Source organism: Phaseolus vulgaris, chromosome 9, assembly GCF_051622355.1.
Source record: "Phaseolus vulgaris cultivar YP4 chromosome 9, ASM5162235v1, whole genome shotgun sequence".
Lineage (NCBI taxonomy): Eukaryota > Viridiplantae > Streptophyta > Magnoliopsida > Fabales > Fabaceae > Phaseolus > Phaseolus vulgaris.
In genome coordinates this window covers 22121990-22182815 of record NC_143506.1, presented here as the reverse complement: position 1 = coordinate 22182815, position 60826 = coordinate 22121990, and the positions used below count along the sequence as shown (strand labels likewise).

Sequence of the window (60826 nt, the reverse complement as noted above, 5' to 3'; positions counted from 1 at the left end):
ATATTGATGTTTATTGTAACAAGATATCAAAGTCTTTATCATAAAAGAGAAAATAATATAGTGTGCAAAATCTCTTAAGACAAGTTGTAGTGATATGTGGTAATAATTAATTTGTCTCCACGTGAGCGTGGTGTGCAGAGAAGTGGAAGGAGAAAGACTTTTGTTTATGTTAGAAAAAGTAAAAGTCGTTGCATGTATTAAAGTTTTGGATATTATTTGGTATAAAATTCTAAGCTTCCATCATTCCAACCCAAGACAATTATATCAAAATAAAAATAAGAGAGATCATCTTATATTTAATTAACAGTGAAGAAATAAATAAAGAGAATTGTAACAAATCAATTTGAAACATGAAATCGATTCGTATAATAACAAAAGGAAAAAACATTTCATTAATTTATATTTTCATACGGCCAGCTTTAAAAGCATAATAAATATAGTCTTGTCATAATCTAATATAAATTTGCAGTAATAATATCAAGGACTAACAAATTTCAGTAACTTTAAGAATTTATTAACATTTTATAATTAACTATTACTATAATACTTGACAATTTTGGTTAACGGATAATGGATTTCATTCAATTTTACTTAAAGGCCAAAGAAATTCTCAATGGATTCTCGTTTTTAAATACACTACAACAAAAATAATTAATAGCAACTTAATTTAAAAATAAAAATAAATAATCATTATGATTAAATTAGATATTATTTTTAAAACTAAAAAAATTAGTATCTAAAGTGTTTTTTATTATTATAAAAATTTATAAAATAGTTTTTAAATTGGTATCTAAATTAGTTATCAAAGTTTTAGCTATTAATATTTTACATTTTAAATTAGTCTCTAAAAGACTATTAATTATTGTTTGTTCTTCCATTTATATCTAGTTTTATAAATATTGTATAGAGTAGTATAGGCTTTATTTTAGACTTGTATTTGGGTAATTTTCTTGGGCCATATTTTGGGCCAATTTTAACGGGTCATGTATTGAGTCAATTAGAATAAGGTGTAAATAGAAAAACAAAGAGTCTAACTATTGTTGCAATTGAGCCTCCTTAGATTCAATGCAACTCTAAACCATCTAGGGTGCACAAACAAATTATTCTAGAATTTTTGTTTTGAAATCCATTCTAGTGTTATTCTTAGGTTTCCATTTTGTGTGCTTACAATTTTTCCAGCTTTATTTCTTTTTTTGTGTCTTCAAATTACTCTTTGAAGTTGTCAAATGAATTCCATTTAAGTTTAGCAATTTTTAATTGGGTTTTTTCTTTATTTTTTACTTATTGGGTTCCTTAAGTGAATTTCATCTTGAGTAGAATTTTGATTTTGAAATTGGGAAGCTAATTTTTATCCTTGGTGATTCAGTGCTCAAACCATGCTTATTTGGAAATGGCAACAATTAAGGTTCAAGAATAAAAAAAATACCAAGTGAAGGAAGAATTTGACAAGTGAAGAAAAAAAAATTGTAATAGGATTTAGTATCGCGAAACCTTTGAGTTTTTAATTTCTTGCTTTCTTTTGTTGTTTGGGAAAATGATCTCAAAACATTACCATTAAGAACATTGTAATAGTTAACTCACGCATTAAAAAGTGAGAGTGCGCCAAGAGGCTCTAAGTATCACTTGCACTCTCACTTAGGACACAACTAGTTTATTTTCTGTTTTTCTTCTTGTTTTTCTTTAATTCCTTCTTCCTTCGTTTTTTACTTTTGATTTTAAATATTAGAAGAAAGTTCCAAGGGAGGAAGAGAACGTGATGACTTCTAAATAAGCTCATAAACCAAGATTTTTAAGGTCTAAATCGTTCTCTACTAAATAGACAAAGATTTTTTTCCAAATCGTTATCTATGAAGATTTATTAGATAATGATTTTGATAAAATCTTGTATGAAATCTTTCTCTTTGTTTGTGCTTGTGAATGGGAGTCCATCTAAGGAGTTTTTCTTTTCGAAGAGGGGCTTACGTTAAGGCAACCCTTTAGCACATTTTTTATTTCTGATTGTGGCAGAAGGTTTGATAGACGTGTCAAGGAAAGCAATAGAGAAGAACTTGGTCGAGAGTCTGGAGATCGGAGTTCAAAAGGTTAAGGTTAATATGCTCTAATATGCAGATGATACTTTCTTCTTTTGTGAAGCTAATCCTAAAAGTTTCTTTAACCTAAAAGTCATTTTTGAACTGCTTTGAGCTTGCTTCCAGTCTTAAGGTAAATTTCTTGATGAGTAGAATTGGTGGTGTGGGTGTTGATCATACTGTGGTTCAACATTTTGCAGCCATCCTTAACTGTAATGTGATGAAATCTCCTTTTAATTACCTGGGGATGCTTGTGGGGGTGTCATAAGAGAGGTGAGTTTTGGGCTGGAATTTTATATAAAATCAAAAGCAAATTGGGTAGATGGAAAGGCATATACCTCTCGTTGGATGAAAGGACCTGTTTGATAAAATCGGTTTTGTCTTCTATCTCGTTGTTTTATGTTTCTTTGTACAAGATGCCTCTTGTGGTGTGGAAGGAGATTGAGAAATTACAAAGAAGCTTTATGTGGAGTTGGGGTTCGAAAGGGAGGAAGGTCACTTGGGTTTCTTGGAAAAAGGTTTGTGAGCCACAGGATGTTGGTGGTCTTGGTATTTTGAACTTAAGGCTCTTCAACGTGGCCTTGCTGGGGAAATGGATTTGACGTCTGTGTTCTGAAAATGGTGGTCTGTGAAAGGAGATTCTTGAGTCTAAATATGGAGGTTGGAGGAGTTTGAAAGATCAAAGGATTAATAATAAGGATTCCCTGTGGAGGAAAGATCCGAAGGGGGTTTGGGGGATGGAGGATTGGGATAAAAAAAAATGATGATTGTTTTGAGTGCAAAATTGAGAATGAGAAGGATGTCTTGTTTTGGGAAGATACTTAGGGTAACGAAGACCTGAAGAGAAAATTCCCAAGAATGTTTTCATTGAGTCATAATAAATCTATTTTAATTTCGTCGTTTGAGGAGTGGGTTAATGGTTCTTGGGAGTGGAAGCTTGTTTGGAGGAGAGGTCTGTTTGAATGGGAGAAGAATCAAGAATTTCAACCTTTACAGGTGTTGCAAGGTTTGAATCCTGTGTCGGAATTCAATGATAGATGGATTTGGAAGGACGACAAGATTTTTGGGTACTTAGTAAAATTTGTTTACAAGATTTTAAAAGGTTCTTCTGAGAGGTCAATTTGCCCTTCTTTGATTTCCTGTGGAAGATTAAAGATTTGCCCTAAGCACAATTTACTGTTTGGAGGGTGCTGGTTAATTCGATTGTTTCTAAGGATAATTTGGAAAGATGAGGGATTGTTGTTGGTAGTAGTAACCTTTGTTGTTTTTGCGAAGTGGAAGTGGAGTCAACTCGATATTTTTTTTTGAATGTAGATTTGCTTGGCTGGTTTAGAACCTGTGCTACGCTTGGTTGGGGTTGGTGTCGGTTAATCTTCATGATCCTGTCTCACACTTATTACATTTTAAGTTGTTGAATGTACCTGTTATTGTCAATGAAGTGTGGGGATGTGTTTGGGTTGCAGTTGTTGGTGAAATTTGGAAGCATAGGAACAAATATATATATTTTAAAGGCAGAGTGATTGATCTTTATGAAGTTTTCTCCTTGGTGCAATTAAATGTATAGTCTCGCGTTACGTCTAAAATTGTCTCAACTAGCTTTTCTTATTCTGATTGGTGCCTTGATCCTATGACATGTATGTTTTTAATTAAGTAATTGAGAGTTTCCAGGTTTTTCTATTTAAATAGGTTGGATTTGTGGTGTTAGTTCGCTTTTGTATTTCTGTTAGTCTTGTCGGCTTGTTGACAAGTTGTAAAGGGAAATATGAGGAGTTGTTGGTTTGTTGTTCTGTATAAGGGTTGGATCACCCCTAAAGTGGTTCATATATTTATTCATTTTTGCTTGCTGATAAAAAAAACGATTTTGTATATCGTCATGTTTATTTGAATTTCTATAAAAACAATGATTTTTGTGTCAATCATGGTTTATATGTTGAATTTTTTAAAATTTTATAACATTTTGTAGAATGACTTGTAATTCCAAACCATTCTCTATAAATGTTGGAGGAAGGAGGAACTATGGAGTTTTTTTTATCGGTAAGGAACAATTAAATTAAACAGACTCATTTAAGGATGGTCAAACCCTCATACGGAGCAATAAAGACAAAGAGCACATTTCCACATATACAACAAAAACCCAAATGAAACCTCCTACTGCCTACCCCAACACTATCAATTAAAGAGAAACAAAAAAATTAAGGACCAATCTCACCATCCTTATAGTAACATTAAATCGAATGCATACATACCACCTATGGAGTGAATTATGCCTATGATGTTCATGCAATGTAGTTATGGTGTTATATGTTATGGCAATGGTTGAGTTCCAAAACTAGTCTCAATTGGACTTGAAAATATTTAATCTGTTTTTGTCAATGGAGGATCCAAAGCACTCTTGCAGTAAATCCAATTGTTTTTTTTTTGTCACCTTTGTAATTGTTGTACTCTTGAAAATATTTAATCTGATTTTGTCAGTGGAGGATCCTAAGCATTGTTGCAGTAAACCCAATTGTTTTTTTTTTCCACCTTTGTAACTATTGTACTATTAGATGGTCTTAAATGGATTTAAATGGATTGTAGTTAACTCTTAATAGGTTGTAGTTCTTTACATGCTTTTCTATGCTTTTCTCTATCTATTTTTGTTTGATGTAAATTTATTTTATAAAGGTTTAAATATTCACTATGTTTTATTTTATTTTATTTATTTATTATTGATAGAAAAAAAAATCTCAATTAATATTGTTTAAGAGTGTATTAGCACTACTGCAAAACTTGTGAAATCCTCTTCTTACAACTTTTCTAGGAAAAGATTTTGAAGACTGTGAAGAAACTTAAAAAAACTAAAACATATATTTTAACCAATTTTATACAGATTAAATTCTATTTTTAGTCATTTATTTAACTTATTTTTTCTGCTGAATTTATTCTTTGTTAAATATGTTTAAGATATGTAAAAAGTATATTATTTATTTATTCAAACGTTTATTTTATTGACATTCTATTTACTTTAAATTGTTATCGTATTATATCATTCTATTAATAGGTTTTTTTTGGAGGGAGGAGGAGACAACTTCACACATCATTGTTTCATGTAAGGAATCAAATAAAGTGCGGAATATGTTCTTTAGTTGGATGGGGACTAGTTCCGTGAATCACAATGAGTTGATTTATCATTTCGAACAATTCTCTTGCATATGTTTTAATCAAGAAGGAAATAGATTATGGAAAAGCCTTTGGGTCTCAGTAGTATGATGTATATGGAAACATAGAAACAAGATTATTTTTAACAAAGCAAAGATAGATGTAGAGGAAATTTTTACTTTGGCACAAGTACAATCATGGATATGGATGAAACATAAAGAAAGAAAAGTCAAATTCTCTTTTTCTGATTGGATTTTATCACTTTTAACCTATATTAAAATGGCAACAAAATAAGCGTATAAATATGTAACTAATCTATTTTCAATATTCAATGCATATATTCCTGGGTTGTAACAATAATTATAGAATGAATTACTTACGATCATTGTCATGGGCAGCATGTATTGTATCTTTGAATTAGTTGAGAGGTGAGGAAGGTAGTGTTTCTTGGTGCAGGTAAAGCTGGAGGAGAGCTGAGACTAACAAATGTCAGAGGAGAATGCAGAGAGAAAGAATTTGGAAGGTCTAGCGGCTGGTTTTTATGACTGATTTTGCTGCTAGCTGGGGGCGGATTGATGATGGTGACATTGTTAAGGTTTATGAGACTCTATCTGTGAAGCTAACACCAAAAGCATTTTCAATATTAAGGCGATATTGCAATTTTTTGAACTTGTCTCTGGGCTTTGTGAAAAGTAGGATTGGCGGAACGAGGTTGAGTCATGGTTCGCTTCGGAGTTTTGCAGATATCCTTAAGTGTGATGTAATGGGTTCTCCTTTTGTTTACTTGGGTTTGCCTGTTGGTGGGAGTCATAAACGCGATGACTTTTGGAATGGGGTGATTGAGAAGGTTAAGACTAGGCTTAGCAGGTGGAAAAGTAAGTGCTTGTCGTTGGCAGGGAGAGTGTGTTTGATCAAGTCTGTTCTTTCTTCCATCCCGTTATTCTTTATGTCACTGTTTAAATTGCCTTCCGGGATGGCAAACAAGTTGGTCAGGATTCAAAGGGATTTTCTTTAGGGTTGGGGATCTAAAGGAAGGAAGATCGTTTGGGCCTCCTGGGAGAAGGTTTGCAAACCTTGCGAACTTGGGGGCCTTGGTATAATTGATCTAAAGACTTTTAATGTGGCTTTGTTAGGCAAGTGGATATGGAGGTTGGGTTCGAATAAGGATGGTCTTTGGAAAGAGATTCTTGTCTCCAAATATGGTGGTTAGAGAAGTTTTAGAGAGGAAGAGAAAAGCAGTAGGTGCTCTCTTTGGTGGAAAGACTTAAAAAAGGTGTGGGTTTCGAAGGGGTGGGGTAGTAGTTTTGAAGACGGGATTAGTTGGAAAGTTGGTGATGGAAAGGATGTTCTTTTCTGGGAGGACTGCTGGCTAGGTCAAGATGCGCTGAAGAGAGTATTTCCGAGACTGTTCTCCATGTGTCCGATCAAAGATGCAAAGGTGGCTGAGATTGGGTCCTGGTCTGATGGCGTGTGGGTTTGGCATTTAGCATGGTGTAGGTCTTTGTTTGAATGGGAGAAACCTTTGGTGGATCAGTTATATCAGGCTTTACTTGAGGTTAGCTTGGTCCTGGGAGAAGCGGATAAGTGGGTTTGGAAGGCAGGGGGTCTTCAGACGTTTTCTGTTAGTTCTGCTTATTCTCTTCTTAGGAGGGATTGTGAGGTTGTTTTCTCCCCGACATACTGTAAGTTATGGAACTGTAAAGTCGTGCCTTCTACTTTAGTCACTGCCTAGAGGATGTTGGAGAATAAGATCGCTACTAGGGCCAATTTGGAAAGGCGAGGTGTGTTGGTTGGTAGCCTTTTGTGTTGTTTGTGTGGGAAGGAGGAAGAGTCTTACCGCCATTTGTTTTTCGATTGCAAATTTGCTTAGCGGGTTTGGTGCCTTTGCCTAGAGTGGTTGAGGGTGGCGTTTGTGTCCCATATTGATCCGGTGTTAAACTTTGCACAATTTAGGATGTGCCAGTCTTCAAAGTCGGTTAATGAAGTGTGGCGCACAATTTGGGTTGGGGTGGTGGGTGAAATTTGGATCCACAAGAATTTTATTATCTTCAACAGGGGAGTGGCTGATGTGTCTGAAGTGTGTGCACGGGTGCAAGCAAAGGTTTGGTCTTGGATTAATGTTAGATCTCGATCCGCTTTGTGTCCCTTTTCTAGTTGGTGTATGGTACCTTTGGAGTGTATGAGAATGGTTGTTTGATGTAGTTTAAGTCTATGTCCGGTTAGTGCTTGTGTTTGTTAGTTTGAGGATTTTAGCTAGTAGTTGGTTTGGTATCTCTTGTTTCCTTTGTATAAGGGTTGAACCACCCCTGAAGTGGCTTGCATTTATTAATTTATTATTGTCGATAAAAAAAAAATGAAACTCTATATGGTGAAAGAGTGGAAGGAAAACATCAGGCTCAAAGGAAAGATGCAATGTTACATTATCTTCTACCAGAGCGGCCCCAAGATCATGTTGTTGATATACAAACACTAAAAGATGCTGAATGGCAACTTTGTTGGAGCTGTGAACAATAGAGCTGAACCATAGGTGCTGGTCTTGGTGTTGTTGGTAAATTCTTTTCTAGTAAAAAATGCTTCTTTGGGTGCAGTTTTAGTAGGGATGTAGGTGCACATTTTTGTTATGCTGAAAGTGTATAGATGCTGTCATGGCAGCAATTATTCTGGTTTTTTGGCATTTATTTTGTGGGAAAATTTTGCCTAGAAGAAAGTATCTTGTTTTTTATATGGGTTGTGACACCTAACGTGTCCCGTTTTAATTAATTTTATTTTTTGTTGAAAAAAAATAAAAAAAATTCTATTAATAAATATTTTACTTCAAATTGTTATCACTTGGCTTTTAATTTAGCCCATTAATTATTAGTGGAATGTCATAAAATGCTAAAGATTGAAAATAATATTTTTAATTTAAAAAGGACTGGAAAAAAAATAAATTATATGTTTCACATAATACTGACAATAAAATAAAAACAACGTTTGTGATTTTAAAACAATAAAACAAAATTATAAAATAAAATTAAAACACACTTGTGTAAAAGAAAACATATTTAATCTTATTATCAAAACAAAATTTCGTGACCATGAGTGTATCGAATCACATACAGCACAAGGTTTATTTGTGTTGCCTATAATAATATATAATAGAAATTTTTATTTAGTTTACACAATATTTTTAATTATGTATAAATATAATATTTATTTCTATATATATTATGGGATTTTCTATTTAGTTTACACAATTTTAAAAAAATTATACTTAAATATAATTAGTTTTTTATATATAAGACATAATTTTTTGTGTTACTACTCTATTCAAATCTTATTTTCCAATATTTCTTACATCAAATAAATCGAAAAGACAATTTAAAATCTATTTTGAGAAGGTTATTTTTACAAAAAAAAATTGTAATATTAATGGTAGTTTCCGATGCAAATAGTAAACAAGTTTTCCATTTAATTTAAAATAATATGTAATAAAAAAAACAGATGATGCCAACAAAAAGGACATGCTGCACCTATAAAGGAAGGTTTGTTAGATCATACTTCTTATACGTGCTTTACTTTAAGGGAGAAATAAGTGTATTCATCTTAGTTTCCAATACAAACACTAAAAAACACTATAAATAGGTGTCTTTCATAGGAATATAAGCATCCTCATATCAAATCATATCATATATCCCTCTATTTCTTGTGTTAAGAAAGATGGCTTACATCAATGCTGCATTCCGTTCATCAAGAGAATATGAAGTCTATTTCTTTGTGAAGAATAAGTATGTGCGGGTGCAATACACTCCCGGAAAAACAGATGATAAGATTTTGACTAATCTGCATTTAATTAGTAGTGGTTTTCCATCACTTGCAGCAACGTTCTTTGCAGAACCTGGAATGGACTGTTCCTTTGACACTGAAGCGAGTAAAGCATATGTGTTCTCAACCAAATATTGTGCCTACATAGACTATGCTCCAGCTACAACAAATGACAAGATTCTCTCAGGTCCTTCCACAATTGCTGAAATGTTTCCTGGCCTAAAAAACACAGTGTTTGAGAATGGCATAGATTCTGCATTCAGATCAAACAAAGGAAAAGAAGTTTACTTATTCAAGGGCAATCAGTATACTCGCATAGCCTATGATTCCAAGCAGCTTGTTGGCAACATTCGTAACATTGTTGATGGATTTCCTGTTTTGAAAGATACGATCTTTGAAAATGGAATTGATGCGTGTTTTGCTTCCCATATCGAATCTGAAGCTTATCTTTTCAAAGGAGAGAATTATGTACGTATCAAATTTGACTCAGATGGATATGATGACATTCTTCTGGGTGATGTGACGCCTATCCTTGATGGTTGGCGATGTCTTAGAGGCATTTTTCCTGTAAACTAAAGAAGGGCTCACTCTCATGTTCACCATCATCATCAACCACCTTATCTTCAGACCATGGTCTCATAATATGCTACAAAATAAGGCTTTCATAGCCAAAGTTTAAGTTTATTTCTTTCTCTTTAATGTAACATTAGGATTGGATATGATCTTTCCTTTCCTGATGTAACAATTCTCCATGTTTCTCTTTCCTTTCCTCTACGTCCATCTTTTTCTTTCCTATTTTCATAATTTTAATAATAAATAAAACTTTATGGTTGAGTTTAATACAATTAGATTTATTCTATTGCATAAATATTATTTTTATGACTTTGTTGATAATTATTGTCAAAACTTAAATTTAGTATAAATGCCTTTAATATTTGTTACAACTCGGAAGCCTCAATAATCATATTCTATAACTTTTGATGTTTAAAATGTTAAAATAAATAAACTAGCTTTTCAAGATGTACAAATATTTTTCTCAAAAACATAATTTATGAAAGATAATTGCGATTGAATTGAATAAAATCATTATGAATCATAAACTCTCTTTCTAAATATGTAACACAAATTCCTACTCAGTCAACCAGAGTGGAGGTTAGTAATGTTGCATGGGTGAGTTAGTGATGGCCTTAGATGCAGGGGAGACCGGGTAATCGTACAATACCATGATGATCGAAGAAAAAAATTATTGTGTGATGATAGTGTTGTGTAATGGTGTGATTATTCTTAGGACCTACTCTAGTTATGCGAAATTATGTCTTATAGTATAGAAGGCTAATTGGTGGAATAACTACTGTCAAACAATAAGGAAGAACACATGGTTGTAAAAAGTGTTAGGCTTAAGCTAGAGAAATCATGTCTTTAGATGTTTATGTTTGTAATATTTTTTTAATGGATCAACCATCAAGGGCTGCTTAAGGTCTTCAAGGTTGGATGAAAATATTGGTTTGGGTCTATGTATTTTGTTGATTGTGTTTGGTTTTAATGATGGAAGGTTGTTGCTGTTTTTTCTTATGCAATCTTTCTTTTTGCTATTGTAAGAGTTCTTATTAAGATTCTCTCATTTTTGCTATAGTTTTTGTGTAAAAGTTGAGGTATCCTTGAAATATCTTTATTTATTTATTTATTTTTCTGTATTGATAAAAAAACAAAATCCTGTTCAGAATTTAAACTTGAAATAACCTATTAAACTTGACTATTTTTTTTTCTGAGCTTAGTTAAACAAATAAATAAATTACATCAATACTAACTTCTCCAAATTATACATACATTACCTTCTTTTAAGCTCTTTTCTTTTAAGTATTAATGTGATCATCCGTTCCTATTTGAAGAATAATATTGTGTTCAAAAAAATTAAAACAAGTTTCACAGTAACATTAATCTTTACATTGAAGTGTCAGCCTAACTGAGATGTTAAGTTGCATAGTGATGCCTAACATGAAAACTTTTATAAAAAAACATTATTTTTTACATAAAAAACACTCATACAAAGTTATCTTTTATTGGAGGTGTTCATTTCACATATGTTCATGCCTACAGAATATTGATTGGAAAACTTATGTATCTCACTAATAACCCACTTGATATAACATTTTTTGTGTGTAACAACTTTCTTAATTTCTTTCTAAGCCTGCAATTGTTCACTATAATGCAACAGTTAGAATTCTCAAATATACTAAAGCAACTTCGAGTCTTGGTTTATTTTTCTCTTACAACACTTATGCTCATTTAAAAGTCTTTTGTGATAGTGATTGGGACACCTGTAGTGATTCAAGAAAATCAGTGACGGGTTTTAGTGTGTATCTTGAAAATTTCCTCGTATCCTGAAAATAAAATAAAAACAATGAACAATATCAAAAAGTTCCTCTGCAACTGAATACGGGGAAATGGTCATTGTTACATGTGAAATTCAATGTCTAACTTATCTTCTTCAATATTTCAAAGTTCCTTTTGAGTAATCATCTCTTTTATACCATGACAATGAATCAACAAGATATATTGCAGCAAATCCAGTGTTTCACGAGCGTACGAAACACATAGAAATATATTGTCACATTGTTAGGACCAAATTGAAGAAGGATCTCATACATTTGTTTATCATTTCTACCACATAGCAATTGACTGACATTTATATCAAAGTCTTAAGTCCTCAATATTTCAAAAGTATTTGTTTCAAACTGGGTTGCTCTCCAGCTTGAGGTGGTAACAAAGGATATCGATACAAGACTTCTAGAAAGAAACTAATAGTAATTTTGTCTTTTCTAATTCTTAATTGTTTCTCTTTATACATATGTCTAACCTTTATTTTGTCTTTTCTTATTCTAGCATTTATTGGATCTTTATTTTACATTTTGTCTCTTTAGCTAGACCTAAAATGAGGGTACTCTTTGTCTATATACTCAGACTATCTGCTTTGATTTAAGCAAGGAAAAGAAAATAGAAAAAATATTCTTTCTCGTATCATTTGTCTTTCTTCTTCTCTTTTGTTAATCTCATTTCTTTTTTTTATAATATATTATTTTCTAATATTTAATATTAAGCACTTCTAGCATATGGATCTAGACCAATAACACTATAAGAAATTGTCCATTTAAATATTGATTATTACATACGAATCTGAATCCGTTGTAAAGTGAGCATTACATGCAGATATTTACATACGAATTTAATTAAGTATGTAAATAGACATTACATACGGATTTTTTCGTATGTAAACCAAAAGTGATTACATATGGATATTTACATACGAATTTTTTCGTATATAAGCCAAAAGTGATTACATACGGATATTTACATATAAATTTTTTCGTATGTAAGCCAAAAGTGATTACATGCGGATATTTACATACAAATTTTTTCAAATGTAAACCAAAACTGATTACATACAGATTTAATCGATATGTAAGTTTGGCGCTATGAAATGAGAATAATTACACACGAATTGTATCCATATAAAAAATATTACATACAAAATATTTTTAATAATTATAATATTAATATTTTTATTAATATAAATAATAACAAATATTAATATTATTGATAATACTAATATTAATAATAATAATAATAAATATAATATGACAAAAGAATTTGTTATAATAATGTAGTGGTTAAAACTCCTTTACTCACTCATGATATTTGTTCCGCCTCCACTCTAACCTACACCGCCTATTAAAATATTGCGTTTAACATCATTCGAAAAACATATGTTAGCTGAAAAATAATATTGACTTAAAAAAAAAATATTTTCAATGACGAAAAAAAAGATAACCGCAATTCACCTGAACTCGACGCTCCAACCTCAACCAAGTCAGTCAAGTAAAAAAAATGTAAATTTTTATTTTTGAATAAAATTTTAAAATTTGTAAGTACTTAAATTATTTTAAATATTTTTTATCCAGATAATATTTTTTATGAAAAAATATTTCAATTTCTTTAATAAAAATAAATAATCATCTAAAAATATATTATTAGCAAATGAAACCAATCAAGCAATTTATATCTTCTTCAATAATTTTTTTATAAAAGTAATTTATTAATAGAAACACTTTGAAACAAATCTATAGCCCAAACCTAGTAGCACAACCATCATAAAAAATAATATTTTCTAATTATTACAATAAATATTTAATTATTATATTATAATATTATAAATAGATGTTTAAACTAAATAAAATTATCATCTGATTATATATTAAAATACAATTATCTTTATATTAAGTTATATAAAAGGACATTCTAAAATAGATATTTTTAATAAAGTAATATTTTTACAATTTAATTTATTTAAAATAATATGTTAACTAAAATTAAATTAATTTTTTTATAAATTTTAAAATCTACAATTAAAAAATATGAAAAGATTCAATTATTTCATTATTATATATTATCTCTCAATTATAAATTATCTTATTGAAAAAAATAGTAAAAAGTTATACTTTTTGTAAAAAAAATTGTTTTTATTAAATTTAAATAAATGTATAATATATATATATAATTAAATTTGTTAACTTATAATTATATTTACAAATATTTGTATTATAAATTATATATAAATAAAATAAGGAAAGTAAATATTACTTTATTAATTAAAAAACAATAAATGACATGTATATGAATAACTTTATTAAATTAAATTGCATCAAAGATATATATATATATAATATATACATATATAATATATATATACATATATATAATATATATATATACATATATATAATATATATATACATATATATATAATATATACATATATATACATATATAATATATATATATATATAATATATACATATATATACTACAAGAAAATCATGAAATAAAAATTAATTTTAGAGACAAAAAATAATTAGTTATTATAGTGACTAAAGCAAGAATATTTTAGAGACTAATTTTGTTTTGTTTTTTATTTAATTTCTATTATGGTAAAATGGTTTTTAAATTGCTATCTAATTAAAAACTAATAATTTTGCTACCAAATTTAGAATCTAATCTAAATAAGTGATAGTTAAAACATTAGCTAATTAGATACCAATTTAGAAACTATTTAACAATAATATAAACTAATTTAGAAATCAGTTTTTTTTTTCCTAAAATAATCTCTAATTTAGTTACTATTGCAACTAATTATTTTTTGTCTCTAAATTTTATTAAATTTATATATATATATATATATATTAAATTTTATTGTCATATTTCCTTTTCAATATATTATATATATATATATTAAATTTTATTGTCGTCTTTCCTTTTCAATATATATTATATATATATGTATTAAATTTTATTGTTATATTTCCTTTTTTAGTATCTATGACACATAATATATACATATGTATATATATGTCAAGTTATTAAGTTTAGTTTAAATATACTTTATATAGCGACTCCGATTAAAAGTTATACATTGAATAAACTTATATTTTAATTATTAGATTAAATAAATACAATAATTACTATTAAATAAATATTTATTTATATATCTATAAAATATCAAATTAGTAATATTAAATTCTATCTAAATATTTATATAATAAATATAAATAATGTAAACATTTAATTATTTGTTAAATATAACCAACCTATTAAATTTGAGATATTTTTGAAAATGGTAGAATGAAGGTTGAAAGTGGTAGAATGTTTTCTTGGGGGCTGCATCTAATTTCTTAAACTGAAAAGGTAGTGCAATTCCATTTAAATTAGTACCATTCAATTTAAATATTTTAGAACACATTGATTTTAATTATGGCTGTGTAAGGTATGATTTTTATTAAGCTTTGATTCTCTATGAGAATGAGAACTGGAGTAAACCGTTGTACTCAATATAACTTTTTAAGAAAGGAATAAATTAGAGAAAGAAGGACAATAAAAGGAAATTGGTACAGAAATATGAAAGGAAAATCCATAATTTATATACTAATAATTATAATTATAGTGATAATAATAATAATAATAATAATAATAATAATAAAAACATGAAATACTTTATTATGTATCAGCTTTTACATTCTACATATTTATCTCTTTTAGGGACACTGCTGATAAAATGAAGCATAACCACATAGGTTTCCCTAATCCATCACACACAAACATAACTACCTATTAGGGAACTTATTTTTGTAAGAGTTTGAGACCAGCAAAGTTGGTTTCAGGTAAGTCTCTAGCACTTGTAGTCATACGGATGTCATCAGCTATACGCCGCGCATCAAAAGCAATGCCATCTAATCCCCTTCTTGAAAATCCAGCGCAGTAGAGACCATTTTCTCCCTTCCAGTGATTTGGAAAACCTGGTTTAGGCATTCCATTACCATTGAACAGTCCTTCATAATCCTGTGTTTCAACAAGTCACAGAAAAACCAGTTAGGGCCAATCTCAGACACATTCAAAAATCAACACTTGAACTTGTTCAGACTAAAGCAATTATGAGACTGTTTTATATGAACCTTAAGCCAATTCAGCACAGTGCTATTGTATCCAGTAGCAAAGATGATGATGTCAAATTCTCCATCTTTTCCATCCTCAAACTCAACCATCTTGCCCTCATTGATTCTTGAAATAGTTGAAAAAACCTGAACACAAAAGGAGATGACCAAAATCAATGTAAGGAGTTAATTAACACTAAAGAAAAGGTGGTTGAAGAAATAACCTATTATATCACTAACTACCTTTATTTCGCCTCTCTTGATCAAAGGAACACAACCAACATCAATGGTAGGGGTAGTACCACCCTTTTTCTTCAAAAGGAAGGGTCCATCCTTTGGCCTCACCAAACCATACTTAGACATGTCTCCGTACTTCATCTTGCTCATAAGCATCATAAGCTTGTCCACATTCTCCATTTTTAAGTATTTCAGCAAGGTCATTCCCAGGAACACCATTTCTTTAGTGAAAAAGTGAACCTAAACACACAGAGACATGTCAGATAAATAGATCATTCTGAAGTTTCTGTTAAAGCTTACCCTAACCTTTGAACTTCCAGATTGCCTAATTTTTTTAACTAACAAAGAAACATAGATGGCGGCCAACAAAGCGAAATAGATAACATGATACATATATGTGGGGGTAATAAATAATATCAAAGCAAAATAGCCATCTTAATTTTTAGAATATATGTGGGGGGTATTGAAAAAGGTATCATCTTTTATAAATTGTGTCTTGTTATAGAATCCACCTAAAGGGTTTGTATATAGAGGAATGACTTACAGGGCCTCTAATAACAATGGAAGTATTAGCACCCCAATTTGAGAGATCATAAGCGATCTCCATGCCTGAATTACCACAGCCAACAACAAGGACATTTTTACCATACATGTCCCTTCCATTGAAATACTTGCTGCAATGCAGGTATTCTCCTTCAAACCCTTCAAGCCCTTCAACCCTAGGCACATACCCTTCATTATTCTCCCCACATGCAACTACCAGAAACTCAGCCACGTAAACCTCAACAGCATCCTCCTTAGATGCTGTGTCCTTGACAACAATCCTCCATTTTCCATTTATGTCATCAAGATATGCAGATTCTACACTCCGATTATAACGGATGGAAATCTTGAAACGGCTGACATAGTTATCCAAGTAACGCAGGAAGTGAATCCTGGGGACAAAGGTGGGGAAATCAGAAGGAAAGGGCATGTGAGGGAGGCTGCAGAAATCTTTGCCTAAGTGGAGCTTCAAGCGGTCATATGTCCTTTTCCTCCAAAGAGATGCATGACAATCATCTCTTTCGAGGACAAGGTTGGGGATGGATAGTTTGTTGAGACATGCAGAGGTTGCAAGGCCAGCAGGGCCTGCTCCCACAATCACAACAGGGACTTCAATCTCCATGATCGGATGGTTTTGGCTTTGGTTTGAAATTGGTTTGTGTGTGGATTTCACCTCTTGCTGGGGTTCTGCTTTTATAGGCTTGGCTATTCATGACATTACTTATTTGGCAGTGATGATGAGTTGCCAACTTGCCAACCATGAGAGTGACGAACCCAGTTTTAGTTTTCCTTATTTTTTTACTTTCATTTTTATATTTTGGTCAATACAGTCAATTAGATAGTTCAAGAAAAGCAATAAAATTAAATTTTTCAGTTACTTTTTCTCAAGAATAGATTTTTTTTTGTCTGGCATTTCGCATTTGGCATCTATACAGAAGGATTCAGCTATATCTAGGCGTCACCAAACAAAGACTTATCTTACTTTAACCTTTAACCGTCACCTTTTATTAGTTTTTAGTTTTTAACTATTTTTTATTCAGCCATTCTCAATTTTTTCTCAAAAAAAAATAAATAAATTACACTAACATTAGATAAAAAAATTCTCTAATATTACCTCTCTTCCGTTTATTCTTAGTTATTGGGTCAAAATATTATCGATAAAAATATTATTTTTTTAAAACAGTTAATTTATGTTAGAAAAAAAAGTGAATGACTAATTATATATATATATATATATATATATATTAAGTTTTATTTCTTATATCTATAAAATTTGTTTCTAATTTCTAAAAAATCACTGTTAATTATATTAAAGGATAAACATTGTTTCTTACATTAATTATAAATGTATAGATAATACAGAATTATGATTAAAATTTAATATGTAAAGATTATCATTCCCTCACCTTTAGAATATAATTAATAAATTTGACTTTTTAATTTCAAAATAAGTAATGTGGTTTATAATTTTTCAAAATAAATAAATATTTAATAAATGAAGCAAATTTACTTAATTTTGTTACTAGTTGATAAGAGCATCCGGGTTTTTTTACCATGATGTGGTTATTTTTTTTTTTTTACCAAAATGGGATCCGTTTAAAAAAAAATACAAATTTAGGCAAGTCGTGCCAATTCGGCACGACTTCATATACATAAATCGTTCCAATTAGGCACGACTTCTGCCCTGTCATACTGAAATCGTGCCAACTTGGAACGATTTCTGCATATGAAGTCGTGCAGAATTGGCACGACTTGCCTAAATTTGTAATTTTTTTTTAAAAACAATATATGTATTTGGAAGATAATATAAATAAAAAATATTTTTCATTAAAATCCTAAACCATCTCTTAATACAACAATTAGATTTTTTTTTCATTATTAAAATCCTAAACCATCTCTTATTATAACAAATGTATGTATTGTAGCAACTCATTGAAAAAAATAAGAGAAGACAAAAAGTTGTAGAAACTTATGAAAGGTAATTGCACAAGATTGTAAAATTGTTAAATAAGATTGCACAAGTAATATATATATATATATATATATATATAATAAAATTACAATTAGTGAAAGCTACAAATAGAAATATTAACCATCCTATAAACGGACCATTAATGCAATAATAACGATATAATAGTTTAAAGGTAATAAAATCAAAAATTAATAATAATAAAATTAAAATTAATAACCAATATTTTACTTCAAAGTTTTTGGGACAGTATCTTTTATAATACGACTAAGTTTTTGGGACAGTATCTTTTATAATACGACTAAGGAGTAGATTTAAAAAAAAAATATTTACAGTATCTTTTATAATACGACTAAGGAGTAGATTTAAAAAAATAAATTTATTTATATATTATTTTTCGAATTGAAATAATATTTGTTATTCAAGTACAGTTTTACTTCACTACAGACTTATAATTATTTTTCATATATATAATATAAATTTATTATAGAATAACAAAATTCAATAAAAAAAACTCAAATATTTATGAAAAAAAAATTATATTTATTAATTTTATTTGTTTATAAAACCTTTAAAAGGCACCAAAAACAAATAGTAGTGTATTTACGTATTTTTCACTGCAAACCAAAATGTTTGCTAAGTAAAGATCATTAGTAAAATTGTCTCGTAAAATACTTAACAAAATCTCATATAAGTTAAAATTTTTTATATTAATTAATTTATGTATTTATCAACATTTTTATATTTATATTTATTTATTAAACCCGTAATGGATATTTTATCACGCACATTAACATCATATTAAGAGTTACACTAATGTTATATAATACTTTGTTTGAATATTTAAAGAAAAGAATGATATTATATTTTATTGAAAAAAATGTTAAGTATTTAAAATATGGATCAAAGTTATTTCAAGAAATATCACTACAAACAAATCATTAAGTAAAAATCAATTTTAGAGACAAAAAATAATTAATTACTATATTAATTAAATTAAATATTATATTATAGACTAAAAATATGATTGATATGTAAAATAATTTTTAAATTAGTATATAAGTAGATGTCAAGTTTTAAGTATCAACTTTTGAATCTAGTGTAATTATTAGTAATTAAAACATTGATAACTAAATTAGATACAAATTTAGTAATTAATTTATAAATTTTATTAATAATAGAAATTACTTTAATACTAATAATATTTTTTGTCTATAAAATAATATTTAATTTAGTTAATATAGTGACTAATTATTTTTAGTATCTAAAATTAATTTTTATTTAATAATTTTAATGTAGTATATCTTCAAGTTCACAATCATTTATCATATATTAAAACTTACTATAACAAATATTATTGTAAAAATTATAGTTGACAAAATCTAAATTATTTGGATAAAAAACTTCCAATACATAATAAATCTTAAATATGAATTTCTAGATCTCTTTGTTTTGTTAAATAGTTTCCTATTAAAAAAAAGTAATTTCTATAGGAAAAATGCTTTGAGTGGATTCTAAAATCTAGCATACCAAAATTCTTTCTAAACTGAAATTTGACGAGTTATGCAGCCTGCATGCAAAACTTTCCCGCTATTTAGGGAGAACGACCATCTTGTATAGTTCACTAGCTCCCTTCTGCGTTACTCTCAGACACAAACATACATGCTGGTCTTTTTTTTAGTTTTTTTAGGGTTATTTAGATATCATAATCTAATGGAAAAAGGTTCGAAAATTCCTAAAATGGTACACGTTATTTATTCATTCTTTTTGTACACTAAAAAAAACATGCTGATTTTTTTTTTATTCAGATTTTTTTTAAAGATTGACACATAGGTCTTAAAGCAATTAAACAAACTGAAATATATATCCAAAATGGTAATCTGACGTAGGGCTTTGGATAATGGTTTAAATATTTGTTCAGTTAAATGGTATCTGATAGCCTTGAACTACTGAGTATCAAATCAGTGAGAACACACAGTATTCTCGTTTTTTATCTTTTAAAAACTACTCTAATTAATGTCAGCTGATTTTGCTAGCTTTAACATGGAACCTTACAACCACGTGTTTCTGATGCTCGTTGGATTGTTATGTATCTTGTGGATGGGATTTTGTTCGATATTCATGAAGTTTCACAGGTTTTCTTGTGTGGGGGTACTTGTTGATGAGGATGGGTTTTTGGTAATTGGTGTTTGGGGTCTTAATTATTCTAAGAATTATACATATATATCATTATTTTTTTAATAAAATTAAAATATTTTTAAAATATCTCATATTTATTTATTTAAAAAAAACTAAAAATATCATGTCATGAATAGTATAAATGATATTTCAGTACACAAGTTTTTTATTTGTGAAGACTTTGATTTATATAAAAAAAACACATCCATATATGGTTCTTTTACTTATGGAGTTATTTTTTTCTTTTTTATCAAAATGGAGTATGTCTAAAAAAAATTATAAAATAGGATAAATTGTGCCAACTTAGTTCTAAAATGAATTGTTCTCGTCTTTAGTCGATATGGGATCTTCAACTATTTCACTATTCCACGTAATCTTTTATTTATATATATTTTTTTGTCGATTAGAAAAATAGATTTAATAGATTTGACCATCAGTTTCTCGTTCATTCAATAGGCTTCCTCACGATTCCTAATAAACTAAAATTTCATACAAAACCTTTAGGGCATTTGACATCATGGATCTCGAACCCGAATTCTTTATGATTAAGTTCAACAAGTAAAAATCGACATGGCAAAACTAAATGCAAGTAAGACATGTGAAGCATGCATGGAAACCAAACTTAACCAAATAAGTAGTGGGCGAGTATCATTCAGCGATCACTACTTTAAGGTGGAATACAAATGCTTGCATTTGATATGTGCATTTGTTTTGTTTTTACTACAGATTAATAAATGTATAAGTACTACACCTAAAAACAACAAGTTTTAACTTCTTTTTTTTTCAAAAATAAAAACTTTCTCAATTTATCTTTTCCTTATACTTTTTTCATAATTTTTTTGAATATATCTTTAGTCTTTTTCATCAAATCATATTTATATGTAGATGGTAAAGAATAGAACAATATTATAAACTAAAAAAAAGATTTTTTTTAGTACATTTTTATATTTCTTTCTTTAGTATTTTGCTTGCATATATTTTGGGAATATATGTGAGATCTAAATCGAATAAACATATCTTAGTTAGTCTACGTTTATAGTTATATGCTCTATTTGTGAATGAGATTATCTAGGAACAAGTTAAAATTTCTCTTACTTTTCTTATTTTTGGAGAAATTCTCTTAAAAGAACAAAATCTAAGATAAGAGAAGTTATTATTTTGGATTGTAAATATATGTGATTTCTAAGTACAGAAAATGTTTGATTTTTATGGGTATTGGAATTGTAAAGATTGTAGCTTGATATATGTTTCGTTAGAATTGGGTGTTGTTTTGTTTTCATTAGTTTTGAGTATGATATTTGATTGAAATGGTCAATTTCAGTTATAGAAGCTATAGTAAAGAAATGATGCATCCTAGTAGTATGAAAATGTAGTAAAAATTATATAGAATAATGATTGAGTTATACCTTTTAATGTGAGTTTTGGCTTGTTTTTTAGTGTTAGATAACCCTGTTTTATTTAAGTTGGTACACATGCAAGTTTGATTTTAAAAAAAAATATTATTTTCATGTTTAAAATGTCATAGGAAATTTAGAATTGATAGATTTGATTGTAGATCCAACTTATAGAATTCTGCATAAACTACTCCGTGGATGAGATTTTGCTAAGTGAATCTCACGAGAAAAGTGAATTTCAGCATCAGCAAATAAAATTCGCTTAACGGATTTAATGAACTTGGCCATCCAGATAAGACTTCACCCAACGAATCTCAATCTAAAAGCAAATGACTAAATTCTTATTCAAATTTCCCTAGTAAATTATATTTCTCTCAACGAATTTGGTATGTTATACTTACATTAAATTATATTTCCCTCAACGAATTTGGTATGTTTTAAAATGGTATGCTATATGTAAAGTTGAGATGAGATTAGGTAATTGTATTGAATTTATGTTTGTTATATTATGTTGAATTGGATATGTCCAGGTCAAATACATAGAATGATATGCTTAACTAGTCTAAGATTTATAGTATTAAGTACAAAAACTTATATTAAAAGGAGATATATTTATTTCACTAAACTGTTCTAAATAACATAGATTAAGACATTTCATGATATTTCATTATGAGAAGTTGAAGGGAATTCTCGCATCAATGTTGCATATCTTAGTTGTATAATTATTTATGCAATAAACTTACCTTGAATTATGGAGCTGAGATTTGGGTATAGACTAAAAATACTTAAAAAGAGTCAAAAGATAGTCTACAATAGAACATACTCATATTTAGAAATTATTTTAAAAGTGTATAATGTAAGTTTATGTTATTAAAAAATATTTCAATAATGGGTTATGGTATATTTTTTGTGTAGGTTTAAGTTAATTATTTTTTAATATATTATATTATAATTACTTTTATTTTGTAATAAAAATTAATTTTGTGTTAAATTAAAAAAAAATTATTATAATTTATGAAAATAATATTTATTATTATATGAATTTGTTATTTTATATAACTGTATATATTTTTGTTGATATTATAATTTTATTTTATTATTTTTATTATTTATAATTATATGTTGTTATTAATAATATAATTAAATATTTTTTGAAATTATTAAATAAATTTATCTAATATTTAAATTTGTATATTGTATATTGTGCATATATATAATTATTAATATTTAAATAATTTATATATTTTAAAGATAATGTGCAATTTAAACATACTAGCACGATAAAATTCACATATTTTCATAAATATTATAAAATATTGACTAACAACATGAAAACAATTGTATTTTATTTTTATGTATAATTTTTTATTTCAATTTGTATCTTATAAAATAAAGAATATAAAATAAAAACTTTCGCTTATCATTAATAAACATTCGATGAACATGAAATAGTCGGTGATTACAATAAATAGATGAAGTCATTATATGGGAATTTAAAAAAATTACAAGCATAATAATATCCAATAACACATTAAATTTAACTAACAATAAAAATAAGTTCAACATAAAAAATAATAATAACACAATAAAAATGCAATCAATGTTCTTCATTGCCTTGAAGTTGGTAAAATATATATTCGATTCGACCCAAACGTATGTTGATAGTGTTGATATCCAACCTCGTGCTTGACATACTTTCATGTATATACTGAATTTCCCCCCAAATTTGTGTTAACATCGCTAAATCATGGGGGGTTTTGAGGATGACTGCCTGCAACATGTTCTTGAGGCGATGAAATGTCTTTGTGTTCTTGTTCATGTTCGTCGTTAGGCCTTCCAAGTTGCCACACACCATTGACATTAAAGATATTCATTTTCTTCATGGTTTTTTTCTTGAAGAAGTTATTCCACCCTAACATGATTGATGACTCTCCCATCAAGTTCATGCCATATAGCAACATGAGGTGTGTGACTAAACAACCATATCATTATCACGACATTTTATAATGTGTTGCATGATATAATGAGGCTAGTTAATCATTACATTACTTTTTAGGAACTATAACATGAAAACATCTTCATGAACCAACTGCGAGAAGTTTCTCCCCCGAGGATACAACATGTGCACCCATGTGTAATGAAGTAGACTGTCATTTATAGTCAAACTACCTATTTTGACCATGCATCTCTTCTTTTGTCATGGTTAATAGGGTCGGTTGACGATCAAAATGTATGTCCTCAGGGAAGGTATTAGGGGCTAACAGGAGACCATCATATTTCAGATTCGCCACATTCATCCAATCCCTATGTCTAATTATAATCTTGTGTGTGTCGATCTAAGTAGCAAGGTAACCCAGTGTCGTTAGATGAAGATTTAAATAAAAAAAAAAACCTAAACATATCCTCATAATAAGGTAGTCTTATACTAAGAAAGTGTTGCAATCCTTGGAAGTTCAAATATTCTTGAAACTGAAAATCAGATGTGGCAAAAAATGAGAAATCTAAGACTTTTGGAGATATGACTGGTCTGCCGTGAAAATTTTCCTCAAATGCAACCATCTGACGTTTCGTTTAAATATACCGAGAATAATCTAAAACGCCCTCCCTCCTTTATAGTGGGATCATAGGAACTTCATCATCTAAAACGCCCTCCCTCTTAGGCGTTTTTTTTGCCTCTTTGTGGATGAAGATGCCATTGATAAGGAAGTTAAAACCTATGAATGAAAATGTTACGAAACAATGACAAAATAATAGTATTTTACAAAATATTCTCACACATAAATTTCAAATGAAAAATAGTTCAAGAATAATAATATTAGAAGTCAAATAATAAGTACAATGTTTGTCTTGAATTAAAAGTAGATACAATTAAATTACAAATTGAACAACATAAAAATATAATTAAACATAATTTATTGATGTCGAGTCATGATGTTAAACAATTTTTCCATTCTTCGCTATTTCGGCATACCAAATACTCGCATTGCTATAGCTAGATTTTCACAGAAAAAGTCGTAGCATTGGTCCATGAATGCTTCATCTTGTACCTAATAGCATGGACCAAATATCCGAAGACGAGTATTGATACGAACTCTTACGACGATCATTTTATACATGTTCACCATAATAGTCATTCGGCCGTCTGATTTTCGCAGCAATTTCTTGTGATGAAATGGCTTGTACACGAGCAATGTTTAATACCTCATCGACAACATTGTTACCACAGTTCATGGAATATTATAATAACAAATTATGAGATATTGTCATCTTTAATTATGGGATATTGTCATCTTTAGTTACTTTACCTGAATCAAGCTTTTCTAGACTTCATCTTCAACCTTGAAACATTTTGTGGCTTGGTTCTAACCAAAACCACTAAGAGCACTAAATAGGTAGTGGACCTCCCTCCACTTGTCCTTCAAAAAAATTTGTTGCTTCTTGATATTATTTTTTGTAAAGGCAGGGAGTCCGGCCTTGTGTAATGCAAGTACAATATTATTATATCCTGAGTCGTCCAGCTGCCATCGATTCTCGACATCCATTAGTTATGTATATTATGACCTTTGTATCTATTGTTATGAATTCTCAAACACCTTAAAGTTACCTTCCGGAATAATCAAATGATCATATCCTATGAAATCCTCCTTCAATATCCTTGAATCTAAGGTTGTTCCTTCCCACCCAACTAGAACATATGTGAATTTCATATCTAAATCACAAGCTGGGAATTCGTTTTGAGTTGGTCAATCTTTTCTTCCTCGAAAATGAGGAGCATCAGCATGTGAGACCTTCACACGTACATGGGTGCCATCAATGGCCCCTAAACAATCCTAGTGGTAATCAAAATTTCAGGTCTAAAGAAATACAAAAGACATTATGAGAATTGTAAAGGAAATTTGTAATAAACAAACTTTATAGTATGGAAAAAATCGGTTGTGTAAGATTTGGATTGTACATCAATACCATATGCTTGTTTTATGAATTGTCCTTCCAACATCAAAATTGCATTTAATACATTGTGAAAGTGACGAGAAACTGTTCATCCAAACCGATGAAAAAAATGAAACACTTTGATTCTAGACACTATGTCCAATAATATGAAGAAATTTAGCAACTTGTTCTTCAATTGTTAAAAATATGCATCCTTAACAACATCGATTGCCCTAATCCGTTCACATAATTGAATGAATGTTTCTAGTCCCATGTGAATAATGTCACAAGAGCGATCGGTGTGCTCTAAATACTTCATCAATTCTTGTTTGCGACGCTCTTTTCTTGGTTCAAACTCAGTAATACAGTTCGTTGTATCAATTAAAACAAACAACAAATTCAAACCAAAAGCAATTATGTAAAGGATCATCGTTGATGCAAGTTGAGTATTTCTTTTCAAATTTTCTTGTATTTTTGAAATTAGATTCATATTCGCACGAGAAAGATCATTATAAATTGAAATTGTGTCATCAAATTCTTGCATGTCGTCGTCGTCCAAAGTGGTTTCTAATTGTTCTAGTTATCCATAAAATCATGACTTTGTCATTGACAACTATAAAATAGTTTATGAATACGTTTGAAATAGTTTATGCTACGAATAACTCTAACCAATTTAAGTTGAAGTTACTACAATAACATTAGGATTATGATAATATAAAAGATAATGTTAGAGTTAAGATTTACTTTAATCCAAATAATTAAATATATACATGACTAATACGACTACTACTAAACAATTTTTTTATAACTAATTTTAAATTCATTTAAAATCGTAATGATGTGAATTTAATTTTAATAGATATATAATAACACTGATTGCATATTTAACAAAATTAAAATCAAATTAAAACAGTGCATATTGAACAATATTAAAATCAAATTAAAAACTTATTATAGCTCTAAATAAATTTATAAAAATTCAAAAGCAGTAAACACATAATAATAAAAACTGTAAAAACAGCAAACACATAATAATAAAAAAATATAAATACAATTATTGAATATAAAAACACTAAACATATAATAAAAAAATGTAAAAACAGTAAACATAATAAACAAGTAATTACAAAAAAATATAAATATATTTATAAAAATAAAAAACAGTATACACATAAAATTAAAAAAACTAAACAATAAACACATAATAATAAAAAATGTAAAAACAATAAGTATATAACAATAAAAAATATAAAAAAAGTTAACACAAAATAAAAAATATATAAATATATTTATAAAAAATAAAAACAGCAAATACATAAAATAAAAAACTAAACAGTAACACATAATAATAATAAAATATAATAACAGTAAAAAATTAATAAAAATTTAAAAATAATAAACACACAATAATAAAAAATTAAAAGTAGTAAAATGTAAATACGTTTATAAAAATTAAAACAATAAACACATAAAAAAATAAATAAAACAGTAAACACCTAAAAACAATGTAAACACAATTATTAAAATTAAAAATAGTAGACAGATAAAAAGAAAAAAATATAAAAATAGTACACACATAATAACAAGAAAAAATATAAATATATTTATAGAAATTAAAAACAGTAAACATATAAAATAAAAAATTAAACAGTAAAGACATAATAATAAAAAATATAAAACCAGTAGTAAAAATAATAAAATCATAATATAAAAAAATATAAATACATTTATAAAAATTTAAAATAATAAACACATAAAAAAATGTTATTATGAGTTTACTTTTTATTTTATTTTTTATTAACAAGAAACTGTTTGGTTTTTTTTATGTGTTTATTGTTTTTAATTTTTTTAATAACAAGAAACTGTTTAGTTTTTATTATGTTTATTGTTTTTTAATTTTTTTTATTAAAAATAATTTTTTTTATGTGTTTATTGTTAATAAAAAAATAAAAAGAGTAAACTCATAATAACAAAAAAAATATATATATATATATATATATATATAAATTAGAAAGAGTAAATACATAAAATAAAATAAAAACTAAACAATAAATACATAATAATAAAAAATCTAAAAACAGCAAATACATAATAAAATAATGTAAAAACAGTAAACACATAATAATAATAAAAATTGCAAATACATTTAAAAAATTAAAAACAATAAACATTTTTTTTATGTAAATATATCTATAAAAACTAAAAATAGTAATCACATAAAAAAAAGAAGTAAATCCATCTATGGAAATTGAAAAAAAGTAAACACATAATAAAAAAACAAAAAAGTGTAAATATATTTATAAAAATTAAAAAAATTAAATACATAAAAAAAATAAAAACAGAGTAAAAATCTAGAAAAAATTAAATACAATTATTAAAATTAAAAGCAGTAAACACATAAAAAAAATTAAACAGTATCTTGTTATAGATATAAATTAAAAACAATACACATAGAAAACTAAACAGTAAACACATATAATAAAAAATATAAAACAATAAACATATAATAATATGAAAAATGTAAATAAACTTATAAAAATTAAAAATAATAAACATATAAACAAATGTTACTAAAAACACATAATAACAGAATATATATATATATATATATATATATATAATAATCAAAAGCAATAAACACATAAAATAAAAAACTAAACAGTAAACATAAAATAATAATAAAAAATATAAAAACAGTAAAACACATAAAAAATAAACAAAACAGTAAATACCTAAAAAAATGTAAATACAATTATTAAAAATAAAAACAATAAACACATAAAAACATGTAAAGTCATGAAATAAAAAAACTAAATAATAAAACATAATACAAAATTAAAAATAGTAAACACATAATAAAAATAATAATAGATACATTTATAAAAATTAAAAACAGTAAACATATAAATAAAATAAACTAAACAGTAAATACAAATAAAATAATATAAATACATTTATTAAAAATAAGAAAAGTAAACATATAGAAAAAAATATATATACATTTTTAAAAATTAAAAAGGTAAACACACTTAACAGAAAAACTCTAAATACATTTATAAAAATAAATAAATAATGAACTATAGCTTGGCAGGAACAGCAGTAGTTGGTTTTGGTCTAGTTCGGAGGGTCTAGTTTTCACGGGAGTAGGGTACTGGCAGGAGTTTAAACGTCCCTATGTTGTGCTTGGGTTTGTTGGTTTGCTCTTTACCTTTGATGCAGGAACAACACCCTGGGTGGCCATAATCTGGTTAATTAGAAAGGAATTTATAGGGTCAAAGGTAATGCTGTATGGAACTGGAAGATAGTTGATCCTGTAGTGAGGTGATGGTAGTGCTGGTTCACTGGTCCTGGGTGGAGTTGTTGGATGACTAGGTGGTTGTTAGTGCTGTTGGATTGTTGTTCAGTCGGTGTTGTTAACACTGTTGTGTTGGGTGTGCTGGATCTGTTGGGTTGCTGGTTTCCTTCTGTGATCATGGGATGGGAAAGGATAGGGGGATGTTGTTTTAATCTGTTGTAGCATAGGTGGTAACCTGCTGTATCCATAAACGTGGCTGAAGGGAACCAAGCTCTTTAATTGAATACAGAAGGTGGTTATGATGTAAGAACCTAGCTCTGGAGAAAGAAGTAAAAACATCTTTGTTCAAGAAGAGGTCTGTGCCGTTATGGTCCATGGAAGGCAAGGCTTATGATGTGCTGGAGGAATTAAAGGCTTGTTGTTTGGAAGTAGTATTAAGTAAAGGCTACATGGAAATTGGGCTTGAATTTCAAGTAGACCGTGAAGACTGATGGAATATTCTCAAGATGTTATGATTAAGCTTCAGAAGGTAAAAGGTTTTCATTGGAGTTGTTGAATGGTGCCTAATAGAAGGCTGGGCGTTCTTGATACCTCTTGGTGCTGCTAGGGGGAGCCTTTCTGCAAATCTGCTACAGCTGGTTGTGAGGGATGTAGCTGCGATCAAATTGCAAGGACGTAGGGTGCTACACGTTGAAGAGCTAGAGCTCCCAGTTAACTCAGTGGTTGTTGCTGTTATAGATAAACTTGATGGCAGTTGAGGTAGCTCTTTTCCAAGGTTGCTGGAGCAAACTTATGCACATTAGGAGAGGCAACAACTGAAGTTAAGCATATAACAGGGGTTACCGTAACAGATTGGAGCAGCTGTGTGGAGGCAGAGTGCAATATACAAGGATGTAAAAGTTGGCCTAATGTTTGTCTTTTGGATTGAACCAAAGAGAGCAAGGTGTTGTCCTGTTGCTAGCATGGGGTGGTTGGTGCATAAGCTATTATTATAATATGCTCTCTAGTGTTGGTTATACACCATCCAAAAGATTTTTTCTCAGTTTTAATTTATGGTTTGGTCTATTTTTAGATTGCTTCTGCAGGTTGACTTTTTTGCTCTTATGGCTTAAAGTCATAATGTTTGGGTCTCAAGCATAGGAGGGCCTAATAGTGTTTTTGTAAAAAGGTTAGGATACCCCTGAAGTATCCCGTTTTATTTAATTTATTCATTGCTGATAAAAAAAATAATGAACTAACGTGAAGGTACTATAAAAGAAGAAGCAACATCAATATGATCAACACAAGCAAACACAAGCAAAGAACCATTAGATGTTGCAACGTGAGGATCCATGATCCAATCTGGCAAAAAAAATATAACAAAAAATATTATAAGTTAACAAAATCGATTTTATCTTGTTATAAAGTTAGTGACAAGCTCGATCGAGCACACTCAGACGAATGGGCAGGTCGAAGCAGTAAATAAGGTCATCTTCAATAAGTTAAAGAAACGGTTCGGCACGGCGAAAGGGCGGTGGACTAAAGAGTTAGCAAAAGTCTTATCAGCGTACCGCTGCTTGTCCCAAACTTCGACACAGGAGACACCCTATAACCTAACCTATTACATCGTGGCCATGATCCCGGTCGAGGTGGGGGAGTCATTCCTTAGAAGTCAACTCTTTCATTAGTCCCTAAATCAGGAGAGCCTGACAGTTGGACTTGACCTACTAAACGAGTTTCGAGACAGGAGCAAAATCCGTGAAGCCGCATGCAAGCTCAGGGTGACCAAGCGGTACAATGCGAAGGTCCAGCCAAAAAGCTTTCAAAAGGAGGATCTCGTTTGGAGGATGCGAAGTGAGGCTAGAAAGGTGGACGACAAGTTCTCGTCCAACTAGGAATGTCCCTTCTGAATCTGAGACGTTGCACCTGGGGGCATACCACTTAGAGTGGTTATCGGGCAAAGTTGTACCGAGGACGTGGAATGATACGCACCTCAAATTTTATTACAATTAAAATCAATAAAATTTTATTCTTTCCTCACCCAACCTTTTTTCATAAGGAGGGTTTTCGGTCGAGAAGATTTTAATAAGGCATTTACTTTTAAATATGTGTATTTGAACATGTTAAATTTACGTATGTTTTTCCAGCACTCGGTTCGACCAAGGATAATACCTTAAACCGGTATTCCCTCCCGACACCTAAAGACTTAGTTCAGCCAAGGATGATATCTTAATTGGTATTCCCTTCCGACACTTAACGACTCGATTCGGCCAAGGATGATACCTTAACCAGTATTTCCTCCCGACACCTAAAGACTAGGTCCGACCAAGGATGCATACCTTAATTGGTAATCCCTCCCGACCCCCAAAGACTTGGTCCAATCAAGAACGCTCACACTGATCGGTCATACCGCCCAACACTCAACTACTTAAGATAAATCTTATGAGTATTCCGGCCGATTAACAATTAAAATGTTGATTATTATAACTTGTACATTATGTAAAGCATAAATAAGGAAGAACGTCCAATATATTGATTAAAGAAGTAGGAGGAGGCCACACCCCGACCTCAGAGGAACAAAATCAAAGAAGGTCACACCCGGACCCGATGGAACAAAAAAGCCTTAAAATCTAAACCTAACGGTCTTTATCTTCAACGTCCTCGACTGAGATCCTCGGCGCCGCGTTCTTTAAAGCCTCTAATTCATCAAAGGCCACCAATCGGCCCTTATAAACATCCTCAATTGTGTCAAAAGCACCGATCGATGGGAGCCCATCGTAGAACAGGTAGGCTTATCGGACAACCTAATCGAAGCTTTCACCCAACATCACCAAGACATCATCTTGGGTCTTGTCAAGCTCGGCTTCCACCGAGGCCTTTTCGATCTCCAGCACCAAGATCCTTTCCTTGCATTCCTCGAGGGCTTTCTTCAGCTCGACCACCTCAGCCGCCTTCTCCCTCTCTTTCCTCTCCAGCTCGGCGCACCTCATCTCGTCCAACTTGAGGTTGGTGCCAACTTTGGTCATCCTAGACTCGAAGGCCAACACTGCCTCCAAGGATGTCTTTAGTGAGTTGGAGGTCTCAGCCAGCTCATATTCCAGTCTGGAGATCGTTTCGATCCTCCGGCTTCGGATATCAGCAGCCAAACAGGTCATGACAAGTCTCTGACATTGCATCTCGATTCCGACCGAGAGATTTTCTTCTTTCGGAACTAAGGTGAGGAGGTTCTCCACAGCCAGTGAGAGACCGAGTTGAACGCCCCCCCTCCCCCCAGAAAATTGAAGGTTACCCCCAATAAGTGTCAAGGGGACAACAGCAGTGTTGGGAGCGGCGATGACAATAGCAGGACTGGTGGCGCCGATCGGTGAAGAAGATTCCAAACGAAATGGAGAAGGAGGTAGTGGACGTCTTAGGGTGCTGCCAGAAAACTGAGTGGTCGTGGCAGTATTGACCGACTCCCTTCTCTTTCTCTTTTTTACCCCATCAACAGCAGTTGAGGGGCCAGATGCCCCGACAACAAAAGGTTGTCAGCCACAACTATTTTCAAGCTACCTTTGCCTTTACCCTTTCCAAGGGCCTTGGTACGAAAGGCAGCCATGACACTGCCTGAGCAAGGAGTCTCTTTTGTCATGATATCTACACAAGTAAAAAAACACATAACTTAAGAATCTTTGACCGACCGAGACAAAAAAACAATGTAAACATACCATAAAAATTCATCAACCGTTGAGAAGACTTGAACACAGTTAATAGTTTCCGTGTAGGGAGCCTTCGAGGGAGGTTGTTGAAAAAAGAATAAATCTCTAGTTTCTTGGCGCTCGGAGCCGATCGAGGTCATTCCTTAAATTGGGTGGGATTTTGGGTCCAATATAGAGGAAAATTGGACCGACTAGTACAAAAGCCTCGAATCCTCGGGCTCAACAAAAAAATTGAAGAACTTTTCTTTGAAAATTTTGTACGAGGTGGTGTTAAATAGAATGTTACCTGACCGAATGATAAGTGACAACCAGCTAACTGTGAGTGAGAGGTATAATAAATTAAGAAAGTGGAAGGAGTTGGAGAAAGGCAAAACATGTTGCAGATAAGCCAAAAGGTTTGGAGAGAAGTCCAAGTGTTTGGGTGAAGTTGGGAGGGAGCCACATGAGCGTCCGGAGGACACCAATGGTGAAACCATCAAAAGGGAAAGCGACATGCAAGTTAGAAAAAAGACAAGAATGAACAAAGAAGAAATGAACCTCTGAGGGAGATCGACCCATACATATGGTATCAGTCGATCAACAATAATCAATAGCCAAGATACCATCATCAACATCCGACTTCAAAATGGTATTCTTTTCTATGAAGGAGGAGATGGACGACCCATCCAGGGATACAAAGGTAAACCCGGTCACCTTAGGGTCTACTCAGTCAAGCCTCGAAAGATGGGACGACTCTTCAAGGGGATATGATCGGTCGGCAACACCTTCCGGGTCATTACCCTTTACAGAATCCTCCATGGAGGGCAACGTCTAAATTACCACGGCTGACAAGGGCTCGATCGTGGAGGATTCAGAAGAAGAGAAAGATGAAGATAAAGAGGGGGGGAAAGGACGAGGAAGAAGACGAAGAAGACATGACTAACCTCTCGGAATGTAAGGAAAGCACCGCGCAGAACGCTTAGGTTTCAGATGTCGGAGTAGGAAAATAGTGACTCGGAACTGTAGGGGACCACTATTTATAGTCCTCGAGGAGAGAGGAAGACCAAGCATCACTTTCATCTCAACCATTGGATCTCCCTCGATCCAACGACTCACACCGAATAATGCCAAAAAACCTCGTCATCATTACACGGCATGTCACGCATTCAGTGCCGCCAACATCACGTCTCACCTCGGGAAGCCCAACCGTCACTATGACCTCAGATAAAAACTCTTCGGATTGACCATCCTCAAGCCTGGGGGCAAGTGTACCAATAGGGCCTATGCGATCGAGACTATGACTCGACACTAGTCAAAATCGACCGACATAATCAATAACGAGACTGATTAATGATCCAGTGTTTGTTAATCTCCTTTTATTAGGCTCAATAACGACGATAGATTCACAATAATTATATAAATAAGCACATATCCCAAAGAATCATGTACGCAATCATCTAATCCTAAATACTAAGTGTCAAATGTACCATCCGAATCTAGAGCTAGCGAGGAGGAGAAATAAAAAAGCAAGAACGTAAAAATTTAGTTGAGAGAAAAAAAAAACGAGGTGCAAACCGATAAAAAAAAAAATCAATCATCCTCTTGTTTCTAACCCATTAAAAATCATATAAATATTAAATATTGAAACTTAATTCGAAAGTGACAAAAAAAACAGTTATGTGAAAGGAGAAAATAAAATATTATTAGCGACCAACCCCGGATACCCATTTGTAATTAACATATAACATTTAATTCACGTAATACTAGAAATCTTAGAAAACCGCTAACAGTTTAAGATGCGTGCCAATTAATTTATTGAGATAATAATATGAACAAAATTAATTAACTTAATTGAATATCTCAAGTGGTATAAAGGGCATTTATTATTTTATTTTTTCTTCATAAATTAATTTAATTTTGAAACTTTGATATAAAATTGGATTTATAAAACATATTTTAGTTATTATCTTTTTAAAATGATTATTTACTTGTTTAGTTTTAGTTTGTTATATTTGTTATATTAATTTTTTTCAAATAATCAACATAATGTGGTTCTATGGTGTAGTGGTTAGCACTCTGGACTTTGAATCCAGCGACCTGGGTTCGACTCCCGGTAGGACCTTTTTTAACAAAATATTACATGAAATGAAAAAGTTTGATTCTTTACATAATTTGTTTCTCTTTCAACTTTATACATACTCCTTTTTGTACAAAAAAAAACAATTATGATTACATATATAAATCGATTATTAAAATTATTCAAAAAGTACAGGATTCCCGAATACACTTTAAAAGTTATAACAATAATTATATTGTTTTGAGTTATTAAGAAATATTTGAGATGCTTAAAAAAATAAATTATGTCAAAAAGCGGATTATTAATCAATTATAATTAAAATCAGATTTTGGTTTGGGTCGATTTTTTTAGAAGTTATTTTAAACGATTAATTTGGTTTAAATGTAAGAAAAAAAATCATTTTTTCACTTAAGTTAAATGAAGGTGTATAAAACAATGAAAAAAATTATAAATTTAACGTATAATTACCTTATTAATCCTTATATTTATGATCAATATTTAATTTAGTACCGTGATTTTTAAAAAAATTAATTTGGTCCTTTTGCTTTTGGTCCTTTATGTTAACATTCTCTCAACGACGTCAAGTGTTGCTTATGTGACAGAGAGAATTGTTAATATAGATTGTTTTAAAAGAAAATTGGGATTTGGTGTTGTGTGAGGTGGTAAGTGAGGACTTTGAAAGAGATTACTAAAAATTAGAGGTTAGGGTTTCTCTCATTCTTTCAATCATAATCTCAAAAGAACAAATATCATTGGAAACTAGAAAATCGCCTCCTTTTTTAGTAACTGTTGATGAAAATAATTTTGAGAACCATCCAGTTACGTTTCACTCCCGTGCAACATCTAGGTCTATTTCTACATCAGCATGGGCAAATATCTCTTAACTTTCACTTCAGTTACACTACTCACAAATTCAAAGAACCTTGTGAAACCTCTCACTCTGTCAATCAAAAGGAAGTGGAAAAAAATTCTAAATAACATGTTGTGAATGAAAGCAGATGGGGTTTCCAAATTTGTGACTAATTGATATATGCAGAGAAAGAAGAGTGGGAGTTGAAGAAACTGAAATTGTTACTATTTTTTGTCAAATACCACCTCACACAACACCAAATCTCATGGCTTTTAAATCATAGCCACATCAACATCAACAATTCTCTTTGTCACGTAAGTCGCACTTACACAACAGAGAGAAAGTTAGTTAACGAAAATGTCTAATTTAAGTAATTTTAAAAAACAAGGAGACCAAATTGTTTTTTTTAAATCACTTACTAAATTGAATATTGATGTAGGATCAAGAAGATAATTATACCTAAATTTAAATTATCGTTTGGAATACTCAGCTTTTAAAATAGATGTCTTTAAAATAGATGTGTAGTAGAAAAATAATAATTGAAATATTGAGATTTAATTTGTGTTAATGGACTATAAGAAAATCATTAAATAATAACTTATTCTAAAAACAAAAAATAATTAATTATTATATTTACTAAATTAAAATTATTTTATAAATTAAAATTTTATTAATATTTAAAATAATTTTTATTATTAATACAAATTTGTAAAATAATTTTTGAATTATTATTTAATATTAACTACTACCAAAATTTTAACTATCAACTATTTTAAATTCTAAATTAATCATTATAAAAATTAATTTAAAACATAAAATAGTTAGTTATTATATTTACTAAATTAATATTTTATAAATTAAAATTTTATTGATATTTAAAGAAATTTTTATTATTAATAAAAAATTATAAAATAATTTTTAAAATAGTATTGAATATTAACTATTCAAACTTTAATTGTTAATTATTTTAAATTTTAAATTAATTACTATAAAAATTAATTGAAAATACAAAATAGTTAGTAACTAAAATAATTAATATTAGATATAATCTAAAAATCATTTTATTTTATTAAAAATATAATTATTTTAAATATTAATAATTATAGTTTATAAAATAAATATAATTGTTCTTACTAAGGAGATGAGACCTAGAGAACTATTGAAGTCTTAGTCTTGCTCTCTCATTCGGGCAGGTTGTTAGGGTTTCACTGGGATCCTTCTCGCATTCATGCTACTCCTTCGGCTTCGCTCTCGAGTGAATGCCAAATGGGGGAGGTACCTGCAGAAGGCACTTCGACGCTCAAGTCAGTAAAGGGTGTTCGGTACTCGGGTAGGTGTACAGTAATAATAACATACCTTGTTCCTTGCTTGAAATGTGTGTTATTTATATTATTTTAATAGACTTACCTTTGGGTCTGATTAGTGGAATAGATCACACTTATGGTTACATTACCTAATTCTTAATGATAGTTTAATTTCACTGACCTTGGTTGAAACGTTAATGGTTATAATATATCGGTCAGTCAGCCCGTCCGCATGTGTCTCGGTCAACTCGGTCAAGGAGACCGAGTCACGCCAATGTGTCGATCAACCATACCAGTACAATAATAATTAATTATTTTTATCTTTAAAATTAATTGTTATTTAATATTTTTTTTAGAATAATTGACTGTCCAATTACACTACAAACTCTATTACATTCAATAAGTAAACCAATAATTAAATATATTAAAATCATTTTTAATTAGTGTTTTAAATATATTTATTAAAAAATATTAAAAAAAGCGTACAGAAGCACATTAAAAATGACAAGTACAATTTTAGACATCTCAGCAACAAAAATTACCTTTAATTTCTTAACTAATGTCATAATGAAATTGCTTAATTAGGAAATGAAAAAATTGAAACATTAAAAAACATGTTATATTTATCAAATAGAATAAATAAAGAAATTAACATGCTATTTTATTAGTAAATAATTTAGTTGTCAAGTAGTAAAAAATATACTTTAGATTACTTTTAAGATAACTACTAATAAAAATTTACAAATACTTTATATTTAATAAATATCCTAATTAATATTTTTATAATAAACACAATTTTAACCAATAATTTAAATTATTAAAAGGAATTTCAAATGCCACTATTAGAAAAAAGAAAACAGTTACCAAAATTAGCAATTACAATTCATAACTGGTTATGTTTTGCAATCAAATGTACTTTTGACTTTACGTTGCGAATGAAAGACCTATAATAGTATTATAAAATAATCGTTTGCTATTTGTGTCGTTGTTTTGTTTAAGATTTTTATATCAACATTTGCAACGCATATAGTGATCAAAATTTAAAAAATTATAATGATCGAAATTAAAATATTAGATTGTTATGTGTGATTTTTTTTATAAATAGGAATCAGATTTTGATTTAGTAATAAGAAAATTGTTTAATAAACCAACTTAATTCAGTCAGTATGCAAATTTTATAAAAAAAAAAGATTTAAATTATTAAATAAATGTGTTTAATAGCAACTCGACCTTTAACTCATTCAATAAAGTCAAGTTATTAAACCATCAAATAAAAAAGGATTTGTTAATTTACTTAAGAGATAATGTATTTATTAATTAATAATAGTACTAGTATATTTATATTTAAAGTTAATAAATATTAAAAAATAATATTTATTATATAAAAAAGTTTTAAATATAAATATTATATATATATATATATATATTTTAAAAACATTATGCATACAACATTTTAAATAAATTTATATTTAAAAATATATAGAATAGATTAATATATTAACAATATATAATAATATTATATGTTTTTTATTTAGAAGATAAATAGAAATCACGGTTGAGAAATTTATTACTTAGGTTGTTAAAAGATTATTAAAACTTAGCATTTAGTAAGGAAATGAATTAGTAAGTATCATGGTTAGAAAGAAACCACATAATAGTATTGTTTATCTTATGTTTACACTAAAATTAAAATATAATTTAATCTCTATATTTTTTGTGTTAGTCATTTTATATTTATAATATTATATATATATATATATGTAATTAATTTATTTTAAATTTGTATGCTAATTAAAAATTATTAATTTTAAAAATATTTATTTATTTTTAAATTTAAATTTAATATATTATAAGTTTAATATATTTTATTTAATCTAAATGATTATAGAATAATAATCTGAAATTTCTATAACTTTTTAAATATATTTTTATATAATAAATATAGGTTCACTAAAAAAAATCATTAAATAGAAATCTATTTTAGAGAAAAAAAAATTAATTATACTAAATTTGATATTATTTTAGAAACTAAAAAAATTATTGGTATCTAAAATAATTTCTAATATTAATAAAATTTATAAGTTGATATCTAATTAATTATAAAGATTTTAGCTATCAATTACTTTATATTCTAAAATTGGTAGCTAATTAGATATCAATTTAGAACTAATTTATAAATTTTATTAGTAATGAAAACCACTTTAAATATCAATAATTTTTTTAGTCTATAAATGATATGTGATTAATTATTTTTATCTCTAAAATTGGTTTCTATTTCTAAAATTGGTTTCTATTTAATGATTTTCTTATTTTGGTTTATATATTGATATCAATGTTTTTTAGTATACATTTTAAATTTATTTACTAAAATTTTAAATATTCATTTACTTTTAGTTAATTATATAAATTAATATATATAAAGTATACTTGAGAAAAAAATTCAAAATTACGTAAAATACAATTCAACCATCGTAATGTGTTAATTATTTTCCCTCTACAACATTATATTTGTATAATAAATTTATTTTAAAATACTATATGTTGCTTAAAATTTACCATTTTATTACAATTTTATTCTTTCTTCTAATTAAAAGTTAAAAGCTAATATTTTAGTATATTATAATTAATTTAATTTATGATTATTAAATAGTAATTAAAAATTATATAATTATTTTAAATGTATTTTTACATTTTAAGTTATATTCATTTATAAATTGATTTTATTATATTTTTATTTTTATATTATTTTTTATTTTCTCCACCTATCATAAGGGTTTCACAAGTTGGTATTGGAAGGATTTGGACAAACCCATTAAAAAGGATTATCCAACCCACTAACATAATATTAGATTAAGTTGGACTAGGTTTGGATCAAGATTTTTGAATAAAATTATTATTATTGTTAAAAGTTGTAATTTTCATTTACCAACTTAATTATTTTTTTTGAAATTTGTATATATTTTAGATGTAATTAAAGTAATTCGCTAATACAAAATAAAAGTTAATCATAATAAGTAGCATGACTTATAATTACAACAGTAAAGTATTATTAAGATAAGATTAAACCAGAGATAAAAAATAACTGAATAAAATAATTGAATAAGAAATTGACATTAAATAAAAATAACAAATTAAATAATTGTATTAACACTTATAATGATTAAAATTGCTAATAGAGTAAATATAAATATAAATTTTACAATATAATAGTCTAATATTTAAAGATTATATTGTAATTGACTATATATTTATGTTAAATTGTTTCTGAGAGGTACTGATAAAAAAAAAAGTTACTTACACTATGTTTGTTTTAGGGGTGACACAGTTGTCGACAACGGATGTGTGGGTATCACTCCCGTTTATTTCAAGGGTTACATGCAGGTGAGGGTGTTGACGGAGAAAGTGGAGAGGTTGGGGATCATTTCAAGAATGAAGAGAAATGATAGAGTGATGAAGGGAAAATCACGTCACACACATGAAGTTACCACCATAGTCTTCCTTTATCCATTAACGTTTTCAAATATATTGATTTTGTTAATGATAATAATGGAAATCATTATTAATAATAATTATATATATATAACATAACATAATTTAAAAAATAATAAATAATATTGAAATTATCTAAATAAATTAACTTAAGTAAAAAAATTAATTTAAATTAATAAAATAATAAATAATAAAATTATACATAGAATTAAAATTATATTTAATTATTTCTTTGAATTTTACATTATTTTTTCTTTTATTTATAAATAAAACTTTAAATTATTTTAATTAACTAAAATATGCACAAAATTAATAATTATTTATCTATTTTTTTATATACAAAGATAAATTTGTAATATTACAATTTACACTATTAAAAATAATTTAAAATACTTTTATAACCATCACATCACTCACGTATTTCAATAAACTTTTTTCATATATCCACTCTAACATACCCAAACAAACTCAACTTTCTTCACACTTTCTTCTCAAATTTTCATACTTTTTTCTAATTTTTTTCACAACAAAACTAATAATATTATAATTTTATATACTAAATTTATCAATCATTATAAACTTTGGTGGTTCATTTTAGATATAATGTTATTATGTTTATTTTTTAATTTATCATATTAAAAAATTAAAGTAATTTTTGAAATAATTTGTTAATAAAGATAGTAGTCAATTTGAGTGTTATAAAAAAATTAAATAATTTATATATAGATAATGTAAAAATATTTTATTCTGTTAACTTAAATTATTTTGGAAAATTTAAATGTTTCCATCTAATAAAAATATTTAGTACATACTTATCTTTATTTATTATAATTTTTTTAGAATTCAATTTTCGAAAATCATATTCTAACATTCTTTTCTAGCATAAAACATTTTATTATTGTTAATAAAGAGAAAATCAAATTCAAATATTTATATAATAATATGTGTTATTTTATATAAATAAAAGATAGTTTGTTTTATGAAAAATTTTGATTGACAAGTGTACTACTTGATAAACACAAAATCATGTGTGATGGGGAATGAGAAATATTTTTTTCTTATTTAGATAAGCTCATTTAAATTCTGGACACTTTTTTAAATTCTCAAAATCAAAGCAAAGTAAAGTGAAAAAGTAAAAAACTGAAAATTCGTGCATTTTTCTCCATCTTTCTTCATGTGCACAAAATTGAAACGAATTCATCTCTATGCTTCCTCACTCTCATCTCTGCCATGCGTCACATGTCTACTGCACCTTCTGCGCTCTCCCATCTATGTCATGTGTCACATTCCACTCCATCCTCCTCACCCACTACGTCCCATCCACTCATTCCCCTACACCTATTGTTCCATCCTCATTTCCCCACCTTCAAATTTATTACATACTAAGAGTTTCTACTAAAGTAATAATTTTCAACAAAAGATACCTGTTGAGAGCGTAGTGGAAGACATAAAAAGAAGAGATGAAAAGAGATTTGCAGTGAAAAAATGAAAAGATACCTTTTGAGCGCAATGGAAGGCACAATTAGAAGAATTTTGACGAATTTCGGAGAGACCACACAAACTCGCGAATTTCAAAGAGATGTGAAGGCCTTCAATGTCTCTCTAACGCTTTGGGAATCTATTCGAGACATCCACAAACAAAGCACACATGAGAAATTAGGGTAAAACTGAAATTGGAAAAGAGAAAGATTGTAGAACCTGAACTTAGGCAGAGAGACAAAGAGTAGAAAGATATGAGCAAAAAACATAAACAAGAATATTTGCGAAAACAATGTTAGTGAAAGAATGAAAATGTGAACAATTAATAAAAAAATACAATTCTAAAAAATTTACTCATGTTAAAAGATATAAAATATATTTACTAGAATGGTTCCTTTGATAAATGATATAATAAATTTTCTTATAATTATTATGATGTCACCGCTTCACTTATCATAGACTTATTATGATAGATAAAATATAACCATTATAATAACTCGTCATTAAATATATTTTTTAATTAATGAAAAATGTCATAATAAGTCTTTATTAAATATTTTTTTTATTGATGAAAAAATAAAAGACCAATTTTTAAAAATGAAAGTTGTATAAAATTATTTTAAAGATTGATTAATATTTTACATTTAACCACTGTATTATAATTAACCACTGTATTATAATTGAAGGTGTAATCATTATCTTGAAAGTACAGTAATTATCAAAATGTGATCATAATAATATGAGTGTGCCAACATCTTCTACCTTTATTTTAATAATGAAATATATTTGAATGGTATATAATAAGGAATAAATTAGCTTCTAACTAATCTACATGACTTAAAGCTTTATTTTTATCTGACCAAAATAAAATGCAATTTTTTCATGTAGTAAAACAGGTTACTTTATGCAGTTTTTAAATTTATAAAATTATATTTGTCAACAAAAAAAAAAAACAAGATCCTAGACGTACTAGTTCATAAAACAGGCAACCTTATTATTTTTCATCCGTATCTTTTTTCATCGGTATATGACTCGTTTTTCAAACTTAATTTAATTAAAAAAATTGCAAAACAAATCTAAATTCTTTCATAGATTACAATCAACAACATAGCCGTGTTAAAACTCTCATTATTGTTTTCCAGAAAACTGAAATGTAAAATTAATTTGAAATTATTGACATTTAAAATTCGAATCATTTCACATAATTTTTCCATAAATACTTACTGAAAAAAAATATTTTATAAAATGAAGTTCCCACGAATTTAAGTGAGGCCAAGGGCAGAAAAAAAGATGTGCTATACACTTCCTATAAAACCATACATAAACATAAAAAGTTCATGTCTTTCCATAAACTTAAATAGCTTACTAGGAATAAGCCTGGTTTCGCATCCAAAATGTCTTGAGCTCCACCATTCGGGGATTAAAACAAACCAAGTTTTTAAGACAGAAGTTGAATATGTACGTAATGAGCTAAGTTCAAGTCCCTTTATGCAGGCATATCTACAAGAAGTCACTTCTCAGAGCCCTTGAAAGGCACTTCCTCGAAGTAAAAGTTCAACATGAAAGCATGAGCTTAATGAGCTGGATGGGGGAAATGGGTGAATGCACGGTGTGCATGGAAAGCACAGGCACAATGCACAGAGGTCAAGTTGAGGCAGCCACTCATGATGAGTGAGTGCCTCCCTGAGCATGTGTGGAGAGATGGGAATGAGTCACAAACCGCTTGAACAGCAGATGGGGTGAGTGCAGTGCATTGGCTGATGTTCAAAGTCCTTAACCCATCTTCATCATTTCCTCCTTTCACAGATATCCTGTTATTCACCTTGCTGTGTGCCAAAGAATACATTGCTCTGTCTGTGATGTTCTTGCAGTAGTACAGTCCAAGAGACCTCAGATGGGGGCATCTGTTAGCCAAAGCAATCACACTATCATCTGCAATAAACCTCCAAAGTTAGAATTGTACTCATCATCTTGAACTAAAAGAGTGTTAAAGCCAGATGTACAAGGACCAAGAGAATATAGATTTTCAAAATGAAGCTTTTGATTTGTGTGAAAAACCTTGTATTACAATATAGATATTTACCATTTCTCTTTCCAAAAAGACACATCTCATTTACAATTTATTCGTGAATGAGTTTTTCTTTTTCGCGTGTCTGTCATGTTAACCATTTCAATTGTATGTTTAAAAAATCTAAGGGGCTTTCCATGTTGTTTGGTAATATCATGAAAATCACATATTTTAAAATGTAAAGAAATGTGATCAGTGTTTGTTTGGCAACAGAATTCTGAATTTAAAGCATTAAAACCTTGAATAATATACCTGTTATACGGACACAGCCACACAAGTCAACTATCCTAAGATCAGGGCACCCATATGCTAAAGTAGTCACTCCAACATCTCCAACATAATCACACCATCCAAGGTTCAAAGATTGTAACTGATTGCAGTACTGTCCAATAGCCTGCATTTCATTTACTCAATGGTTTATAACTGAAAGCCATCTTAATTCTTATACGGCTATGAAACCAACTAGTCTACCACAATTATTCATACCTGCAATGCAGTATCAGATGCAGCTCTAACACATCCACAAAGATTTAGAACTTTCAGTTTTCTGCAGAAACTGGCAAGGTAAGCCAGAGCACCGTCACTAAATGCTGAACACCCACTGATGTTGAGTTTTGTAAGATCGCGACAACCGAATGCAATAGCATAAAGTGAACGATCAGTTAGCTTGAAGCTTTTGCTGAGGTCCAGGATCTGCAATTCATGACAGCAGTCTGCAATAGTCTCAACAGCTTTATCCTCTAGTTGAGGCTTGTGTTGACGAAGGATTAGAGTTTGCAGTTTTGTGAATTTAGGAACAAGTGATAGGACCAAGCTATTCATGTTCTTGCTACACCTGAAGAGAGACGAATTACATGTTATTACTACAGTCCAAGAACTCCTCAATAACTACAAGCACTTCAACTAACAGTTTCTTTCCCAAAACAAGCCATAACTACAAACACTCCGTCCACTGAATCAAATATATTAACTGTGAGGAGTTCACTAAAAATCCTTTTGTAGCAAATGATTTAAGAAAATAAATGAACTGAGCACAAAAGCGGAAAAAGATACAATAATAACTTGGTCATACCGTTGCTATCATTTATAGAAAAGAGTACTTAAGCTATTTGTATAACAAATATTATGGTAGGCCACTTTTATCAACATTATAATAAGTTACAAGGAACATTAAAAAACTCAAGATTTTCATGTTAAAAAATCGATAGATATATAGAAATATAACATGTTAGGCTAAACCAAAAGAGGGGGCCGGAGGTTCTACGTTATCAGCAAAAGAAAACACACACAAATTACTGTATCTTCTAATTTATACAGGGAAGAGAGAGATGGATTAGAGAGCCTAAAAAATTTCAGACACAAGAACACTATTAGATGATAAATCTGAAATCAGATTCTGTGATCAGATTTATCATCTAATAGACACCTGGACAAAGAAAAAAATTAAGATTTGCACAACCCCACAAGAAACTCATCCGACACCTCTTAAATCGATTAGCCATTTACTTGGCCGAATACATGTCACGTCACATTCTCGTCAGAATATCCCAGCTCAATCTTAAATTATTGAAAACATTCCATCAAACTCGGGGATTCTCCAATTCCCAAACCAAGGAAACAACAATTAAAACAGCACAGTCCCAGGCAAAGCAAAAAGGATAAAAGAAATCATGATAAAAGCAAGAAAATAAAAACACAGCGCCAGCATCACAATCACATCATAACAAAACTAACTAAAACCAGCAATCAAGAAAGAAAGAACAGAGAAAACTTCACCATAACAAAATCCCCAATTGGAGAAACAGAAGGCCAACAGGGACAGATACATAGCATCAAGAGAGAGAACAATATACCATGAGAGTGATAAACGAGCAAGGCCAAAGTAGATAGAATCTCTCCATCCACGACAAACTCCAGAAGCGGTGATCACTGTCTGATCATCCACAAGGGACAAAATTTGCATCAAAAGTTCCATAGGAATATCCTTCCACTCGGTAATCACCCCAACCTTCAAGTTCATCCCTTTCTCACTGTTCCCACTCCCAGCCACCCTCATAAGCCTCTCAAAGCACAAATTCAAGTCCTCAGCCCTTAGATTATCCTGGCCAACCATTTCAGTTCCAGCACAACAAAAAACTTCAATTTTCCCAGCTGTAACAAACAGGGTAGGAAAACAAAGGATAAGGCATAGAGAATCCCTATATTTAAAGTATCGAAAACGCAGTTTTAAGCAAAACGATAATCACCACAAACCAAGAAAAATCCATGCGACCAAGGCCCCCCAAGTCAATTTGCAAGGAAAACAACAGAAAGATAAAAACAATTGTATAACACTGAAATAAATAAAGAGCATAATCTTATTAGAGGGATTCAGCACATTACATAAATACCCGTCACTTATTTCTCAATTACTTGATTAAGACTTGGCTGAAAGTTTCAAACTTGGTTCTCAAGAGGTTCAACAGAAAGATCAATTAAGAAGAATGATGACCAGAAAAGGTCCTTCTTTAATCAAATTTTGCACAAATAAAACTGAAACCGTTAAATAAAATCATAAAGGGGAAGGGAGAAAGAAACAATCAGAAATGAAACTGGGGAAAATTAAAATCAAAAGTTTTCTTCTAATCAAAGACATGAAAACAGAAAATAAATAGTACTGCATAACTGTGAATGCGATCAGAGGAGCAATACCTTTGTCCCTTTAGTCGCCTCTTTTTTTTTTATCCTACCAACAGAGAAGCTTTGGTGTGCTTCTCTGAAAAAGAGAATGGGAGAAGAAGCTCTATAAAGAGATGAAAGAAAGAAAAAACAAGTAAAAGAGGCAAGCAACGCAGAGCTGCCACGTGTATGTATGATCAATGCGGCAGGGACAGGTTAAGTGGGTCCCAAGTAAAGTACTCTACTTTGATGAAAATGGAGGTCAGCATAGACACGAAATTCATTAAGAAGAAAAAAAAGAATTTCTCTTATAAGTTCTTTCTTAAATTAAAAAAAAAATAGAAATGTCATTATTCAGATATTGTATAACTATCTGAGTTCAATTTTAATATATAATTGTTTTTATATTTAAATGCAAGAGAAATTTAGATTTAGTCCTGAAAAGCTTTGTTATACTGAGTTTGTTTGAATAAATTCTTCACAAGCATTTTTAGAAAAACAAAATAAAAAAATTATCAAATAAAGTTTGTCTATAAATAAATTAAATTATTTAAAAAATTAATACAGGGAAATTTTTTAAATTAATTTATACATAACTAATTTTGAATTAAGAATAAGAGTTGACAGAAGAAATGATAGAAAAATGAGTTGTTGTGGACGTGTCTTCTTTGCGAAAGAGATGTACTTGTAGATAACTTCATTTCTTTTTATAATAAATAATAACTTTATATTATATTATGATAGATATAAGTAACTTTCACTGCAAAAGTCAATTAGGGTATTTCCATTTTGTTTACATATTTTATATTTTCTTTTATTTTTAATTATATTTAAATTTTTAATATTTTTTTGATACGTCAACAATAACAAATAGTATAGATAAACTATTCTTCTTCTACTTATAATAATAGTACATAATACTGTTTTATAATATAAATATTTTTCTTTTTACACATGCAATTTATATTATTTTTTATATTTTATCATTCAAATTATAAATTATTCAGAAAATATAAAAATAATAACACATATTTTTATTAAATAAATATAAAAAAAATATAAAAATTAGAACATATAACATATTTCAATATTAACAATATCATACTCTGGTAACGTACTTTTCTAGGAACTTGGTACATAAGTTTCACTTTTTATTTAATAAATCATACTTATTATTTAATAAGTTTTGAGTTTGAAGGGACAGGAATATACTAAAAGAGGTGGTGCACGGGAAAGTAGTGGCGCGTGTTGAAGTGTGTTTGTGAAAAACCGAAACCGCCCCGAAAAGCAGAAAATGTGAACCATCTGAACTGCAGGCATTGGGAATGAAAAGAGGAGGGAAAAAGAGGCAGTTTTTGCTCGCTGTAACGCATTTGCTTTTATATGATTTTATTTTACTTATGCGTTTTGTTATTTTATGAATACGTATGAGTCCATCAATCAAAATCCTTATCATAAATGGAACTAAGTTACAGATATAGGATACAAGTCACATCAGAGGGCCTTAAATTGCAATTACACCTTAATAATTAGATAACAAATGTGTAACAATGTAAATAAATTTGGAGTTGTTATTATTCATGTTTTCTTAAATTAGTATTTAGTAGTCGCACGGATTTAGATTAGCTTCTCTTTAATACATTATTGTGGGATGTCCAAAATGGTAAAATACAAATTTATCATGTTTTTTTTTCAATAACATCAATACATAAAGGTTTTACCATGTTTTTTTGTGGACTCAATTGTTTTAATGTTCACTACAAAAGTAGTGTATGCTCATGTTTTGTTGTAAATGATCAAATCTAATAAATTTGAAGATATGAATCACATGTGAAAAATATGATAAAATCCCTAACTAAAAAAAAATTACATTAGGATTATGACATTTTAATGTTTTTGGTAATTCCAATTTTTTTAATTTTTAGATGGATATATGTTTATCCAAAACATTTATTATCATATATTTTATGTTTGTGTTTCACTAGATTCTTCTATTCCTCCTTCCATAATAACCATAAATAAAAGGTTTCTTGGAAGCACTTATTTTTTTCAAGTTCAATGACAATGCATGAGTGTTTGATTGTGAAGAGAAAATATTTATTTATTCTGTGTTTGTATTTATTAGAAAACACTTGGGAGAGCAACTTGTAAAGAATCTTATGAAATAGACAAAAAAATTTTATATAAAATAATGATTAAGAAGATTAAATTATTAATAAGAGTCGTGAAAAGTGATGTGGATATTTAGAAAAAAAAGAATATGATAGGTTGTTAATAGGTGTAAGGATTTTAATATGGGGTTGAAGAGTTTGGTTGGGTGAGTTGGTATTGCGTCTGGGTAACCTTTATACAGAAGAATTGATTTGATGTAAATTTGTTTGATGTTTATCCCTAAATAATATCTTTGTGCTTTTCATTGTGGAGGTCAATCAACATTGAACAAATTTATGTGTTTGGAGACGTCCAACGTGTATCTCTCAAATTGTGACCATTCATCATTGGAATTATCTTAATCATACATTTATTAACTCTTCCTTATATTTCTACTTCTTAAAATTTAAAATAATTTCATTTTCGTTTTTAAATTTAAAATAAGATTAGAATGATTTTTTTACAATCATTTTAAATAAATTGGGTTAAAAATTATTTGCTTGATAAATTAAAATATCGACTATTTTTTTAAAATATTATTAAAGTTAAAAATACACTTAAAAAATGGATATGATTTATGTATAAATTTTTTAGATTATATAATATATAAAAGTATAAATTATATAATATGTAAAAAGTAATAATATACATGTATTTATGTTAAATAAATGTATTAAAAAATAAATTAAATTATTGAATATAAGTCATTAAAAGAAGTTGATATTAAAATATTTGATGAGAACAACATTACAAAGTTTGATTCTAGTTTCTAAATGGACAATTTTCTCTGTTGTGACCTTTATTGCAACAATAAGAATTTTTTTGGCTTGCTCTGAATTGGTTGATCCATTTCATTATGGAAACGAGTTGTAATTGGTCGTCTCGAATTTTTACGTCGCACGTGGGAGTTAGGTATGAAATTTGGCCTGGTATAAGTAGACTAATAATCCTCATTTTGAATGGGATGTAATTCAACTTGATATGTCTTTCTAATCGTGTGGAGGCTGTAAACTGGATCAATGAATGTCGTCATGTGTGAATGACAAGAGGAACAAACAACAATAATGTGACGACAGGGAAGTCGAAGAGCTTGGAAGTGGCCACAATCACACCACCAATCATTTAATCTAACTATATATGACGGAGTCGTTGACCATGTTGAGGAGTGGCTAGTTCTTGGACATCAAATTCAGAATTGTTTGCATTAAACCTTTCCACGAAGCACATAGCCGAATCTTGTTGATTTTTTCTAAGTAAGGTTATGATATCTTCTAGATAATAATGACCTACGCGTATATGATGTATATTTTGAAGGCTCGTTCAACAAACCATGTTTTTGTTTTTTCAAAAGTTGCCTTAACCAAAGCAGAAATCGACAAGGAATGAGCTCCCTTAAGCACGAAGTTAATGCATTCTGCTAGATTTGTGGTCATATGACCATACCTCTTTCCCCATCGTATGCTTGAGTCAATTTATTATTCTTCATTCACTCATCCAAAATTAACACATATTTTCAAAACAGTATGATATGTTACAAGAGACTTCACAACCTCACTATCAACATCATGCGAGTCTTCTTCTCAAGTTGAATTGTTTCAACAACAATCATTTTGTTCGCCAAGTGTTGAACCGACTCAGTTGTTCGGATATAAGGATAAACCTCACATGTCATTCCAATCGCCATTCCATCAACCACCTTTCAACTACTCAACATTTCCATCTCAACAACATTTTTTTGTTGGTCTATCAAATCCCTTTGCAACCTCTACCATGACCCCTCATCTACCTAAAATTCAATGTCATCCATTCAGTATTATCGACCAACAATGCCTTCACAGGTGTCTGGAAATCAGAGTGAGAACAATGAAGTCAAATGCACTAACGATGACATTCCACCTCCGCCCTCTCCTACCGTTCCATCCGAACAATAACCACAAGGACGACCACGAAGACAATGAAGAAGTCCACCCTGTGGCACAACTTCTCATAGATGACAACTTTTCCTACATTTCTATTTTCTAATCATGTAAAAATTGTACTTATAAATTATACAACATAATTTCATTTTTTTTAAAACAACAAAAATATTTTTAATTTTAACAATATTTAAAAAGTACTAAATATTTTACTTTTATTGCACAACCTATTTTTAATCCAACTTAATTTAAGGTAACTTTGTTTTTTTTCAAAACAAAATTTGGTTTTAATTTTTTAATATTATTTATCTGGAAAATACAAATTTTCACAATATTATTATTTACTTCATGTAATTTTAAACAATTTTTAAATTATTATTATATACATTTTTTTATTTAAAAAATATTAATTATTTAAAAAATTTCAACTAACGTTGCCAACTAAATTGACAACTTTAATTTAACTCAGAGTCCTAGTAATATAATTAGATTTTTTATCAGGACTCTATGATGCAGGTTAAGCTATTCTTGAAGCTTTTGGTAGGTTTGGAGCTCTTAGTGAGCATCTGCTCAAGTAAAGGTAAGGGAAGTTAGTTTAAATTTTCAATAGAACCCTAGGTTAGAAGATTAGGATGTGGGGGTGACGGTGACGTGGTCACCCATTCCAATTTTTTATTTGGAGGATTTCTTGTTTTGAGTCGATTGGAAATTGATTGAAATTGAAATGTGAAATGGTAGATATAGTAGATGTTGTAGAATGTATATGAGTTTGGAATTGAATGAGTTAATGAATGTATTTGAATAGTTTGTTGAATCAAGTTAAATGAAATGTTTGATGAGAATTGGTTGTTTGATTTTAAATGATTTTGATTTAGAAATCACATTTATGTATAGATTGACATAATAACTCAATGAATCAACGAGAGTCCTTGTATAATTTTGAGTAGGGACTGTCAATGTAATGTGTAGATTTTATAAATTTATGAATTGAATGAAATGTTGGATTATAATTTAAATAGGTTTATGCATAATTTTTCTGCATATCTCGCCTAATAATTCTCGCTCAAGCGAGAATAAAATGGAAAGATAGAGTGCCCTCGGGTCCCTTCTCGCTCAAGCAAGACCTAGGATGAAATTCTAGGTGCTCTCAGATTGAATTTTGCTCAAGCAAGAGGCGAGCAAATTCTCGCTCAAGTTAGACTTTCTGTTAAAAGAACTAAAAATTTTATATTTGCTTTTAAAATGTTGATTTATTTATTTCTGTATAGTTTTACTTATAAATTATGTAAACTTTTATTTTATGTATATTTAATTGAAAAATTCTTTAATTAGATATTTATATTAGTGATTGAATTGTTGTGTGTTTTGGGAATTCTAACTTTTGATATGATTTGATTGTGTGATTCAGAATATGAATTTTAATCAAGACATAGTATTTTCAAGAAAGAAAATATCGTGTTAAGATTGTTTATGATGTGCATTGACTAGAGATTTGTCTAGAAGGAGATATCCTGACTCTCCTGAGATCATGGAATCATATAGATGAAGTTATCCAGATGGTGACAGTCGAAGCAGGTTCATATGAATGAGTATATTGTTTCAAAGATAATTAACTTGATCTTTATATGAGTTAACCCTATCATACTAGGAGAGATGATATTGAGATTATTTATGCGCATAGTAGTGTGGATTTCACAGTGAGACAATATGACAGTTGCAGATCTCTGAGTCTAAGTCAACACATGAGTCTTCCGAAAGTAGAGTCAAGTGTCTATATGTTATGAGTTAGTAGAAGTCTGACATGTGAAAGATGAATTATGAATTTTAATAGACACTTTATGGTTTGAGAAATTGTATGATAGTTGATGAATTATGTTAATTAATTTGAAATTGAAATTATATAGAAATTTTTATATAGCTAACTTATTTTGTTCTTTGTTTGTATTTGTTTCTTTATCTATGATGATCGTGTTTTACACGGGGGTAGATGAGGTTGCAGGTAATAGAGTTTCTCAGTGAGCAGCTGGAGGATGAGATAACTTTAATTTAAATGTTTTGTTTTGTTTTTAAAACTTTTGTATATATATATTAAAATCCCTATGAAAGGAATATCTTTTTGAGATACAAATATGAGATAGTTGTATATATTCATATATTAATTGGATATTGACTGTTTTACTTTTATTTTATTATATATGTGTAAAAATTAGGGATGTTACAATTACCTTAATTTTACAAAAAAAATATAATTTCATTTTTTTATATGGGATATGGTTTAGACAAATGTAGAAAGGATATATTCTCCATCTCTTGTCATTATGATAGAAAAATATGTAAACAAACAAACCAAACATAATAAGATCTCACTTAACAAATCATTTTAAACAATTTTAATAATTAAAATGCATATTATTACAGTTTAAAAATTATCTAATATTGCAAACAAAGTAAAACTAACTAGTTACTAAATATTTGGAGAATATATAATGTCCATTGTTATTATATATATCATATAGTATGTAACAATAAATTTGGATTCTAAAATAATTGAAAATTTTAAAATATATTAATGTTTTTATCAATAAATAGTAATTTTAATTAATGAAATACATAAGATATTTCAATCTATGTACAAAATCAAGTCTATTTACATATGAACCTGCAACATGAACAAGTGTGTGAACCATACCAATATACCCAACCAAAATACCATTTTGGAAAAGAGTAGGGTTTTCTAACAATCCTAAAAATGTTAATGTTAAATTGTTATAAAAATAATTTTAATACATGCAATGCATATTTCCTTCATTCAAGAATAAGTAACACATTAAGGTGTTTCTCGTATAATATATGATCTAGTAATCACGCTCAAATAAATTTCCTTGAGCCTCTGTTTTAATTGGAATTTTTTACTTGCTATTGGGAGACGAGATTGGTGTTGTATGTAATTCATTTGTGGAGGTAGGAGGAAAATTGATAAATTAAAGTACATTTACCAATTTACCCTCAATGTTTAACGCTATAGTTAGGGCAGTCATATTAGTCATAAACAGTTAACAAATAACCTTTTCTTTCACATGCCAACACATGCATCCCTCGAAATGATCTTCTGTCCCGTATTTATAATCCTTCATGAATTTATTTCAAAAATTGAATCATGATAGGGAATATTACCATATGTATAACTTTATTGACTATCATAACCATATGGAATTTGATACCTTTGAAACATAATGTGTGAGGTTGAATTATGTGTATATCCATACCCGATGTAGTCAAACATTAGGCCTTCACCCAAATGATTTCATGTAACTTTTTATTAAAATTTTGATTATGTGCATGTTATATTTTTCTGCATAAACTATCAACTTAATATTATAACATATATAGCTTCTAATTCTAATATAATGTAATATAATATATGTATTCAAATGATGTTTGATTTAACAAATTACATAATTTTATATTGTTTTTATGTGTAACTTATTTTTTTTACATATAAACTAATATTTAACAACATTATGGCATTTTTTATTTGTTGAAGTTCTCAAGCAATGTCATAGTTGTCTTCAAAACATAAGCGACAAAGAGGTCCACTACAACAAAAGTGTAAAGAACTTATGCATGGTGATAATTCATCGTCTCCTTTAAATTTGATTTTCAACTTCTATTAGACCACCCATGTTATTTTTGCAACAAAAGACCAATAAAGAATTACTATGGTGATTTTGAGACGAAAATGATTGTCAAACCGAAGGTTATGAATTTTTCATTTTTTTGTTATGGCTATAGATTTCAATTTACTTAATAGATAATTTGAGAAAATTTCTATCATGGGGAGGTAGGTGGTATAAAGACCTCATCAGACTCTTTTACAAAAATTTGAGACTTTTGGACACAAAAAATTTGGTTGAGGTCTTGAAGAAGAAGACTAAAATAAAGTTTGATAATTGAGTATATGTTTCCAACTTGAAATACGAGGGACATAAGTTCGATTTAAATGAAATCCCTAGCACATCAACTATGACAGGGATCGAGCTTTGTTTAAAATGATAAGACCAGAGCTTCACGCTGCAAGAATGTCGAAAGTGTAACCATTGAGGACAAATTACTACATTACATGTATGTTCATATTCTAAGTCTTCATGATAGTAATTATGCACGTACAACTTATACATAAGAATATATTCATGATGTGGGAAGTAAAACATAATACTACCATTAATTGACCACATCATATCGTTCAATATATGCCAAAGTGCAAGACAAATGACATGCCCCTATCTTATGACTCGTATTTTCATGCATGTGAGTTTCAATTTTACTTTGGAGGTCAAATGCAATATAGTCAACATGTCCAAGGTCACCATGTCAAACCTCCAAATCCAAATGACCTTGATGAAAAAGACCTCGTAAATGGAGATAAATATTTTGACCTTAAAACACATTAACCTCATGTTTCACGAGAACACATTAAACACACACTTAATTTAAAAAATAAAAATAATTTAATTAGTCTAAAGTAAATTTTAAAATTATTTTTTTAGATTTTTTTTAAGTGGACCAAATGATATTATTCTAAATTGATATAAAAATTATCATCCAGTTAAAATTTATGCATATTTTTTTTTGCATCTTAATCAGTCATGTCAGGATAGACAGAAAAAAAAACCATTCGTTTTGACATTTTTAATCATGAAATATTATTATAATAGAAATAATTTTACTTTATAATAAATAAAATTTATTTTAAGTATAATTTTCAAAATAATTATTATAAAGAATTCAATAAAAAATTCGAACTAATGTTATTATACCAGACAGGAAGTGATAACAAGTTGCATTTTTGTCTCCTTTCAATCATGCCAATAAACAATACCATTTAAATGAATGACTCAATCATAGATATCTTTTAGCTCTTTTTTCTTTCAATCATCTCTCATACATTTTATCAAAATTTCCTATTTTTTTTAATTTTTAAACATTTACTTAAATTATTAAAGAAATATATAACAAATATACTAAAAATAGGTAAAAAATTAATTTTATTATTTGAAATATCACAAAATAAATATTAAATTACAATATGTTTTAAAAAGAAAAAGATCATCCACAAACAAGAAAATAGAGTAAGTGAGCAGTTTTAAAAATTTCAATAAATCTTTTAAATAAAATAAATTTCATTCACAAATATATTAATCATTATACATCCTTCATTATCTAAAATCATCATTCACAAACAGTCAAGTGTCTACCATTATCTCAATTTCCATCTCATCCATTACAAAAAATCTATTAACATCAATACATAGACATTTGACTCTACTTTTGGAACACTCGTGTACTAAAATTAACATTAAGAAACCTGCATCAGTCAATATCTCATAATCTCATATGACAAGTTAAATTCATATGATATGTTCTTATCAGTTCTTTCAAACCTCAGACTTAGTCTTATGAACCTCTTTTGACTCTCATCAACTAAATAACTTCATTCACAGGACACTCACAAATCAATATACCAAAATAACAATCTCGACATAATATTTCCTTTCTTGAAAATATTATGTCTTGATCACACTTTCACATCACTCCATACTTCATGTAACACATTAATACACCATTCAATCACATCACATTTGAACTTTCTAAAACAATTCAAATATATCACAAAATTCACTTAAACACATAACTAATTACATTTAATCATATTTTAAAATAAAAAATTAAATTTGCACTTAAAAACAATAAACAAATAATAAACAAGGCTCTCAAAAGCAAAAATAAAATTTAAGTTTTTTTACTCTAGTTGGAATGAAAATTATCTCGCTTGAGCGATAATGAATCTCGCCCAAGTGAAAACCTCTCGCTTGAGCTAGATTAAACCAGAAAACAACCTAAAATTCACCTCATTTTCACTTGAGCGAGATTCCCTCTCGTTTGGACGAAAATGGGTCTCGCTTGAGCAAAATTTCTTCTTGCTTGAGCGAAAATAAATTCGCAATGTCTAAAGCTAGCTTAAGCAAGGAGGTCTCGCTTAAGAGAAAATATTTCACTTGAGTGAGATATGCAGAAAAATCTGCATAAAACCTGATTTAAACATATTTTTTACATTTTAATTACATTATAATACATCTCAAATCATTCATACAACCATACTAACAATTACAATATCAAACAAAACATATTCAATCAATCATTCACAACAAAATCAACTGATACAATACCAATTACACATGATCAACCAGTTCAAAATTTAAGTTTAATCAAAATACTACTTTTACTCAAAATCAAACATCCCCGCAAGAAGGTTTAAGACTGGTGAGCACATCATCCTCACATCCAGATCTTTTAATCTAGGATTCCAATTAAAATAAAGTTAGTTTTCTTTACTTAACTTTGAACAGTTATGCTAAAAAAAACTCTTTTCCTACATGATAGAAATAGTCAAAAGGTAGCTTAACCTATATCCCAAAAGTATTGATAAGAATCCAAACATATTACCAGAAATTTGAACTAGCATGAACTAATCCAAAATTCTAAACGTCCCATTTAAAGCATATACTAAACATAATCTAACCATTATCAAATAATAATCTTACTTCACACAGTGTAATTATTTGAAACGAATATTTAAATAAATTGAAAAGGGTTTGGGAGTGTGAGGTCTTATTGTTTTGATTATTATTATTATTCTTATTGAATACGAGTTGTTGCAGCTTTCGGCAATTTGTCTTATGTGCATAGCTTTAATCCATGCATTGTAAAGCTTACTTTATCTTCAAAACGTCTTTGCAAAGGAAAACCATGAATTCCTTTGGAACGAGGAATTTGTAGCATTACTGAATCTTGCACAGGTTTTCGTCTCAGTGCATTCCATCATAACATATCATATCATATCATATCATATCTATGTATAAAAAAAGAAGGCTACGAGAGGTGGATAGACACTATATCTCAAATATTTCAACTTTCAAAATTCAGGAAAATAATCATTGCACACCATGGGGATTCATTCAAGGCTTCATATTTTTGTGTGTGAATAATATATATGTAATAATTTCACTTTTTATTTATTTTAAATGCTCATATAAAATAAATTATTGCTTTTGCAAAGCTTAAAAAAATAACATTTATATAAAATATTTTTATTTATTTTAAATGCTCATATATAAAAAAATATTGCTTTTACAAATCTTAAAAAAATAACATTTATATAAAACATTATGAAAAAATGTTTGTAGCTATGATATTAAGAAATTAATTTTTATTTATATATTATAAGATATTTTTTTATTTCTATGCATGTGAGATCTCCAACACGCTATTCTTATATGAAGACTTACCAACTGGTTTGTGAAATTTAGTTAAATTATATTTATAAGTGATTTCATAACAGGTAACACGTTAAACATAATAAACTCTCATTAAGATAAGTTTTCAATGAATCTTACATCATATTAATACATAAACGTTAAGCTCAACTTAACCTTATATAACATGTTCATAAAGTGAGATTTCTAGTCACTTATAATATGAGATGTTTGTATATATATGAGATATCTTTTTATATATATATATATATAATATTATTATATCCAATATTAGTTAGTTGATTGTATGTTTATAATGTGCACCAAGTTTAAGATGTTAGAAATTTAATAATATAAAAACATGTTTATTTCTTACAATATTTCCCACACAACTTTGATACGGTGGTGAAGCTAAATTTTATAACTATGGCTCAGACTTCAGATATGAAGTAAAGGAAAAGTATATGAGTATTTTGTTGAAGATGAATATATATTAATTCCATTTCAAGTCATATTCTTGGTGATACTTTTCCTTTTAGGCTATCTTTCTTTTACACTCTTTCTTCTTATACCTTTTTAAAATTCAATCTTTGTAAAATATTATATACTTTTTCAATGTCTATTGCTTGTATTAATAATATAAGCCATGATCTTACGTGCAGAAGCGGGTATTACCACTTGCTATGGGTTTGGGCCAAGTTATTACCCGTTTCAACTAGGCCCTTTGTACTGTTAGCCCAATAGACTTCTTCATAGAGTCCAGAATAGCCCAACTTAATCAAGGGAACCCCAACATGACATGGGGCAATCAATCTCTTTAATTATCATTTTTTACAAAATACACACTTTAAACTTTAATGTCGTTTAATTAATATTAAATTTTAATATTTTTAAAATAAGTATGTTAAACATAATTTTGTCTCCCCTCTTTATATGGGCACCTAAATTTTAATGCTCCCTCATTATAATAAACATTTTCACATATTAAATTGTGTCCGATAAAGACTTTTTTTTATTGTTTTCTTTCATTTTCTATTTTTTGGATAAATTCATATTATTTATTATATGAAAAATAATTATAACAAAAAAAATTATTGAATAATTTTTATTTAATATAAATAAATTATTTAGATTCCTTTCTCACTAATAAATTTATTCCAACTTTGACAGAATGAGCTATCTGTAAAGAGAATAAAATTTGAAGATTTATTCTTCATACAACTAATGAAGGGTAGGGTAAGGCACAAAGCAGAATTTAGAATTGAGAGTTTGAACACGATGATAAAACATCTCTCAAGCCTTTGTTTTTAGTTTCTAAAAACTTAATTTAACTTCAAAACTCAATATTTTATATTAGAAATAGATGGGTGAGAAGTCTGAAACTGTTTTATTGGAAAGCACGTTTTAAAACAAAACAAAAAAGTGTTTGTTTCAAGTGCAATATTCATTAACAAGAATCATTCCCCAAAAGGAAAAGATTACTTTAACAGAAAAAAAGATATAGTTATAGTAGAAAATAATTTTCATTTCAATGAAAATGTTAGATACTCCTTTTTTATCATAAAAATAGAAATAATACTAATGTAAATATTTCATAATCCTAGGAATGAGCAATAGTAAAAGTGTTTTTTTTTTCAAAACTTGTACTTTGAATATGGTAGTGATATTCTAAATCTTTTTTCTAATATGATTTTTGATACCTTGAATTGAAACAAGCAAAACCAAAAAACGTTTGTTTCAATCTTATAACAAAATGTAAGAAACAAGTCATTTTTTCCCACAAAAGCAAACTCAAAACACATGGCAGAATAAAATCAAAGTCCCAATACCTTGACGCTCTCACAAGTGATACAGAAAATGCGGAAGGCGGAATAATATCAATAATGCATTGTTCTGAATTGTGATACTAATAATAGGTCAAAGTCCAAACACAGCCAATGTTTGAGACACAAACAACTTTATTCTTCTATACATCGTGTTGTGTCTTTTACAAAAGCATTCAGAATGATTAATGCAATATTGTTTATCAGGTCAAGAACCTTTCTAACAAGTTACCAAAGAAGAAACTAGTTTTAGCCCACCCTCGAGTCTCTGGCACTTTAGCATTGGTTGGCACTCTCTTCACATAAACCATCATTGTCTTACCTATTTCTTTACCAAGTGCTTCCATAGTTTTCATGTCCACTGGGTTCCCTGATGCATCCCTCACGTAGAACACATTCAATGCTTGCTCCCCTCTGGTTGATACACCTGCCCTACACACTGTCAACCCATTCTCTCGTAGAATCCTTGTTACTTCCGACAGCAAACCAACTCTATCCTTTGCACACAGCTCAAGGCTCACACCCTGTTGTTCACAACCAAGAGTAAGACTTCAGGTATATTCCCTGTTCCTTAAAAACTACTTAACATTATGACCAAAATGACAACATACTTACACTGAATTTCTTTTACAATATCATCTAATTATTGAGTATGATAAGATGACTAACTTTTTACGAAAGTTACTTTATATTTATGATAATTTCTAATTGGTCAACGACAATGTAAAAATATCTACACTGATAGTATATATGATAATTGAACTCGTGATAATCTGCATGCCCAGAACAGCACTGTTATTCTGTTTGTCATGCTTAATTTGAATATGATTGAAAAGAAAGTAAGTAAGAACAAAAGTCGTTCTTTAAGTGAATTTTTATGTTTTTAAGATGTAGGGAAGTGAATGATATTACATGGAGCATATAGATTCTTAAGCTCTATTGAAGGCAAAAGATCCCATCATCGTCACTAGTGGACATATGATAGTCAGATACAATCTGAGTG

General features: G+C 28.9%; 5 protein-coding genes, 1 long non-coding RNA gene and 1 other non-coding gene across 12 annotated transcripts in view; 3 read left to right on the top strand and 4 right to left on the bottom strand.

The window, feature by feature from the left end:
* Nucleotides 1–5748: 5748 nt before the first annotated feature.
* Nucleotides 5749–6939, top strand: LOC137822292 (uncharacterized). Its single transcript, XM_068627178.1, has 3 exons — nt 5749–6082; nt 6201–6301; nt 6418–6939. Exons 1-3 carry the CDS (start codon nt 5749–5751, stop codon nt 6937–6939), a joined length of 957 nt encoding a protein of 318 aa, XP_068483279.1.
* Nucleotides 6940–8858: 1919 nt separating this feature from the next.
* LOC137821611 (albumin-2) lies at nt 8859–9856 on the top strand. The gene has a single exon (XM_068626292.2). The coding sequence runs from the start codon at nt 8907–8909 to the stop codon at nt 9585–9587; it is 681 nt and encodes a 226-aa protein (XP_068482393.1). The 5' UTR covers nt 8859–8906; the 3' UTR covers nt 9588–9856.
* A 5180-nt stretch (nt 9857–15036) lies between these two features.
* Nucleotides 15037–16930, bottom strand: LOC137821504 (putative indole-3-pyruvate monooxygenase YUCCA10). Its single transcript, XM_068626126.2, has 4 exons — nt 16275–16930; nt 15737–15970; nt 15515–15640; nt 15037–15401 (listed from the first exon to the last, which is right to left on the bottom strand). The coding sequence occupies exons 1-4, from the start codon at nt 16893–16895 to the stop codon at nt 15183–15185; spliced, it is 1200 nt and encodes a 399-aa protein (XP_068482227.1). The 5' UTR covers nt 16896–16930; the 3' UTR covers nt 15037–15182.
* Nucleotides 16931–34745: 17815 nt separating this feature from the next.
* Nucleotides 34746–34817, top strand: TRNAQ-UUG (transfer RNA glutamine (anticodon UUG)). The gene has a single exon. It is a non-coding gene; the product is annotated as a tRNA-Gln (tRNA).
* A 6628-nt stretch (nt 34818–41445) lies between these two features.
* LOC137823019 (uncharacterized) lies at nt 41446–42033 on the bottom strand. Its single transcript, XR_011083045.2, has 2 exons — nt 41913–42033; nt 41446–41839 (listed from the first exon to the last, which is right to left on the bottom strand). It is a non-coding gene; the product is annotated as an uncharacterized LOC137823019 (long non-coding RNA).
* Nucleotides 42034–43215: 1182 nt separating this feature from the next.
* On the bottom strand, nt 43216–46791 carry LOC137823018 (F-box protein SKP2A). 4 transcript variants are annotated; one of them, XM_068628088.1, is made up of 5 exons: nt 46654–46791; nt 45816–46113; nt 44449–44797; nt 44215–44356; nt 43216–43826 (listed from the first exon to the last, which is right to left on the bottom strand). In XM_068628088.1, exons 2-5 carry the CDS (start codon nt 46073–46075, stop codon nt 43468–43470), a joined length of 1110 nt encoding a protein of 369 aa, XP_068484189.1. In that variant the 5' UTR covers nt 46076–46113; nt 46654–46791; the 3' UTR covers nt 43216–43467. The 4 variants fall into 4 exon arrangements, with proteins under 4 accessions (XP_068484189.1, XP_090150849.1, XP_068484190.1 ...); XM_090294723.1 differs by having other exon boundaries at nt 45816–46063; nt 46654–46766; XM_068628089.2 differs by having other exon boundaries at nt 46628–46719.
* A 13149-nt stretch (nt 46792–59940) lies between these two features.
* Nucleotides 59941–60826, bottom strand: part of LOC137820691 (ACT domain-containing protein ACR3) — a 6722-nt gene continuing 5836 nt past the window's right edge. For 2 of the 3 annotated variants that reach the window (XM_068624880.2, XM_090295128.1), the window contains exon 8: nt 59941–60347. In XM_068624880.2, coding sequence (XP_068480981.1) covers nt 60027–60347 — 321 coding nt within the window. In that variant the 3' untranslated portion in view covers nt 59941–60026. Of the gene's footprint in view, nt 60348–60746 lie in introns of those variants that run through there. The other variant, XM_068624881.2, reaches the window with a different exon arrangement.

Bases quoted from the DNA above. Each gene is read 5' to 3' on its own strand.
- LOC137822292 (XM_068627178.1), top strand. From the start codon at position 5,749: ATGACTGATTTTGCTGCTAGCTGGGGGCGGATTGATGATGGTGACATT. The intron at 6,083-6,200 runs GTAAGTGCTTGT...CAAGTTGGTCAG, and splicing joins TAGGCTTAGCAGGTGGAAAA to GATTCAAAGGGATTTTCTTT. The intron at 6,302-6,417 runs GTATAATTGATC...TATGGTGGTTAG, and splicing joins TTGCGAACTTGGGGGCCTTG to AGAAGTTTTAGAGAGGAAGA.
- LOC137821611 (XM_068626292.2), top strand. From the start codon at position 8,907: ATGGCTTACATCAATGCTGCATTCCGTTCATCAAGAGAATATGAAGTC.
- LOC137821504 (XM_068626126.2), bottom strand. From the start codon at position 16,895: ATGGAGATTGAAGTCCCTGTTGTGATTGTGGGAGCAGGCCCTGCTGGC. The intron at 15,971-16,274 runs GTAAGTCATTCC...CTGTGTGTTTAG, and splicing joins CCATTGTTATTAGAGGCCCT to GTTCACTTTTTCACTAAAGA. The intron at 15,641-15,736 runs GTAGTTAGTGAT...TTTTGTGTTCAG, and splicing joins TCAAGAGAGGCGAAATAAAG to GTTTTTTCAACTATTTCAAG.
- LOC137823018 (XM_068628088.1), bottom strand. From the start codon at position 46,075: ATGGTTGGCCAGGATAATCTAAGGGCTGAGGACTTGAATTTGTGCTTT. The intron at 44,357-44,448 runs GTATGAATAATT...AATGAAATGCAG, and splicing joins CATCTGATACTGCATTGCAG to GCTATTGGACAGTACTGCAA. The intron at 43,827-44,214 runs GTATATTATTCA...GGTTTATTGCAG, and splicing joins TGGCTGTGTCCGTATAACAG to ATGATAGTGTGATTGCTTTG.